Genomic DNA, 72,089 nt, shown 5'->3' on the forward strand with positions numbered 1-72,089 from the left:
TCGTGAATACTCAAAATGCTAATAAATTCACTTACGGAGAGTATACTTAGAACTACGACTGTTGATAGTTTCAAAAATATCGATATTTAATAAAAAAAATGTCATTATCATCACTCAAAATGGCGAAAGAAGTATCGATGTATCGAAATATCGACGAACAGAATATTGAAAAACCTGTCTATAAAATATCGAGTGCACGTTGTAAATACACTGTCGGTTTTAGAGCTGCATATTTAAGTACTGCTCTATTATTTGATATTCTGTTCATCAACAAGTCAGCAGCCTGCCTATCGCCCTTAGAGCAAGAATTAAAAGGAAAACGATGCACGTGCACGCTTGGCGATAACCACTTTGGTAACAATGGTAACTGCATGTAAGTGGCACAATGAAACGTGTCGGATGGGTCCGTCACCCAGTTTCGTCACATATCGGATTTGTCCACAACACTTCATGTCGACTTGTCAGTTTTTTTTCCTTTCTGCCAAAGCCAGCGGCCTATGTGTTGTAGTGTCAAAATTGCGTGGTCAAGCTAAACGTTGCAGTTTCTGTTGGTAGGCCGATTACATCAGCATTTCCCTCCACGCGTCTCCGCTCAACATAAAGACAAATCATGTCATTTAGATTTTTGTTCATCATTTTTAGCAACTGCTTTTGAAGAATAAATCGGAAATCTTGTTATTCCATTGACACCACCAGCCCCCAATGCAGTCGGACTTCTTCTTTGTATCACCTATACTTGCTTCACCCAGTCAAAGAGAAGGACTGGACGTGATGAAAGCTCAAAAACTAACAAGACTGCTTCACACAGTGAAAGTAAAATCATGTTCTATTGCAGCTTCGTAAGAACAACTTCAAATATTTATTAAAAATTGTGAAAAAATATAGTATAAAATAAAAGTATACTGCATTTTTAATACTGCCTTTTTAATATCGATCTATCAACATTACACATGTATACCATTTAACTTGTCGATATTTGATCAACTTACTATTTATAACAACGGAAGTGTCGTTCGTAAAGCAACATATTGCATGAAGGACACGCCTTCAATTTCGAACAGTGAAATCAACTTGTGTGGAAACTGTAACACGTATATCTGCGAAGCTCGCGTCATCTATTTGTGTCCAAACTGTAAGCAAAGAAAGCAAAAAGTTATTAGAAATATGTATAACATACATATTTTTACATTAACGCACCAATGCATTATACAGGCCGACAAAGCTGCAGCCGACCGTGGTGGCCGAGCGGTTCTAGGTGCTTCAGTCCGGAACCGCGCTACTGCTAGGGTCTCAGGTTCGAATCCTGCCTCGGGCATGGATGTGTGTGATGTCCCTATGTTAGTTAGGTTTAAGTAGTTCTAAGATCGACTGATGACGTTAGCTGTTAAGTCCCATAGTGCTCAGAGCCATTTGAACCATTTTGATTCAGGTGCCCCATACGATAGGTTTCACGCAACCCACAACACCTTCAAAAAACCACGAGCGAGATTTTTATATTCTCTTGGTCGCTACGCACAAACTACACTCCTGGAAATTGAAATAAGAACACCGTGAATTCATTGTCCCAGGAAGGGGAAACTTTATTGACACATTCCTGGGGTCAGATACATCACATGATCACACTGACAGAACCACAGGCACATAAACACAGGCAACAGAGCATGCACAATGTCGGCACTAGTGCAGTGTATATCCACCTTTCGCAGCAATGCAGGCTGCTATTCTCCCATGGAGACGATCGTAGAGATGCTGGATGTAGTCCTGTGGAACGGCTTGCCATGCCATTTCCACCTGGCGCCTCAGTTGGACCAGCGTTCGTGCTGGACGTGCAGACCGCGTGAGACGACGCTTCATCCAGTCCCAAACATGCTCAATGGGGGACAGATCCGGAGATCTTGCTGGCCAGGGTAGTTGACTTACACCTTCTAGAGCACGTTGGGTGGCACGGGATACATGCGGACGTGCATTGTCCTGTTGGAACAGCAGGTTCCCTTGCCGGTCTAGGAATGGTAGAACGATGGGTTCGATGACGGTTTGGATGTACCGTGCACTATTCAGTGTCCCCTCGACGATCACCAGTGGTGTACGGCCAGTGTAGGAGATCGCTCCCCACACCATGATGCCGGGTGTTGGCCCTGTGTGCCTCGGTCGTATGCAGTCCTGATTGTGGCGCTCACCTGCACGGCGCCAAACACGCATACGACCATCATTGGCACCAAGGCAGAAGCGACTCTCATCGCTGAAGACGACACGTCTCCATTCGTCCCTCCATTCACGCCTGTCGCGACACCACTGGAGGCGGGCTGCACGATGTTGGGGCGTGAGCGGAAGACGGCCTAACGGTGTGCGGGACCGTAGCCCAGCTTCATGGAGACGGTTGCGAATGGTCCTCGCCGATACCCCAGGAGCAACAGTGTCCCTAATTTGCTGGGAAGTGGCGGTGCGGTCCCCTACGGCACTGCGTAGGACCCTACGGTCTTGGCGTGCATCCGTGCGTCGCTGCGGTCCGGTCCCAGGTCGACGGGCACGTGCACCTTCCGCCGACCACTGGCGACAACATCGATGTACTGTGGAGACCTCACGCCCCACGTGTTGAGCAATTCGGCGGTACGTCCACCCGGCCTCCCGCATGCCCACTATACGCCCTCGCTCAAAGTCCGTCAACTGCGCATACGGTTCACGTCCACGCTGTCGCGGCGGCATGCTACCAGTGTTAAAGACTGCGATGGAGCTCCGTATGCCACGGCAAACTGGCTGACACTGACGGCGGCGGTGCACAAATGCTGCGCAACTAGCGCCATTCGACGGCCAACACCGCGGTTCCTGGTGTGTCCGCTGTGCCGTGCGTGTGATCATTGCTTGTACAGCCCTCTCGCAGTGTCCGGAGCAAGTATGGTGGGTCTGACACACCGGTGTCAATGTGTTCTTTTTTCCATTTCCAGGAGTGTATTAATCCCACAGAAAAACATTAACAGCGGCTTTCTGCAGGAAATTTAATGTGGTTAAATTATGTACTGGGGTATGTTTTGCGAGTTACTCTTGAAAAAGACGTCTGAAGGTCACTTTTGTGCGTTTTTCTTGAATAGTTAGAAAACTACGGCCTCTACCGAAAACGTATTCCAGTACAAAAATTAACTACATTTTCTACAAGATGTCCTGCTCATTTTTCGGTAGGACTTATAGTTTACGCATTACGAGTGAGAGGATATGACACTGATGTGTGTGTTATTGAAGGTGATGCAGATTGTATAAAAGCCAGCGGATGGCGGGAGCTAAATCACCTCACATAAATGCAACGCCCAATTCACCGGCCAACGTATTGGTGAGCCCTTTAAATTGCACCCTGATCGCTATGGAACGCAACAGGCGACGTAGAACTCGTAGCAGGTCTTCACCTGGCCACGTAAAGCTGACGTAAGTCGTGAGAATGGAGTGTTGTGTAAGTTACAGTCAGCCGTATGAAACAAGGGCAGTAAGGTGGCCTGACGCACACACGATACAGAAGGGCACAAAGGAGATATAGTGCTTCGACTTACCCATGACCACAGCATGAATGAAATTGCCCAATATGTGGGTCTGGCAACAAACACTGTGCAACGTTTCTACAAGAAATGAGGTACCACAGTCAGCCATATAACACTATCATAAAAACTTTCTAACCGATAGAAAGCCAGAGGCGAGTTTCACTCTTAATCAATGACAATCGGTTTAAAACTGAGAGGAATTGCTGACATCAGTGAAAACAGACCCGTCCCTATCAGTTTCCGAGTGAAGGGAACTGCATGCACTGGACACTTGGGAGCCTCGTTCTTCGCAAGAAACCACGGCTCATAGCTGCACATAAATCTGTTCGTCTTCATTGGACCACACCATACAGATACTGGGCCGCTCCTGACTGGAGACGTGGAGTGTGGTCCAAAGAGTAGCAGTTTATCACATTTTAAATGAAGCGAAGCTTCAAGTGAAACACCAGCTCAGTGAGGAGTTTAAACCACAATACGTGGAGCATCTAGTTGAAGGCTTACGCTGTTCTGTGACCTTTTGGGGGTTTTTGGTACCACGAATTGGGCCCTCTTACTCCAGTTACCGGAACATGAACTAGGGTGTTTCTTTCAACGCTCTCCATGGCTAAATGCTGCACTCTGTTCTACACATTCGTGATGAGTATGCTGTGGTCACCAGTGTCTTTCAAGAGGCCAACAACAGCCGTTGTTCTACAAGGATACGTTCCTGATTTGACGATTACTGGGGCACTCTAACGCTCCTCGACAGGCCAGATAAATCGGTCATTCTTAATCCCACAGAATATCGGTGGGAGTATCTCGAGTAGGCCGTGAAAAGAAGCAATCAACATTTGCTATATTTATGGGATCTAATTAGCAATTAATGGCTTCACCCCGATATGCCATACCTGAAGGAACTTGTGGACTCTGTTCTCGCAAGTCATGGTTAGTGTTGCTGCATCTTGATCACTGAGTCCCGAGTTCGATTACCTCCTGTGTCGAAGATTTTCTTCGTTCGCGGACTGGGTGTTTGTGTTGTCTTGATCATTTCGTCTCATCTTCATCGCAAAGACACGCAACTCGCCAGAGTGGCATAAAATAGAAAGTCCTGCACCATGCGACCGAACAACCACAGACGGCGTCTCCCGGCCAATAATGACATGCGTTGATTTCAGTTTCAGCGTGGTGTCGAATTTGAGGTGACAAATTTTTTTTTTGCTGTGTCCTTAATATCATTATTCAAGAAAGTTCTATGCAGCTGTGCACAGAAATTACTGACTTTCCTACTGTTTCAGTAACTGAAGTTTTAGAAATTTAATTTTCAGTTTGTGCATAACTTTTACAGCAGGGTTTAACAACTGGCCGGTTTTGAGCGCGAGTACTCGCGTCTGCTCAGGGACGTGCTCGCGAGCAGGTGCAAGGTCGCGGAGTGGGGAGGGAGGGGAGGGAGGGGAAATGCGCGCGCACGTTTGAATGTGATCTCGCGTTCTTAGCAGATTTAACTAGCCATGTGAATGCTTTGAACATTTTACTACAAGGTAAAGATCTGCTAATTACTCATTTCATAGATCGAATACGAGTTTTTAAAATGAAATTGACACTTTGGGTGAGTCAGCTGGAAACAGGAAACCTAGCTCATTTTCCTAAATTATCATCCATGCAAGATGTTCACAAAGACTGTGAACGTTATTCACATAGTTTAGTTGATCAGCGCTTTCAAGATCTGACAGCACTAGACAGTGATTTTGATCTGTTCTCTCCATATTCAGCGAATATTTAAGAGATTCGTCCTGAGCTGCAGCAAGAAATTATTGACGTGCAGTGTGACAGAGAATATAGAGACAAATTTCAGAACAAGAAAAACATTTTGGAATTCTACAGACACTTCCCTCAGGATAGATTTCCTCGTTTCCACAAACTGGCGGCTACAATAATATCAATGTTCGGTTCCACGTATGTTTGTGAACAACTGTTCTCTGCAATGAAATGTAACAAGCCGCGCCTGAGAAAAGCATTGTCTCATCGAAATTTAAACTGCACGCTGCGCCTAAAATGCACAAGAACAATTACTCCGAACACAGACGCAATTGTAAAGGGCAAAAAGTACAAGTTAACCGAGAATCCCACACTTCAGTGACAGCTTTTATTGTGTAACAGTTCACAAATTAATGCAAATGTAGATGCATACACTGAGCTAATAAAATTATGTGGCACGTGTACATTCTCCTTTATTTGTTTCATTTGTCGCAGTAATAATTCGTGAGTGATATCCCTGCAGGTGGCCGCGGATTTACATTGACTGGCGGCAGCTGTTGTGTGCCCCACGTGACTCTCCCCACTCTCCGCTCTGGCCCGGTAGTGGGGGTAGCGTGCTCGCGCTGCTCCGTGCTCGCGCCCTGCTGCTCACAGCTTGCTCCGCGAGCACGTATGTTGTGAAGCCCTGTTTTACAGTTTTGTTAACTGTGGCTTGCTGTTTCTTGTTACAGTCACTTAAGATCTGCACGTAACTTAATTGGATTACTCCAGGCAGGACATTGCTCCAAAAGCCAGAAAAAACTTGTTTAGTAATTAACTTAAAATAGTAGCAGTAGTTATGTAACCAAACAAAACTCACACAGCACTAAAACAAACAACACCCACACACACTGACCAGCCAGGACATTATGACCACCTGTCTAACAGCCAGTATATTCGCCTTTGGCACGAATAACGTCAACGACGCGTCGTGGCATGGAAGTAATGAGGTCTTGGTAGGTCACTGGAAGGAGTTCACACCACATCTGCGCACACACGCCACCTAATTCCCGTAATTCCTAGGATGGGGGTAACGAGCTCTTAAGCCACATTCAACACCATCCCAGATGTGTTTGATCCGGTTCAGATCTGGTGAGTAGGGAGGAGGGGAGGAGGGGGGGGGGCAGCACATCAACTGGAACTCGCCACTGCTTTCCTCGAACCACTCCACCACGGTCGTGGCCTTGTGACATGGCGCGTTATCTTGTTGAAAAGTGCCACTGCCATCGAGAAATATGAACGTCATGAGGGGCTGTACGTGGTCTGCAACCAGTTTACTCCTTGGCTGTTGTGATGCCTTGGAAGAGCTCCACTGGAACCATGGATGCTTACGTGAATATTCAGAGCATAATGGAGCAACCGCCAGCTTGTCTCCGTCCCGCATTACAAATGTCAAGGAGCTATTCCCCTGGAATTCGTGCCCTTCCATAGGCATGATGAAGAAAGTGTCGGGATTCATCAGACCATGCAACGCTCTGGCACTGTACCAAGGTACTTCATTAGGAGGGTCTGATACACTGTGTGTTGAGACACACTTGTAGTCTGTCCAGCATTAAAGTCTGACGTTAGTTACACCACAGTTACTAATCTTGAAAGGGTACAGTACCGCCCGACATTTAAAATAGGTACAACATACTTCATTATTTTTGTCAGAACAACACATTTTTTTGTAAAATAACTCAATTTCATTTAATACAGCGAAGCCAGATACCAGTGTGGGACAGAATGACAATTTATTTATTTACTTGATCACATGTGCACTCCCACAAAGTAAATCCCTACTTCCAGTTTGGTGAGATCTGTGAAATGAATGAATGTATGGTCGTCTGCTAACCGCAGATAGTGAATGTGAATATATGATCATCTTTGAGACGATCCTTTGGCCACCTTTGGTGGGACCAAAGAGATGAAATTTACCTGAGCTTTGAGCGCCTGAAATGTGGCTGACCAATACGGTAGCAAGGTGCTCCCCCACTTCGACAGAGGTGTGAGAGAACCTGGAGAACGGCCATGTTTCAGCACTCTGCCGCTGGATCTTGTGCTGTTAAGACCTGTTTTAGTCGTGCTCCGTAATGACGAAAGAGTGGAGACATGGTATGCATGTGGAATATTTAAGAGTAGTTTGAAATAATAATTTCTCTATTTCAGGAACTTTTGTGGGGAGAATTAAATTTCAGGCAGGTAATATTAATGGGATTGTAGTAATCTTCGGAAGTGACCAACGGTCACAATGAAACCACGTGTAGCAATAAGTTGAAATACTTCCGTGTGCTTAAGTTAAGCTGAATTACTAGCATGTGTACAATAAGTTGAAATATTTAAGAAATAGCGTGTGTACCATAAGTTGAAATATTTAAGAAATGGCGTGTGCAGGACTTCAAATTAGAGACGAGTACTTCCACGTGGTGAGTACTGTGTGAGTCTCAATCTGTGTATCAGACAAAGGATAAAGAGAAGTACTCGTCCATGGTATCAGTTGAGGACTCGCGTGTGTGATGAATATGTTCTTAATATTACTTTGCGTGATATGATTCCGTGTGACGCTAGATTCAAACTCTGAGAGAGAAGCAAGGTGAGTCGACCGTCTATCCAGCAATGCCACTTGGCTTGCATTGCACAGGAAGATGTGCATATATCTCCAGAGTTCATAGTAGGAAAGTAGGATTACAAAGTGGGGCAGTGTCGTGTGAAACTGGGATAAATACTAATTGAAGTGCGAAAGCTGAAAGTGATAGTGTTGTGACTATTTAGTGTTTTGTATTCCATGTCGTAGTGTGGTGTATGTCATGTAATTTGGGTATGTGTGGTTTGCATGGGAGAGTAGCAAGGTAGTTTCAAAAGATTAGTAGGTTATGCTTGTTTCTTCTGTACCGCTCGATCTGGAAGAAAGTTTCGTGATGATGATTGTGAGAGTCAAAGTGTCAGAAATAATAAAAGATCCACCATGCTATTCAGAAAGTGCACTGTAGCGTTAAATAATTACGAGACCATAATATAGAGATTCACCAATGTAAAGCCATGCCCACTGGGCGGAATTTCTCATGTGTTATTGTTGTAGGTTATAGAATTTGTGTGTTTAGGTTATAGAACTTATCGGAATAAATAAGATAGTGAAAAGAAATAGATTGGTGGACTTTTCCTTCGAATTGTATGTTGTCATAATGTCCCGAATTTATAATGTGTGCGCCATTCATATTCAATGCGGTGGCCACGTGTTGATAAAATCCGTTAAATAAAAGACAAAAAGAAAATGTGGTATTGCCAGTGCGTAGTGAACAGTCAGAGTTCTGTAAATCACTGATAGTCAGATGTGCGTTTCCGTTGCGTATTATTCATACAGGAGGATAATTTGTAACTTAATTGTGAGTACGAGAGTTCATGTTACTCGATAAATAAGAATGAATCCACTCGCTTGGCAGACCACTCATCTTGCAGGTCTGACTGCTTGATGCCACAGTATGAGCAAGGCATGTGGGTGCCTCTCAATCTGTCCAGCCTAAAACGTCCAACATGTTAAACGAGTATTGGCCGCCCAACCCCACGACTTCTGGACGTGGTTCCACTTTGGTTTCCCCGCGTGTTGGAGACACTCAGCACAGCACTTCTCGAACACCCGGTAGGTCGTGCAGTTTCCGAAATGCTCGTGCCGGGTCTCCGGGCCATCACACTCTGCTCTGGATCAAACTCAGATAGATCACGGGCGTTTTCCGTTTTACACACGGGGAGCACCACGCCTACTGATACTGCATGCACCGTGCGTGTGTCTGACTGCCAGGTGACGCTGCAGCCGCCTGGATCGGTTTATATCGATAGTAGCTCAGTGGTCATCATGTTCTGGCTGATCAGTGTTTACTCGACTAGATCCACGTGGACTGAACAAATTAAGTTTCGCCAGGAGTGATGTTCATGTGGATAATGATAATGCGAAGCATTTGCTAGCTTTCACAATAAAAGAAAATGTAATGATGGTGGTGTGGTGGCCTTCAACTACGTACCCTCAGACTCAGAGTTGAAATATTAAAAATTTTGGCTGGTTTCATTGTCTAGGGGCTGGGATACGTCGTTGCCGCATTACAGGCGAAATACTGCTGTGTCTACAGTATACAATACAAACACACACATGAATCGAATGGTCGAAGGTTCCTATCACTCAGCAATTGCGAATTTTGAATGGACATTTATAAATGAAAGATTGCAATTAAATAAAATCTGCAGGTGATATTCTTAACGACTTTAAATGATGAGTACGATAGTAGACTTACTTATACGAATGCCGTTTACTACTACGAAACACTTATTGGTCTCGATGGTCCAGCAGTTAAATAAAATATAAGTTGAAGAACAGGGAAACAATAGATTCCTACTGCACGTAATTACTTATGAACGACAACATAGTTCGCGAGATATTCACTTTTAAACCCATACTACATCTTCACTGCCGAAACCATGGATATCTCACAAGTTCACAAGTTGGCTCCTAAGCCCACCCGCAAACTGCTCCACTGTTCAAGTCTTTCCGCGACTGTGCGTCCATCGCGCCGTACAGTCCAAGACTCTGCCGTGTCCTGTGCGACTCTCCGTGCCCTGTGTGACTCTCCGTGCCCTGTGCGACTCTCCGTGTCCTGTGCGACTCTCCGTGTCCTGTGCGACTCTCCGTGTCCTGTGCGACTCTCCGTGTCCTGTGCGACTCTCCGTGCCCTGTGCTTCTCTCCGTGTCCTGTGCGACTCTCCGTGCCCTGTGCGACTCTCCGTGTCCTGTGCGACTCTCCGTGCCCTGTGCGACTCTCCGTGTCCTGTGCGACTCTCCGTGTCCTGTGCGACTCTCCGTGTCCTGTGCGACTCTCCGTGCCCTGTGCGACTCTCCGTGTCCTGTGCGACTCTCTGTGTCCTGTGCGACTCTCCGTGTCATGTGCAACTCTCCGTGCCCTGTGCGACTCTCCGTGTCCTGTGCGACTCTCCGTGCCCTGTGCGACTCTCCGTGCCCTGTGCGACTCTCCGTGTCCTGTGCGACTCTCCGTGCCCTGTGCGACTCTCCGTGCCCTGTGCGACTCTCCGTGCCCTGTGCGACTCTCCGTGTCCTGTGCGACTCTCCGTGCCCTGTGCGACTCTCCGTGCCCTGTGCGACTCTCCGTGTCCTGTGCGACTCTCTGTGTCCTGTGCGACTCTCCGTGTCATGTGCAACTCTCCGTGCCCTGTGCGACTCTCCGTGTCCTGTGCGACTCTCCGTGCCCTGTGCGACTCTCCGTGTCCTGTGCGACTCTCCGTGCCCTGTGCGACTCTCCGTGCCCTGTGCGACTCTCCGTGTCATGTGCAACTCTCCGTGCCCTGTGCGACTCTCCGTGTCCTGTGCGACTCTCCGTGCCCTGTGCTTCTCTCCGTGTCCTGTGCGACTCTCCGTGCCCTGTGCGACTCTCCGTGCCCTGTGCGACTCTCCGTGCCCTGTGCGACTCTCCGTGTCATGTGCAACTCTCCGTGCCCTGTGCGACTCTCCGTGTCCTGTGCGACTCTCCGTGCCCTGTGCGACTCTCCGTGCCCTGTGCGACTCTCCGTGCCCTGTGCGACTCTCCGTGCCCTGTGCGACTCTCCGTGCCCTGTGCGACTCTCCGTGTCCTGTGCGACTCTCCGTGTCATGTGCAACTCTCCGTGCCCTGTGCGACTCTCCGTGTCCTGTGCGACTCTCCGTGCCCTGTGCTTCTCTCCGTGTCCTGTGCGACTCTCCGTGCCCTGTGCGACTCTCCGTGCCCTGTGCGACTCTCCGTGCCCTGTGCGACTCTCCGTGCCCTGTGCGACTCTCCGTGTCCTGTGCGACTCTCCGTGCCCTGTGCGACTCTCCGTGCCCTGTGCGACTCTCCGTGTCCTGTGCGACTCTCTGTGTCCTGTGCGACTCTCCGTGTCATGTGCAACTCTCCGTGCCCTGTGCGACTCTCCGTGTCCTGTGCGACTCTCCGTGCCCTGTGCGACTCTCCGTGTCCTGTGCGACTCTCCGTGCCCTGTGCGACTCTCCGTGCCCTGTGCGACTCTCCGTGTCATGTGCAACTCTCCGTGCCCTGTGCGAATCTCCGTGTCCTGTGCGACTCTCCGTGTCCTGTGCGACTCTCCGTGCCCTGTGCGACTCTCCGTGTCCTGTGCGACTCTCCGTGCCCTGTGCGACTCTCCGTGCCCTGTGCGACTCTCCGTGTCCTGTGCGACTCTCCGTGCCCTGTGCGACTCTCCGTGCCCTGTGCGACTCTCCGTGTCATGTGCAACTCTCCGTGCCCTGTGCGACTCTCCGTGTCCTGTGCGACTCTCCGTGCCCTGTGCGACTCTCCGTGCCCTGTGCGACTCTCCGTGCCCTGTGCGACTCTCCGTGCCCTGTGCGACTCTCCGTGCCCTGTGCGACTCTCCGTGTCCTGTGCGACTCTCCGTGTCATGTGCAACTCTCCGTGCCCTGTGCGACTCTCCGTGTCATGTGCAACTCTCCGTGCCCTGTGCGACTCTCCGTGCCCTGTGCGACTCTCCGTGTCCTGTGCGACTCTCCGTGCCCTGTGCGACTCTCCGTGCCCTGTGCGACTCTCCGTGCCCTGTGCGACTCTCCGTGTCCTGTGCGACTCTCCGTGCCCTGTGCGACTCTCCGTGCCCTGTGCGACTCTCCGTGTCCTGTGCGACTCTCTGTGTCCTGTGCGACTCTCCGTGTCATGTGCAACTCTCCGTGCCCTGTGCGACTCTCCGTGTCCTGTGCGACTCTCCGTGCCCTGTGCGACTCTCCGTGTCCTGTGCGACTCTCCGTGCCCTGTGCGACTCTCCGTGCCCTGTGCGACTCTCCGTGTCATGTGCAACTCTCCGTGCCCTGTGCGACTCTCCGTGTCCTGTGCGACTCTCCGTGTCCTGTGCGACTCTCCGTGCCCTGTGCGACTCTCCGTGTCCTGTGCGACTCTCCGTGCCCTGTGCGACTCTCCGTGCCCTGTGCGACTCTCCGTGTCATGTGCAACTCTCCGTGCCCTGTGCGACTCTCCGTGTCCTGTGCGACTCTCCGTGCCCTGTGCGACTCTCCGTGCCCTGTGCGACTCTCCGTGCCCTGTGCGACTCTCCGTGCCCTGTGCGACTCTCCGTGCCCTGTGCGACTCTCCGTGTCCTGTGCGACTCTCCGTGTCATGTGCAACTCTCCGTGCCCTGTGCGACTCTCCGTGTCCTGTGCGACTCTCCGTGCCCTGTGCTTCTCTCCGTGTCCTGTGCGACTCTCCGTGCCCTGTGCTTCTCTCCGTGTCCTGTGCGACTCTCCGTGCCCTGTGCGACTCTCCGTGTCCTGTGCGACTCTCCGTGTCCTGTGCGACTCTCCGTGTCCTGTGCGACTCTCCGTGCCCTGTGCGACTCTCCGTGTCCTGTGCGACTCTCTGTGTCCTGTGCGACTCTCCGTGTCATGTGCAACTCTCCGTGCCCTGTGCGACTCTCCGTGTCCTGTGCGACTCTCCGTGCCCTGTGCGACTCTCCGTGTCCTGTGCGACTCTCCGTGCCCTGTGCGACTCTCCGTGCCCTGTGCGACTCTCCGTGTCCTGTGCGACTCTCCGTGCCCTGTGCGACTCTCCGTGTCCTGTGCGACTCTCCGTGTCCTGTGCGTCTCTCCGTGTCCTGTGCGACTCTCCGTGCCCTGTGCGACTCTCCGTGTCCTGTGCGACTCTCCGTGTCCTGTGCGACTCTCCGTGCCCTGTGTGACTCTCCGTGCCCTGTGCGACTCTCCGTGTCCTGTGCGACTCTCCGTGCCCTGTGCGACTCTCCGTGCCCTGTGCGACTCTCCGTGTCCTGTGCGACTCTCCGTGCCCTGTGCGACTCTCCGTGTCCTGTGCGACTCTCCGTGCCCTGTGCGACTCTCCGTGTCCTGTGCGACTCTCCGTGCCCTGTGCGACTCTCCGGGTCCTGTGCGACTCTCCGTGCCCTGTGCGACTCTCCGTGCCCTGTGCGACTCTCCGTGCCCTGTGCGACTCTCCGTGTCCTGTGCGTCTCTCTGTGTCCTGTGCGACTCTCCGTGCCCTGTGCGACTCTCCGTGTCCTGTGCGACTCTCCGTGTCCTGTGCGACTCTCCGTGCCCTGTGCGACTCTCCGTGTCCTGTGCGACTCTCCGTGCCCTGTGCGACTCTCCGTGTCCTGTGCAACTCTCCGTGCCCTGTGCGACTCTCCGTGTCCTGTGTGACTGTCCGTGCCCTGTGCGACTCTCCGTGTCCTGTGCGACTCTCCGTGCCCTGTGCGACTCTCCGTGCCCTGTGCGACTCTCCTTGCCCTGTGCGACTCTCCGTGTCCTGTGCTACTCTCCGTGTCCTGTGCGACTCTCCGTGTCCTGTGCGACTCTCCGTGCCCTGTGCGACTCTCCGTGTCCTGTGCGACTCTCCGTGTCCTGTGCGACTCTCCGTGTCCTGTGCGACTCTCCGTGCCCTGTGCGACTCTCCGTGTCCTGTGCGACTCTCCGTGCCCTGTGCGACTCTCCGTGTCCTGTGCGACTCTCCGTGTCCTGTGCGACTCTCCGTGCCCTGTGCGACTCTCCGTGTCCTGTGCGACTCTCCGTGTCCTGTGCGACTCTCCGTGTCCTGTGCGACTCCTCGTGTCCTGTGCGACTCTCCGTGCCCTGTGCGACTCTCCGTGTCCTGTGGGACTCTCCGTGTCCTGTGCGACTCTCCGTGCCCTGTGCGACCCTCCGTGTCCTGTGCAACTCTCCGTGTCCTGTGCGACTCTCCGTGTCCTGTGCGACTCTCCGTGTCCTGTGCGACTCTCCGTGTCCTGTGCGACTCTCCGTGTCCTGTGCGACTCTCCGTGTCCTGTGCGACTCTCCGTGCCCTGTGCGACTCTCCGTGTCCTGTGCGACTCTCCGTGTCCTGTGCGACTCTCCGTGCCCTGTGCGACTCTCCGTGTCCTGTGCGACTCTCCGTGCCCTGTGCGACTCTCCGTGTCCTGTGCGACTCTCCGTGCCCTGTGCGACTCTCCGTGCCCTGTGCGACTCTCCGTGCCCTGTGCGACTCTCCGTGCCCTGTGCGACTCTCCGTGTCCTGTGCGACTCTCCGTGTCCTGTGCGACTCTCCGTGTCCTGTGCGACTCTCCGTGCCCTGTGCGACTCTCCGTGCCCTGTGCGACTCCGTGTCCTGTGCGACTCTCCGTGCCCTGTGCGACTCTCCGTGTCCTGTGCGACTCTCCGTGTCCTGTGCGACTCTCCGTGTCCTGTGCGACTCTCCGTGCCCTGTGCGACTCTCCGTGCCCTGTGCGACTCTCCGTGTCCTGTGCGACTCTCCGTGTCCTGTGCGACTCTCCATGTCCTGTGCGACTCTCCCTCGCACCGCCCTGTTCAGAACTCTAACGAGCGCTGTGATTGGCGATAGCACTCCCGTCATGCCTCCAAGCCAACGCACATTCATAAACATTTTGAAAGACATTCGAAATACTGTACTTACATTTAAATAACTTGAAATTAAATAAATATTCGTACGGCTGGACCATAAACGCGCTCTAACACACATTATTAAATACGTAAAGAGATTAAATAAACATATTTCAAAGGAATAGAACAGAAGTAAGCCAGTAGTCTAATGTGTCTGAGCTGTAAATAATTGACCAATTTCTTCATGAATAGTATATATCGCATATAAACAAAGACATAGATGAATAAATATATTTATAAGCATGCTCCTACCGTTTTATCGTGTCACCGTGGAGTACCTCCAGCCTGACGCGATTAGTAGTAACCAGCCACTTTGACCTCCAATAACTCATGTACTATTCAAGTTACATTCCTGTAATTTATACCAATTTAGGTTTACACCAATAGCTTTCTAAAGACACGTTGGTCGACAAAATCGAATGAAGCGTTTATATTTTGGAAATTCGTTGCTGGGTGTTACTGGTTTCATTTGTCGTCAGATGCTAAACTTTAAACTAATAAAGATATTGAAAATCTGTTTACACCATCAGAATCGTTTTGCAAATAATAGTAATGTATATGTTTCTTTTTAAGGTGTCATGCTTCCTCTGGCTACTATTAATTTCTATACGAACTGTGAAATGTTTGCCATGATGGTTTCACAAAGTTCGTCATCATTGGCCCTATCGGCATACAAGTCTCTTCCATTGACACACCGTCACCATGGAATTCCCCGCCACGTGGTCACTGGACCGGGGCTAACGTTCGGCACCACGTGGCTGCCTGCCAACGACGCCCCACAGTCACCCGTTACACACTACACGGGGATGCTGGACCTGAAGTTCAATACCGCCGCATGGTGTTGGTGAAGCGACATCTACAAGGTGTTTCTGTAAGAGAGCGGAAAAATTTAGCAAGACATAGAGGATACTCCACTGAACAGTTTGAGGTAGGGAAACCTGGGGTCAGAGAATCCAGCTTAAGTTAGATAATAGGAATAAAATCACATTACTGTGTACTTTTTTATTTACATTAGTTACAGTTAATTGCAAATACCATCTTTGACACAGTGAACGTACCTTTGTACTGTATCTTACAAAACGTTCTGAAACTGACGGCCGTCAACCTCAATGCAAGCACGACATTGGCGAACAAGATTGTGATGCACCCTGAAATATATCCCTGGTGTATTTTGAATCACATTACAGGCAGGTACAATTCTGGCAACTAATTCCATCTCTGTATCCACTGGGGTCTGATAGACAACCGACTATAGATATCGCCATAGGAAATAATGAAGGGGATTCACATCACGTGACCTCGCAGGCCATGGAATAGGACGCCCCCTTCCAATCTAGCGACCAGGAAATACAACAGTCACATGCTTGTGGACATCCGCACTGAAGTGAGGCGGTGCATCGTCGTGTTGTAGCCGCATCTTGTCACGAACAGCCAGGGGTGTTCTACAGCAAATCAGGTAGGAATCTTTGCACGTGTCTCAAGTACAGGTGGTTATTCAGACGGCCAGCTGGAAGATATGGTTCAATGAGGTTGTCGCCTAGAATGCCTTCCCAGATGATCACAGCGAAACGTGCTTGGTGATGTGACTCAAATACAGCGTGAGTGTTTTCCTCATCCCACACTTGGCTGTTCCTGCTGTTCAAAATACCATCACTTTCAAATAAGGCCTCGCCAGTAAACAGCACGATTTGGAGGAAATCTACTCAATCAGTCCACTGTTGGAGCAACTACTGACACGACACGACTCTTGGTGCAGAGTCAGTCACAAGCATTGCATAGACTCGTTTTGGGTGATATTGATGTTTTTGTTGTACGAGTACTTGTTGTGTGGCCCGCTGCAACGCGTTCCAGCACCTCCTCTTCAAAGTCGGGTCTGGCGAATGCTCCTCATGTTGCCAGGTCCCTAGTTTCTTCTTTCCAATGAAACAGTCTCCAGCATTCGTCGATCGAGAGAAATAAACACTCGTCGTGACGGATGGTGTCTGCCAGTAAATCGTTCCCTGTACAGCCTTTCGGCAGCGAGAGCACTGCAACGTACTTCCCCATACACAAGGTACATGTGTGAGTTCTTCGATACTGTAGTGGTACTGCTCCATCGTATTGTACTGTACATCTCTTAATAGCGATCAGAAACAATAGGTTTGTCGTTGATTCAGAGCACGTTCTGCATGGGACAAGGAAAGTAAACAAAACCTGCATCATGAGATCCTAATTATCAGGCTCGTTCTCCTTGTTTTCTTTCAGGAAATAAAGGATGTACATGTAAATAAACAGCAGAGTACACGTAAACTTGTACGCATGTTACTTGAAAATAAGCTGGAAAACAGTAATGCTAGATTAAGCGGTTGTCAAGTTTACTTCCATACTTCCGTAAGCCGACTTCTCTGATACCAGGTTCCGTGCATCAAACACTGAGCAACTATGAAAATGGGAATCACATGAAAATAGTCAATTCCTATCACTTCTCATGTGCTGATCGTGAATATGACAAAGACAATTCAAAATTAGCTCTAGTTTTCATTTTACACTGTTTTATTACCGTGATATAATTGTATACGGATTTTTATGTTAAGTTTGAAATCAAATGTTGCAATAGTTTGTCAAAGTCATAATAACTATTAACAATGGATTATATTGTTGTTCCTGGTCTTACTTGTGTGCAATATTTTTGATATAAATATTTTGATAGCAATTTTAGTGATCTTTATGTCTCCCTCCTCTTCAACTTCAGCAACTTTATTAATGCTTGTAATAATTTTTGCACATTTGTTTCCAGATTAACTGCCGGTTGTTAAAGTTTACTGCTACTGAAGTGAACAAAAATGCCACAAGTTTGTGTTAACAGTGGATTTTGCTATGTGTGTGGAGAAGTGACATTTGTTTCACAAAAACAGCAAACAACTCCATTGATTGAAAAAGCGCGGCGCGGCACGGACCGGCTTCGAGACCCGGTGGCTACCCAATCTGTCTGCGGATGGTGCTGCCTTCAGATCGGAGCGTTCCTGACCTATTTTTGTCAATTATGGGATGACGGGTTCGAAAGTCATTGAAACGGTGCGACAAGACGACGCCTCCACTCGTCTGATAACCCGAGAAGAATTCATGAGTGGAATACGCCAATAAAGACTGCAATCGCATATAGAGCTAAATATTTATGAAGATGATGATTTTGTGTCATTTTATACTGAAATAAACATAACTAACTCAAAATCATGCAATTTACACATTTTCACTTCAGTGGAGCACTCTCTGTGTCCCGCTACATTTTTGCACGCTCTTATGGAAACACCCTGCATATTTACTCTTTCCCGTTTTCTTTTTCTTCTCGCCTTAAAACATGCCATAAACATACAATTTCCATTTCTAAAATCATGTATTTCTCTTTAAAAAGCAAGTGTAATTGCTGTGAGTAAATAACAGAAAACACTGAAGAGCTGACAAAAGAACTTGAAACGTCCCCTTTGAACAATTATACAGGACTGTGCTTAAACTGACACACAATATTTTTAGCGCAACGCAATCTGACTTTCAAAAATCCCTACAAAAGAATGGCCCTGACTAACATTAACCTATACCTTTCACAAATCAGTTACCTCACAAAAATCTTCGTTACTGGAACTACTGCAATACAGCGAGCGCCACTACTGCCAGCTAAATAAAAGATTCAAACTACGGAAGGCACTTGATTTCTTTGTTATTGTAATTGTGAAAAAAATTTTTAACAAATATGTATTGGCCAGTGCCCAAAAAAAAACTTGTAAAATTTTTTGTGGGTAGCATGGGGGCTATGTAAGTAGGCTGTTTAGGTTTTTTTATTGGCAACGTTATGTAACAGTCTGTGTGAGAATCACTGGCTGTGCTGTGTGCAGTCTGTGGCTGCTTTGCATTGTTGTAATACTCGCCATTGTAGTGTTAGGCAGCTGGCTGTGAACAGCGCGTAGCGTTGCGCAGTTGGAGGTGAGCCGCCAGCAGTGGTGGATGTGGGGAGAGAGATGGCGGAGTTTTAAAAATTTCAAAACTCCGCCATCTCTCTCCCCACATCCACCACTGCTGGCGGCTCACCTCCAACTGCGCAACGCTACGCGCTGTTCACATCCACCTGCCGCTGCCCAACACTACAATGGCAGACAACAATGCAAACCAGCCACAGACTGCACACAGCACAGCCAGTGATTCTCACACAGACCGTTACGTAACGTTGCCAATAAAAAAACCTAAACAGCCTACTTATAAACTACACGTAGCTACATGGTGCTGCATGGGCAACAGTGCACGAAGCCTCATCTGCATAGCGTAATTTTGCTTCATGGTGGTCGTCATGGGTGCTGGCTAAGAGGTCTGTCTGGAGCACTAAAGCCTGTAAAAAGCAATAAGATGGCAGGCCTAGAAGCCACAATGAAATTTGTAAAAAAATAAAAATAAAAAAGAGTTCTGGTCATATTGACGCAAACAATGTATCAGTCAAGCAGACGCCAGTAGAAAAGCAACGTTAATACGTTGGTCCGACTACAACTTAAACACGGCACTAGGAAAGAAAAGATGGAAGAGTTCGGTTTAACGTCCCGTCCACAACGAAGTTGTTAGAGACGCAGCCCAGTAGGGAAAGGACAGGCTAGGAAACTGGCCGAGCCCTTGCAAAAGGATTCACGTAAAACCTGCAGGAACTGAGGAAACACTGTAGGACTGCTTGCTTGAACACAAATGCAGGTGCTAGCCGAGCCTGCAGCGGGCTCTGTTGTATTTGACCTCCAACAGCAACTGTACAATGCCGTCAATACGTTGCAAGTGTCAGTCGAATTCAGAGCAGTGATCTATGTAGTTGAGAGTGCATTATGTCGGAGCTGAGTGAATTAGAATCAGCGCAAATTGTTGGTGCTCGTACGGTGGTCCTTACGTAGCCAAATTAGCCGAAGTCTTCGGTGTTTTGACAAGCACCGTTTCGATCTATACCGAATACGGGGAAAGCAGAGAAACATCATCCGCTAAGTCACAACGCGGACGAAATTTTTTGTCGAGTGATTGTGACACAGGTTCATTCAAGTGGAATTAGACAAAAATAAGAGGACAACAGCTGCATAAAAATGGTTCAAATGGCTCTAAGCACTATGGGACTTACCATATCAGGTCATCAGTCGCCTAGACTTACAACTACACTGCTGGCCACCGTAAATGCAACACCAAGAAAGACAAGAGGTAGCACAACAAAATTTATTTTGTAGATAACATGTTGACCAAGTATCAAATGATTACGTTTACAGACGTCTGTGACATGTGGTTCCTGCCAGAATCAGTAGCCAGAGTAGCCGCCATTGTTGGAGATCACCGCTGCCACACGTCTCGGCATTGAGTCAAAGAGACGTTGGATGTGTTCCTGGGGTACAGCAGCCCAAGCAGCTTCCACACGTTGCCAAAGATCATCTGGTGTGGCAGCTGGGGATGTAATCTTGGTCACTCGTTGAGCAACCATGGACCACATGTTTTCTATCGGCGAAATATCCGGAGAGCGTGCCGGCAAGGGAAGCAATTCAATCTGGTTATTGACGAAGAACCTTTGGACAATGTGTGCTACGTGTGGTCGCGCATTATCCTGTTGAAATATGGCTGTGGCCGAGTCCTGAAAGTAAGGAAGGACAACTGGCTCCAGCACCTCGGATATGTAGCGCCGGCTATTTAAAGTACCGGCAATGCGTACTAGAGGCGTGCGAGAGTAATATCCAATACCGCCCCATACCATAATACCCGGTGCTAGACCAGTGTGGCGGTGCACAATGCTGCTGTCCAGCATCCTCTCTCCACGGTGTCTCCACACTCGAATCCGACCATCGTGGTGCTGCAGACAGAAGCGTGCCTCGTCAGTAAAGACAACGTCATTCCATTCTGCCGTCCACATCCGTCTGTCATCACACCATTGGCGACGGAGACGTCTGTGGTTCTGCGTCAATTGTAGACGAAGCAATGGACGTCTTGCGGACAGACCACTCTGCTGTAAACGGCGTCGAATGGTACGCGCAGACACTGGATGATGCGTTACAGACGCAATGTGCTGTGCTATGGTTCGGGATGTCACTGAGCGATCCGTCACTGCCATGCGCACAATTTGCCTATCAGCACGTGCAGTGGTGCACCGAGGTGAATGCGATCGACCACATCGGGCCGTCGTACCCTCCTGCATCCAGCGGTCACATATCCGCATTACAGTTGTTTGGTTTCGTCCAACACGACTAGCGATTTCTCTGTATGATAATCCACAATCTAGGTAAGCCACTATCCTTCCTCTGTTGAACTCGGATACTTGATCAAACGATGTTCGCTGTTGTCTACGAGGCATAACTGATCGTCTTGTGAAACAACCACAAGGTAAACACACGTGCCGAACGTACACTCGTCGAAATCGCCAAGCCTTAAATGGCGCTATGAGGTGGCGCCACAGGCGCGCGTGATGTGCGTCTGCGCTGAAATTCTAATCAGTTGCATATCTCATCGCTGCAAACCCATGGTGTAAATTTCACTTGATTCGGATGCTTCCTTCAGGGTGTTGCATTTACGGTGGCCAGCAGTGTACTTAAACCTAACTAACCTAAGGACATCACACACATCCATGCCCGAGGTAGGATTCGAACCTGCGACCGTAGCAGCCCCGTGGTTCCAGACTGAAGCGCCTAGAACCGCTCGGCCACCTCGGCCGGCGTTATGTCGGAGCTGAGTGAGTTAGATTTAGCGAAAATTGTTGGTGCTCGTACGGTGACTCCTTACGTAACCAAATTAGCCGAAGTGTTTGGTGTTTTGAGAAGCACCGTATCGAAAATATACACCGAATACAGGGAAACCAGAGAAACATCATGCGCTAAGTCACGACGCGGACGAAATTTTTTGTCGAGTGGCTGTGACAGAGGTTCATTCAAGTGGAATGAGAAAAAAATAACAGGACAGCAGGTGCAAAACTCACTGTAGAACTGAATGGCGCACTGCGAAACCTGCCAGCACCAAAACAACACGAAGGATTCCACGTATGCTCCTAACTGCAGGACGAGCTGGATTCTAAAATCATTCATCATACAAATGCTCGCAACACGAGAACATGGAGCAGAAGTCACAATTCTGGACTGTAGAGTAATGGAAAGAAGTCATTTGGTAGGGTGAGACTTGTTTCGTACTGTTTGCAACATCTGGCCGAATGTACGTACCGTCGGCACAAGCCTACCATTCAGATTGCTTGCTGTCGAGGATGAAACATGGAGGGGACTCGGTGACGATTTGAGCAGCCATGCCTTCGTATTCCATGGGCCCCGTGGTAACTCTGCAAGATCGCGTTACTGCTAAGGACTATGCCATCATTTTGTCTGATCAGGCCTACTCCATGGTACAATATTTGTTTCCCAAAGGCTATGCTCTGTTCGAAGGGAGCCTACTCACGCCGCAGGACTGTTTTGTAAGCTTGAGGATAAAGTGTGGCACGCCCCATGACCTCAACGGTCACCAGATCTGAGTATTACCGAGCCCTTGTGGAGTAATTTGAAGGGAAGTGTCCACGCGCAAGCTACGGTCGCGAGGTTCGAATTCTGCCTCGGGCATATATGTGTGTCATGTCCTTAGGTTTAAGTAGTTCTAAATCTAGGTGACTGATGACCTCAGATGTTAAATCCCATAGTGCTTAGAGCCATTTCAACCATTTAAGGGAAGTGGGAGTGATCGCTATCCATTTACATTATTGTTGCCTGAACTGAGAATGGTGTAAGATTCCCTTGAAAACGAAAAAAGACCTTATTAATCCATTGGGGGACGACTGGAAGCATTCTGAATGCCAACGGGGTTTTCTGCACCGTATTGGGCATATTAATGTGTTGGTTTAAAGTTTTTCCTTTTTTTTTTTGTCCACTTGCTTTAGGTGCTCACCTCTGTCGTAAAATAACCTCGCTAGGTTGACCCGGGATTCTTCAACGCTTGAGCTGAAGCAGCAGTGAGTCGAATAGAAGTTGATGATCAACGTCATACAGCAGTAAACCAGTGCAGTAGCCAGTCCGTTCGAGGTTTAAAACTAAACTAAACTCGGCCAGAACAGGCCATGAAGGTCTAACGGTACCGCCCGGCCGCCGTGTCATCCTCAACCCACTGGCGTCACCGGATGCGGATATGGAGGGGCATATGGTCAACAGACCGCTCTCCCTGCCGTATGTCATTTTACGAGACCGCAGCCGCTACTTATCAATCAAGTAGCTCCTCAGTTCGCCTCACAAGGGCTGAGTGCACCCCGCTTGCCAACAGCGCTCGGCACACTGGATGGTCACCCATCCGAGTACTAGCCCAGTCCGACAGCGCTTAACTTCGGTGATCGGACGGGAAATGGTGTTACCACTGCGGCAAGGCCGTTGACAAGGTAGTGGTTTAGAACTGTTTTTTTTAGTTGCCCTCTCTTAACACATTTTATTGGTGTTATTGTTTCATTTTCTAACAGTCAATCACGGCTTGCATCCGGTTTATTATTCCAGTTACGACCTGTTTACTGCTGTTACTCAAGCGTTAACGGCTCAGATGTCACTGCAGCCATTCAGTTCTCTACTTACTGAGACACTTAACTTTTTTTTTTATTCACTGAAACAGTTTGTTCTGTTACTCGGTGATGTAGTGTGCTACGCTCGTAAAACTTTTCTAATTATTTGTTGCTTTCCGCAGCTTTCAGAGTTTTATTGCGCTCCTGTTTCCTGGAGTTCATCGTAACGTCTTACGCTATTCGTACAGGACCTTCATTTGTCCATACCGATTGAGAACTGTTTTGAATGCCAAGGGTTTTCCTGCACCCTATTAGGCACAGTAATGTGTTGCGTCTCTGGTATTCCCATATTTTTGGTCACCCCTTGTAGATCTGGACTGCTGGAGGCGGATTTGAATCACCGTCCACCCGAGTACGAGTGCAGTTTCTGAACTACTTCGGTACGGCGCGCCGGTTTGACATATTGTCTCAGCGCGTGAAGTAAATAGCGCTCTGTCACGCTTTGAGACGTGTTACTTTTACTCTTCCGCTCTCTCCTACACAACCCACGCACCTTGGAGACACGGTCGTGTGGAACGACGTCCATAACGTGGTTACAGCATCGGTGATTCCAGCCGTAAATGGAAATAATAAAAGAGCAGGAAGATTTTTCTGTTTAGCAAGAGTGACGAAAAGCAGATTTCGAAGTACTTGACAGCTCAACACAAAAGTTTTATCTCAAGTACAGATAGTATAGAGGATCAGTGCACAAGGTTCAGGACCATCGTATGATATGCGTTGGCTGAGTATGTGTCATGCAGGATCGTGAGAGATGGAAAAGAGCCACCGTGGTACAACAACCGAGTTAGAAAACTGCTACGGAAGCAAAGGGAACTTCACAGCAAACATAAACATAGTCAAAGCCTTGCAGACAAACAAAAATTACACGGAGCGAAATATAGTGTGAGGAGGGCTATGCGAGAGCGTTCAACGAATTCCAAAGTAAAGTTCTGTGTAATGACTTGGCAAAAATCCTAAGCAATTTTGGTCCTATGTCAAAGCGGTAGGTGGATCAAAACAAAATGTCCAGACACTCTGTGACCAAAATGGTACTGAAACAGAGGATGACTGACTAAAGGCCGAAATACTAAATGTCTTTTTCCAAAGCTGTTTCACAGAGGAAAACTGCACTGTAGTTCCTTCTTTAGATTGCCGGCCGAGGTGGCCGAGCGGTTCTAGGCGCTACAGTCCGTAACCGCGCAACCACAACGGTCGCAGGTTCGAATCCTGCCTCGGGCATGGGTGTGTGTGATGTCCTTAGGTTAGTTAGGTTTAAGTAGTTCTAAGTGCTAGGGGACTGATGACCTCAGAAGTTAAGTCCCATAGTGCTCAGAGCCATTTGAACCATTTGAACTTCTCTAGATTGTCGGACAGATGGCAAAATGGTAGATATCGAAATAGATGACAGAGGGATAGAAAAACAATTAGAATCGCTCAAAAGAGGAAAGGCCGCTGGACCTGATGGGATACCAGTCCGACTTTCCACAGAGCACGCGAAGGAGCTTGCCCCCCTTATTGCTGCGGTGTACAGTAGGTCTCTAGAAGAGCGTTTTTTTCCTTTTTCTTTTTTTTGGTCATCAGTCTACTGACTGGTTTGATGCGGCCCGCCACGAATTCCTTTCCTGTGCTAACCTCTTCATCTCAGAGTAGCACTTGCAACCTACGTTCTCAATTATTTGCTTGACGTATTCCAATCTCTGTCTTCCTCTACAGTTTTTGCCCTCTACAGCTCCCTCTAGTACCATGGAAGTCATTCCCTCATGTCTTAGCAGATGTCCTATCATCCTGTCCCTTCTCCTTATCAGTGTTTTCCACATATTCCTTTCCTCTCCGATTCTGCGTAGGACCTCCTCATTCCTTACCTTATCAGTTCACCTAATTTTCAACATTCGTCTATAGCACCACATCTCAAATGCTTCGATTCTCTTCTGTTCCGGTTTTCCCACAGTCCATGTTTCACTGCCATACAATGCTGTACTCCAGACGTACATCCTCAGAAATTTCTTCCTCAAATTAAGGCCGGTATTTGATATTAGTAGACTTCTCTTGGCCATAAATGCCTTTTTTGCCATAGCGAGTCTGCTTTTGATGTCCTCCTTGCTCCGTCCGTCATTGGTTATTTTACTGCCTAGGTAGCAGAATTCCTTAACTTCATTGACTTCGTGACCATCAATCCTGATATTAAGTTTCTCGCTGTTCTCATTTCTACTACTTCTCATTACCTTCGTCTTTCTCCAAAAGATTGGGAAAGGGCACAGATCATCCCCGTTTTCAAGAAGGGACGTCGAACAGATGTGCAGAACTGTAGACCTATATCTCTAACGTCGATCAGTTGTAGAATTTTGGAACAATTATTACGTTCGAGTATAATGACTTTTCTGGAGACTAGAAATCTACTCAGTAGGAATGAGCATGGGTTTGGAAAAAGACGATCGTGTGAAACCCAGCTCGCGCTATTCGTCCACCAGACTCAGAGAGCCATAGACACGGGTTCACAGGTAGATGCCGTGTTTCTTGACTTCCGGAAGGTGTTTGATACAGTTCCCCACAGTCGGTTAATGAACAAAGTAAGAGCATATGGACTACCAGACCAGTTGTGTGATTGGATTGACGAGTTCCTAGATAACAGAAAGCAGCATGTCATTCTCAATGGAGAGAAGTCTTCCGAAGTAAGACTGATTTCAGGTATGCCGCAAGGGAATGTCGTAGGACCGTTGCTATTCACAATATATATAAATGACCTTGTGGATAACATCGGAAGTTCAGTGAGGCTATTTGCGGATGATGGTGTAATATATCGAGAGGTTGTAACAATGGAAAATTGTACTTAAATGCAGGAGTATGTGCAACGAATTGACTCATGGTGCAGGGAATGGCAATTGAATCTCAATGTAGGCAAGTGTAATGTGCTGCGAATACATAGAAAGAAAGATCCTTATCATTTAGCTACAATATAGCAGGTCAGCAACTGGAAGCATTTAATTCCATAAATTATCTGGGAGTAGGCATTATGAGTGATTTAAAATGGAATGATCAAATAAAGTTGATCGTCGGTAAAGCAGATGCCAGACTGAGATTCATTGGAAGAATCTTAAGGAAATGCAATCAGAAAACAAAGGAAGTAGGTTACAGTACACTTGTTCGCCCACTGCTTGAATACTGCTCATCAGTGTGGAATCCGTACCAGATAGTGTTGATAGAAGAGGTAGAGAAGATCCAACGGAGAGCAGCGCACTTCGTTACAGGATCATTTAGTAATCGCGAAAGCGTTACGGAGATGATAGATAGACTCCAGTGGAAGACTCTCCAGGAGAGACGCTCAGTAGCTCGGCACGGGCTTTTGTTGAAGTTCCGAGAACATACCTTCACCGAGGAGTCAAGCAGTATATTGCTCCCTCCTACGTATATCTCGCGAAGAGACCATGAGGATAAAATCATAGAGATTAGAGCCCACACAGAGGCATACCGACAATCTTTCTTTCCACGAACAATAAGAGACTGGAATAGAAGGGAGAGCCGATAGAGGTAGTCAAGATACCCTCCGCCACACACCGTCAGGCGGCTTGCGGAGTATGGATGTAGATGTAGATGGCACGAGTGGGAACAACAGCCGTCGGTACACATATGGCAGCCCGTATGTGCAGTGCGCAGCGATTGCCAGCAAGTGGCTCTTAACGGCTGGGAGTAAGCGGTTCCACGGCGTACCGGAGCGGCCCCGCTTTCTCTGATCTGGGGCCGCATAATGCCTGCACCCCTTCACTCACAGTCACATTGTTGTGACAGCCGCCTACTCCACGGTGCCTGTAGGGGGTCATGCGACTGACTCACCGAGGACTTTCTACGTTCTAATGCGTATCTAGAGCAACGCTCTCTGTCTCTCAGATATCAGCTATGACAGAGAGTTATTACGAGGGTGGTGTAAAAACCTCTCGGAATCACCACTAGAGGTCAACACTAGCGCAACGAGTTGTTCACGTGATATTCATTGGACTGTCGCCTGTAAACACGTGCCACGTCAGCGCTCTTGGAAGAGAGCTGTGCCGGTGATCTGACTCTGTAATACTGATTTGTATCATCATCATCATCATTTAAGACGGATTATGCCTTTCAGCGTCCAGTCTGAAGCATAGTCCCCCTTATAAAATTCCTCCATGATCCCCTATTCAGTGCTAACATAGGTGCCTCTTCTGATGTTAAGCCTATTACTTCAAAATCATTCTCAACCGAATCCAGGTACCTTCTCCTTTGTCTACCCCAATTCCTCCTACCCTCTACTGCTGAACCCACGAGTCTCTAGTGTAACCTTGCTTCTCCCATGCGTGTAACATGACCCCACCATCTAAGCCTGTTCGCCTTGACTGCTACATCTACAGAGTTCATTCCCAGTTTTTCTTTGATTTCCTCATTGTGGACACCCTCCTGCCATTGTTCCCATCTACTAGTACCTGCAATCATCCTAGCTACTTTCATATCCGTAACCTCAACCTTGTTGATAAGGTAACCTGAATCCACCCAGCTTTCGCTCCCATACGACAAAGTTGGTCGAAAGATTGAACGGTGCACAGATGCCTTTGTCTTGGTACTGACTTCTTACTTGCAGAAGAGAGTAGATCGTAGCTGAGCGCTCACTGCATTAGCTTTGCTACACCTCGCTTCCAGTTCTTTCACTATGTTGCCATCCTGTGAGAATCTGCATCCTAAGTACTTGAAACCATCCACCTTATAATGGTCGCCTAGTCGTAGATATTGCTATAATCGCACTATTTCACTCCCATTTACGGAGCTTGTTAGCACTTGATGTTAGGTTGGCACCATTAAAATGCATTGTAGTAATCACTGCTGCTTGCTGGATCGCTGCTGTGTCTCGATGTTGATGCTGGATGTAAATCTGATTGTCTAGGGATAAAAAGATGAGGTCCCGTGTTCTTTATGTGCTTTTGATGATAAATAACGAGCGAAACCAACAAATATTTAAACTTCAAATATTTATTACTCTGGTGGCCATCTTAATTCCACTGTCCACCAAAGACAATGACACAACACAAAGTAGTACTTCTTTTACATGTTCTTTGCATTGTTTATCCACCTCGAACAATAACACACATACTCACTTTACCAAAGTGACATTCCGACTGCGCTCCCGACCCTTCTTGCTGCTTGTATTTATACCCTTGTCAAAGAAGTACTAAAAAGAGATATAGTTTATAAGTCACATGTACATCTGTTATCGTAATTTGTGCAGAAAAGTTATTAATTTACATCGAGTGACATAATTTAACAGGTTATTAAAATGACAGACAGATTTATTGACTTGAAAGGATAATTCTTTGTTACAAAAAGGCCGTTTTTTAGAAGTTTGTCAATTGACTCCTCTAATTTGCATAAATAAGTAAATAACATGAATTATTAAGAATTACATTGGTTTTCGTCTAAAATAGGAGTGTTTACGTGAATACTGAGTGAAAACGCTCCTAGTGAACAAATAGGTTTCACTGGGTGATTTTTATTTAAGGAGATCCAAAATACCTAAGTTGGCCACTATTTGTCGTACTTCATATTAATTATTTAAGATGAACTTAGTGTTTTTACATGATGACATTTGCTGTATCAGTGAGCAAGTGATATTAACTTTTGTGTGGGTCAGTTATTCAGTATAATTTAATGGGTTGACTGTTTATGGAGACATGTTGTGCAATCATTGTTAACATACACAATAACTTTTCTATAATCATAAATACTCGTTAAGCTGGTTGAATTTGGAGGGTATCGCATACTTCGGTAAAGTAAAGCCTTTAATATATTCCGTTACGACCTGTTCTAATTTACTTCCTCCTATTTGGTACTCAATCCGTTTACATCTCTTTCCCACTGACATTACTTTAGTTTTGGAGTTGCTAATCTTCATACCATAGTCCTTACATTTCTGATCTAGCTCTGAAATATTACTTTGCAAACTTTCAATCGAATCTTCCATCACAACTAAGTCATCCGCATATGCGAGACTGCTTATTTTGTGTTTCACATATCTTAATCTCACCCAGCCAGTGAGATTCAGATATGTGAACACAAAATAAGCAGTCTCACATATGCGGATGACTTAGTTGTGAGGGCTGATTCGATTGATTTGGAAAGAGGGAAAAATATCCAGATTCGAGCAGTGATTAAGTGCATCGTAAAGATAAGTATGAAAGCAAAGCACATCCATGCCGATTTCCATAATACACTGGGGACTCTGATCCTCCATATTCAACTGTTGCCAAGTGGACAAATGAATTTAAATTTGGTCGGGAGAGCTTAGATAATTATCCGCTCAGTGTCGGCCAAGATGTGTCACTACTCCATAATTATTGAAAAGTACACAAAATGGTCATGGAGGATCGCCGATTGAAAGCGCGTCTAATTGCTAGCGCTTGCCAGATGTCTTCTGAAAGGGTCTATCACATTTTAGCTGAAGAATTAGAAATGAAAAAAAAACTATTTGTAACATGGGTGCCGCGATTCATGACGCTGGATCAAAAACGCATCAGAATGGAGATATCGGGACAATGTTCGGTCCGTTTTAGGAGAGACAAACAAGATTTTTTGCGCTGGTTTGTGACCACAGATCAAATTTGGCGAGAGACAAAACAACAGTCAAAGCAGTGGAAACGTGCTGATTCTCCGCCACCAAAGAAAGCAAAAACAAATCGTTCGGTGGCATAGGTCATGGTATCAGTATTCTGGGATGCGAATGGGATTCTGTTTGCAGATTCTCTCCCGACTGAGAAAACAATTACTGGAGAATACTATGTTTACCTCCTGGACAAATCGCAACAAAAGATACGCGAAAAAAAGGCCAGGTTCAGCAAGGAAGAAAGTCGTTTTCCATCAAGAGAATGCGCGCTCGTCCACATGTGCCGTCGCCATGGCAAAATTACGCGAACTAATGTATGAATTGTTGCCACACCCGCCTTATTCACCTGATATGGCTCCGTCAGACTTCCATCTCTTAACCAAAACTGAAAATTTTTCTTGGTGGACGAAGATTCATTTCAAACGAAGAATTGATAGCCGGAGTTGGCAACTATTTTGCTGGCCTGGAGGAAACCATTTTTGAGATGGGATCAAGGCACTAGTACATCGATGGACCAAGTGCATTAATCTACCAGGAAAAATAAAAAAAGTTTCAGTGATGTAAGTACTTTTTTTTCTATTCCGTTCCGAGAACTTTTCAAACCACCCTTGGAGAAAGAAAATAGCGGTACAATCTACTAGGGGCTTTCGATAAGTAATGCAACACACATAGCCTGCCGGTGTGGCCGTGCGGTTCTAGGCGCTACAGTCTGGAGCCGAGCGACCGCTACGGTCGCAAGTTCGAATCCTGCCTCGGGCATGGATGTGTGTGATGTCCTTAGGTTCGTTAGGTTTAATTAGCTCTAAGTTCTAGGCGACTGATGACCTCAGAAGTTAAGTCGCATAGTGCTCAGAGCCATTTGAACCATTTTTTGCAACACACATTTGTTTTCTCGGCAAATTTCGGTTGAAAAAATGCGGAACTCTTTGTGCAGTTATCTTGGTTGCTAGTAAACCGCCTCAGCTGTATTTGGTCCTTTCTTACTGGAACACTACCGTTTTCGTGGCACTAAAAGCCACATTTTCAGGTGAACATATGTGTAACAATAAATCCAGAACGAATAACGCCTATGAGCTGTACACTGGTATGGTAAATTATTTTAAGATTTAAAATAAAAGTTTTAAAATATTAAAAACTTCTACATGAGAATATCAAAATGTTAATACTCACATAACTAAAGCATCAGAGTGGAAAAGCACGAAACAATTTTACTCAGCATTCGTTGTCCGTCAGAAAAAATACCTCTAAAAGCGGTATGTCATAGAATAAAACAGCCGGATTCCCATACAGTGGATGGGTTCCAAACAAGTCATACCAGAGTGATCCTCTGGTCAGGAGAAAATAAATTAAAACTATTAAGACCTAACTTTGAGCCAGAATGAAACACCAAGAAGTGGTTGCCACAAAATGGAGGCGTGTTCTACCTGGACCAATCCTGTCAAGTAAATAGCTATTGACAGAAATGCAGAACCTGAAAACCGCATTTACCGCTACTCCGATCTATATAAAGTTGCTCAAATGTGTGTGAATTCCTAAGGGCCGGCCGGAGTGGCCGAGCGATTCTAGGCGCTACAGTCTGGAACCGCGCGACCGCTACGGTCGCAGGTTCGAATCCTGCCTCGGGCATGGATGTGTGTGATGTCCTTAGGTTAGTTAGGTTTAGGTAGTTCTAAATTCTAGGGGACTGATAACCACAGCAGTTGAGTCCCATGGTGCTCAGAGCCATTTGAACCATTTTTTTTTTTTTTTTTTTACTTTAAAGCCGTATCGTATCTGCCACCTGTAATATGCTCTAAAAAGTTGTACGTAACAGTCAATGGAACAAAGCCATCAGTCGAGATGCTCGTTGATCATGATACAATACGAAACGGAAGATGATAAAATAAATTAAGAAATGTTAAAAATGTTGTCTTCTAAAACTGCTCCACCGAGGAAACCTAAGTTTCGGCTGCAAATGTGCTAAAATGACACAAATGAGTGAGGAATAGGAAATAGGAATAGAAAATCATTTCAAGTCGCGATGGAAATACACAATTTGCGTAGGATATGTGGAAAAATTTTCCCGAGGACATGCAGCTTTACTGTATGATTAAATGATGATGGCGTCCTCTTGGGTAAAATATTCCGGAGGTAAAATAGTCCCCCATTCGGATCTCCGGGCGGGGACTACTCAAGAGGACGTCGTTATCAGGAGAAAGAAAACTGGCGTTCTACGGATCGGAGCGTGGAATGTCAGATCCCTTAATCGGGCAGGTAGGTTAGAAAATTTAAAAAGGCAAATGGATTGGTTAAAGTTAGATATAGTGGGAATTAGTGAAGTTCGGTGGCAGGAGGAACAAGACTTTTGGTCAGGTGATTACAGGGTTATAAATACAACATCAGATAGGGGTAATGCAGGAGTAGGTTTAATAATGAATAAAAAAATAGGAGTGCGGGTTAGCTACTACAAACAGCATAGTGAACGCATTATTGTGGCCAAGATAGACACAAAGCCCACGCCTACTACAGTAGTACAAGTTTATATGCCAACTAGCTCTGCAGATGATGAAGAAATTGATGAAATGTATGACGAGATAAAAGAAATTATTCAGGTAGTGAAGGGAGACGAAAATTTAATAGTCATGGGTGACTGGAATTCGTCAGTAGGAAAACGGAGAGAAGGAAACATAGTAGGTGAATATGGATTGGGGGGAAGAAATGAAAGAGGAAGCCGCCTTGTAGAATTTTGCACAGAGCATAACTTAATCATAGCTAACACTTGATTCAAGAATCATAAAAGAAGGTTGTATACCTGGAAGAATCCTGGAGATACTAAAAGGTATCAGATAGATTATATAATGGTAAGACAGAGATTTAGGAACCAGGTTTTAAATTGTAAGACGTTTCCAGGGGCAGATGTGGATTCTGACCACAATCTATTGGTTATGAACTGCAGATTGAAACTGAAGAAACTGCAAAAAGGTGGGAATTTAAGGAGATGGGACCTGGATAAACTGAAAAAACCAGAGGTTGTAGAGAGTTTTAGGAAGAGCATAAGGGAACTATTGACAGGAATGGGGGAAAGAAATACAGTAGATGAAGAATGGGTAGCTCGGAGGGATGAAGTAGTGAAGGCAGCAGAGGATCAAGTAGGTAAAAAGACGAGGGCTAATAGAAATCCTTGGGTAACAGAAGAAATATTGAATTTAATTGATGAAAGGAGAAAATATAAAAATGCAGTAAATGAATCAGGCAAAAAGGAATACAAACGTCTCAAAAATGAGATTGACAGGAAGTGCAAAATGGCTAAGCAGGGATGGCTAGAGGACAAATGTAAGGATGTAGAGGCTTGTCTCACTAGGGGTAAGATAGATACTGCCTACAGGAAAATTAAAGAGACCTTTGGAGAGAAGAGAACCACTTGTATGAATATCAAGAGCTCAGATGGCAACCCAGTTCTAAGCAAAGAAGGGAAGGCAGAAAGGTGGAAGGAGTATATAGAGGGTTTATACAAGGGCGATGTACTTGAGGACAATATTATGGAAATGGAAGAGGATGTAGATGAAGATGAAATGGGAGATAAGATACTGCGTGAAGAGTTTGACAGAGCACTGAAAGACCTGAGTCGAAACAAGGCCCCGGGAGTAGACAACATTCCATTAGAACTACTGATGGCCTTGGGAGAACCAGTCATGACAAAATCTACCATCTGGTGAGCAAGATGTATGAGACAGGCGAAATACCCACAGACTTCAAGAAGAATATAATAATTCCAATCCCAAAGAAAGCAGGTATTGACAGATGTGAAAATTACCGAACTATCAGTTTAATAAGTCACAGCTGCAAAATACTAACGCGAATTCTTTACAGACGAATGGAAAAACTGGTAGAAGCGGACCTCGGGGAAGATCAGTTTGGATTCCGCAGAAATGTTGGAACACGTGAGGCAATACTTACCTTACGACTTATCTTAGAAAAAAGATTAAGAAAAGGCAAACCTACGTTTCTAGCATTTGTAGACTTAGAGAAAGCTTTTGACAACGTTAACTGGAATACTCTCTTTCAAATTCTGAAGGTGGCAGGCTATTTACAATTTGTACAGAAACCGGATGGCAGTTATAAGAGTCGAGGGGCATGAAAGGGAAGCAGTGGTTGGGAAAGGAGTGAGACAGGGTTGTAGCCTCTCCCCGATGTTATTCAATCTGTATATTGAGCAAGCAGTAAAGGAAACAAAAGAAAAATTCGGAGCAGGTATTAAAATTCACGGAGAAGAAGTAAAAACGTTGAGGTTCGCCGATGACATTGTAATTATGTCAGAGACAGCAAAGGACATGGAAGAGCAGTTGAACGGAATGGACAGTGTCTTGAAAGGAGGATATAAGATGAACATCAACAAAAGCAAAACGAGGATAATGGAATGTAGTCAAATTAAATCGGGTGATGCTGAGGGGATTAGATTAGGAAATAAGACACTTAAAGTAGTAAAAGAGTTTTGCTATTTAGGGAGTAAAATAACTGATGATGGTCGAAGTAGAGAGGATATAAAATGTAGTCTGGCAATGGCAAGGAAATCGTTTCTGAAGAAGAGAAATTTGTTAACATCGAGTATAGATTTAAGTGTCAGGAAGTCGTTTCTGAAAGTATTTGTATGGAGGGTAGCCATATATGGAAGTGAATCATGGACGATAACCAGTTTGGACAAGAAGAGAATAGAAGCTTTCGAAATGTGGTGCTACAGAAGAATGCTGAAGATAAGGTGGGTAGATCATGTAACTAATGAGGAGGTATTGAATAGGATTGGGGAGCAGAGAAGTTTGTGGCACAACTTGACTAGAAGAAGGGATCGGTTGGTAGGACATGTTTTGAGGCATCAAGGGATCACAAATTTAGCATTGGAGGGCAGCGTGGAGGGTAAAAATCGTAGAGGGAGACCAAGAGATGAATACACTAAGCAGATTCAGAAGGATGTAGGTTGCAGTAGGTACTGGGAGATGAAGAAGCTTGCACAGGATAGAGTAGCATGGAGAGCTGCATGAAACCAGTCTCAGGACAGAAGACCACAACAACAACAACATGTGGAAAAAGCGGCCGCTCTCTCTATAGCGCCTAACCGTAGTATGCTGGAACAACGATGATGCAGGCAGTTCCTGTCTCACTGACATTAGTTCATTGTAGAAGTATGGTCTCATTTTATGATATAGCGTATAGTATGTCAAGGAATCAACACGGATTCGGGAAGCACAGCCAACGTCTGACAGGAAATTAACGTCCGTTGTACATCACCGTATTGTAATAGGTCCGTTAAATGGTTCAAATGGGTCTGAGCACTATGGGACTCAACATCTTAGGTCATAAGTCCCCTAGAACTTAGAGCTACTTAAACCTAAGTAACCTAAGGACATCACACACACCCATGCCCGAGGCAGGATTCGAACCTGCGACCGTAGCAGTCCTGCGGTTCCGTACTGCAGCGCCAGAACCGCTAGACCACCGCGGCCGGCAATAGGTCCGTTACTCTCCACTATGTACAAGGTTTTCGAGGAGGAACAGTATTTTAGAAAGTGATAGTATGGATTAACTCTAAGGAAAAATTGCGTATAATGTGTGTCTAAATTTTATGGTTACCAGAGGTACAGCTGATTAGGTAGATAAGTTTTCATTTCTCGTGTTGTTAGTCCAGTTGCTTTGGATTTACCGATTGTCATTAATGGTTTAAAGTGAAGTTATGAACATGTGCTTGACTTTACATAACTGAGTTTTTCAATTGTCATTGTGATTCAGACTTGTTGGCAATTTCTGCTTCATCGTTACGGTTGCCGCACCTGTTTACAAATGCTTAGCATGATGATGAGTTGTTGCTGTACAGGTTTTGTAAAGGAAAGGTTGTTGTTGCTCGTAGAGAATACAGTAGATGATTTTCTAACCAAAGAGTACCGAATTAAAAAGTGGTTATTTGTGTCTGCGTGGGAATGGATCATGCCCGTCAGGTCATACTTCATCTGAAGGTGTAAATGAACAGAGTGTGAATGAAGTAGGAGGCATCATTCAGTTGATAGGTCACAGTCCTTCAGCAAGCACACGTAGAATTTTTACAAGTATCGATGTTTCATATACGAGGGCGTTCAATAGGTAATGCAAACATTTTTTTTTCTCGGTCAGTCTTGGTTGAAAAAATGCGTGATTTGTTGTCGAACGTCATGGAATATTCCCACCAGCCTTTATAGTTTCATGAAGTCCCGTTGGGTGGCTGCGCTATACTCGTACGTAGCCTTCAAAATGGCGTCTGTAGCGGAGGTGCGTTCCAAGTAGAGAGCTTGTCACTGAGTTTCTTTCGGCGGAGTACCACAGATATTCATAGGCGCTTGTGGAATCTTTACGGAGAACTTTCAGTGAACAAAAGCACGGTGAGTCGTTGGGCGAGACACCTGTTACCATGGCAACAAGGTCGCGCAAACCTCTCCGACCTCCAGATTTCTGCAGGCCGCACACAGCTGCGACTCCTGCGGTGTTGGAACGTGCGGAGACTCTCATTCGAGGTCATCGACGGACCACAAGCAAACACCTCGCTGCACAACTGCGCATCTCTTTTGGTAGTGCTGACACAGTCGTACACCAGTTGGGCTTCTGAAAGGTATGTGCCCGATGGGCTTATCGCTGCCTGACAGAAGACGCTAAAGAGCAACGAAGGACCAACTGTGCGGAATCACTTGCATGTTACGTGGCTGATCGTAACGACTTTTTGTCGAACATCGTCACGGGCAATGAAACGAGGGTTCATCACTTCGAAGCAGAAACCAAACAGCAATCCATAGAGTGGCGCAACACCACCTCTTCTCCGAAGATAAAGTTCAAAGCCGCAGACTCAGCCATTAAAGTTATGCGCCTCTGAAGGGGTCTCTCACGGTGCAATGATCGACTCGGAACTGTACTCTGCTATTCTCAATGTACTGAAGAAACGCCCGCATCTCGTGGTTGTGCGGTAGCGTTCTCGCTTCCCACGCCCGGGTTCCCGGGTTCGATTCCCGGCGGGGTCAGGGATTTTCTCTGCCTCGTGATGGCTGGGTGTTGTGTGATGTCCTTAGGTTAGTTAGGTTTAAGTAGTTCTAAGTTCTAGGGGACTGATGACCTAAGATGTTAAGTCCCATAGTGCTCAGAGCCATTTGAACTATTTTGAACTGAAGAAACGGCTTCAGCGTGTTCGTTGCCACCAACTTGCAAACGAGCTTCCCTTCTCCATGACAACGCAATGCCTTACACAAGTCTGCGCACTGGGGAGGAGCTCACAAAATTTCATTGGGCGGTTCTTATTCATCCATCTTACAGCCAGGATCTCGCACCTTCGGACTTCTATCTGTCTGGCCCAATGAAGTATGCACTCCACGGGAAGCAGCATGTGGCTGATCGGGAGATTATTGATGCAGCAAGACGGTGGCTGCGTCGTCGACCAATGGAGTGCTACCTTGCCGGCTTACGAGCGCCCCTTGTAAGGTAGCGCGAAGTCGTCACACTGGACGTAGATTATGTTGAATAATAGGATTTTGTAGCCAGAAGAGTGGGGAATGTGATGGTGTCCCGGGATCCTGAATAAAACCAACCTGCTTTCATAAAAAGAAATGTGTTGCATTACTTACTCAACGCCCCTCTTACAAAATATTTCGTATACTACGTCTACACAGCCCCTGTACTTTATAGTGGATTCAACACCGAAAAGAAGATGAAGGCATACAATTGGAATTTTTTTGCTGAATAACTGCAAATCGCCGATTACTCCCGTTAATGATATTTATTGATGAAGCCACTTTCGCTTGGGACGGGTGACGGCATAAATAACACGCGTAAACGAGCCAGTTTTATTTTGTCTTCACTGTATCACAAAGTGCTTTCCAAAATACGAAAGACTTTCTACCGAGCATCGTCTTCCACACTAAGAAAAGATTTGTAAACATTTTAGGCTGGAATGTTCTGACTTACGGACGTGAAATCTCGACGTTAACGGAGGAGTAGAAAGCTCCTTTCGAGGCTGCGGAAATGGGGCTCTTGAGGAGAATTACAAGAAGCAGTTGCAGTGGCAGAAAAACGAATGAGGTGATTCTGCAGGAAATAGGAGAGAAGGAAGAACTACTGAAAGTTGCGGGCCAGTGAAAAGCAAAACTCGTAGGATACTGAATTATACGTGACATTCTTCTACAAAACATTTTTGAGGGCGGGATTGTAGGAAAGAAAAAGAAGGAACGGCGGAGAACATTCTTTTTTTTAAATATGATCGGTGGGATGGTGTGTTCTTCATACATAAAAATGAAGAGAACTTCCGAAGACAGGAAGCTATGGCTGCAGAGACGAGGCTTAGCCTTTTGAAAGAAGACGACCGTGTATCATGAGTGATAAATTGTGTGGTGTAAGTCGTCGGCATCGTGAGTGTTAATTACGTCTCTTATTTAGTCGAAGGTAACGGCCTTGGCGCAGTGGATACACCGGTTCCAGTGAGATCACAGAAGTTAAGCGCTGTCGGGCGTGGTCGGCACTTGGATGGGTGACCATCCAGGCCGCCATGCGCTGTTGCCATTTTTCGGGGTCCACTCTGACTCGTGATGCCAATTGAGGAGCTACTCGACCGAATAGTAGCAGCTTCAGTCAAGAATACCATCATAACGACCGGGAGAGCGGTGTGCTGACCCCACGCCCCTCCTATCCGCATCCTCCACTGAGGATGACACGGTGGTCGAATGGTCCAGGTAGGCCACTCGTGGCCTAAAGACGGAGTGCTTATTTAGTCGAACAGCTTCTTATTTTACCTTACGATGATGAGTAGACTCCGTTTTAGACCTTAAAACCACAGAAAAATGACAGATGGTCACCGGGAAACGAACGTAGCAGTTCCGTATGAGCAGCTAACTAAGTCACTACGTAGGTGACGTCGTGCATATTTCAATGTGGGAAAAATTTAGGCAATTTTGCATTTGCGCAACACCCAACGGAGGACAGAAAGTACTTTTTGTATACCATATTTGTTTCAGCACACATCGTAGTTGGGTTAGAGATTTTTTTTCCGCTTGCCTTCTGACTGGTTTGATGTAGTCCCCCAGGAATTCCTCTCCTGTGCCAATCTCTTCACCCACGACTCCCTCTGGCATCATTGAATTTAGTCCCTAACGACTTATCACACATACTTTCATTCTTTCTGTTTGCCGTATACTCCTCTCATTGCCGGTTCTACGCCGAATCACCACGTTTCTTATTTTATCCGTCCACTTAATTTCAACTTCCTTTTGTGGCACCATATCTCAAAAGCTTCAATTATCTTCTTTTCCGGTTTTCGCACAGTCCATAACGCAGTTCTAAACAATGCTAGGCTCCCAACATACATTATCATAAATATTATCCTCAGACTAATGTCTCTGTTTGTATCAGTAGATTTCTTTTTGGCGGCAGCACATAGGCAGATGTAAATGTATACATTCTGAAGAATAGATACTGATAGGCGGAACATAAATCATAGAACGGCTGAAGGCGTGTGAGCAATATCCTGGTGACGTCATCCTGCTGGCACTGTAAGACTCGCCGACCTCTTGCCATTAAACGTGCCGCCCATACACGTGTGGGGTCAACAGCTGTAGGAAACGCGGTAACTCCGTTAGTTTTCAGAGGCCAGCAAGTACAAAACTGAAATTACGCCGACGCTCTTAACCGTGCAGGTAATATTTGTAAATCTTACAGTACAGAAGAAGAACGTTTTCTTAAAAGGGAACCTAAAAACCTCCATATGTAGCGTCCTTCGTCTGTGGGAAGTAGCAACACAAGTACTGTGTGTAGTGACCTCGAAGCAGTCTTAACGTTTAACTCCTCCGTTTACTCACCCAGCTGGACAACCAAAGGGCAAACCATTAATCTTCAGCGATCTTAAAGTGTGTTAAAAAGCAAGAGTTACAGGTCTTTATCTTTCTACGAGGGCAGTTCAATAAGTAATGCAACATATTTTTTTTCTGAAACAGGGGTTGTTTTATTCAGCATTGAAATACACCAGGTTATTCCCCAATCTTTTAGCTACACAACACTATTTTTCAACGTAATCTCCATTCAATGCTACGGCCTTACGCCACCTTGAAATGAGGGCCTGTATGCCTGCGCGGTACCATTCCACTGGTCGATGTCGGAGCCAACGTCGTACTGCATCAATAACTTCTTCATCATACGCGTAGTGCCTCCCACGGATTGCGTCCTTCATTGGGCCAAACATATGGAAATCCGACGGTGCGAGATCGGGGCTGTAGGGTGCATGAGGAAGAACAGTCCACTGAAGTTTTGTGAGCTCCTCTTGGGTGCGAAGACTTGTGTGAGGTCTTGCGTTGTCATGAAGAAGGAGAAGTTCGTTCAGATTTTTGTGCCTACGAACACGCTGAAGTCGTTTCTTCAATTTCTGAAGAGTAGCACAATACACTTCAGAGTTGATCGTTTGACCATGGGGAAGGACATCGAACAGAATAACCCCTTCAGCGTCCCAGAAGACTGTAACCATGACTTTACCAGCTGAGGGTATGGCTTTAAACTTTTTCTTGGTAGGGGAGTGGGTGTGGCGCCACTCCATTGATTGCCGTTTTGTTTCAGGTTCGAAGTGATGAACCCATGTTTCATCGCCTGTAACAATCTTTGACAAGAAATTGTCACCCTCAGCCACATGACGAGCAAGCAATTCTGCACAGATGGTTCTCCTTTGAAATGGTTCAAATGGCTCTGAGCACTATGGGACTTAACATCTATGGTCATCAGTCCCCTAGATCTTAGAACTACTTAAACCTAACTAACCTAAGGACAGCACACAACACCCAGCCATCACGAGGCAGAGAAAATTCCTGACCCCGCCGGGAATCGAACCCGGGAACCCGGGCGTGGGAAGCGAGAACGCTACCGCACGACCACGAGATGCGGGCGGTTCTCCTTTGCTCTTTATGGTGTTCGGTTAGACAACGAGGGACCCAGCGGGAACAAACCTTTGAATATCCCAACTGGTGGACAATTGTGACAGCACTACCAACAGAGATGTCAAGTTGAGCACTGAGTTGTTTGATGGTGATCCGTCGATCATCTCGAACGAGTGTGTTCGCACGCTCCGCCATTGCAGGAGTCACAGCTGTGCACGGCCGGCCCGCACGCGGGAGATCAGACAGTCTTGCTTGACCTTGCGGCGATGATGACACACGCTTTGCCCAACGACTCACCGTGCTTTTGTCCACTGCCAGATCACCGTAGACATTCTGCAAGCGCCTATGAATATCTGAGATGCCCTGTTTTTCCGCCAAAAGAAACTCGATCACTGCCCGTTGTTTGCAACGCACATCCGTTACAGACGCCATTTTAACAGCTCCGTACAGCGCTGCCACCTGTCGGAAGTCAATGAAACTATACGAGACGAAGCGGGAATGTTTGAAAATATTCCACAAGAAATTTCCGGTTTTTTCAACCAAAATTGGCCGAGAAAAAAAATGTGTTGCATTACTTATTGAACTGCCCTCGTATAACTGATATAGACACTTAAAGCAACTACCAAAGGAGATATTACATGTTTAGTTAAGTCACAAACCACGAAAATTTATATCTCACAATAGAATTTATTAACAGCTATCCACGAAAGCAACACCACACAGCTGCCCATATATATACTTCCTAATCAAAAGCATCCGGACATCACTATGAGAGCGGAATTGGCCACTAGGTGTTACTAGAGACAAATCTGTTACTATAAAGAGAACCAGGGAGTATCCTGTTGTCGAGTAGCACCAACAGCAGAATGAGTCGGTCAGGACAGCTCAGTGAGTCCGTATGTAGAATTGTCACTGTATGCCGACCTATGAAACCCATCGTGGACATTCAAACCCTTCTAAAGCTGCCCAAGTCGGCAGTTGGTGACTTGATTGTGAAGTGGAAAAATAACCTCATCTACTGACAGACAGGACCCGGCTAGCATTGCGGAGGGTCGTTGCAAACTATCGCACGGAATCAGCATTATGAATCAGTCGCGATTTCCAAAATGCTACCAGCAGCCCAGATTGGACAATGATTGTGTGTACGGAATTAAAAGAAATGGGATAAAATGGTCGACTGGCTCGAAGAGACCAACATAGTTCTGTAGTGGTTGCTAAGCGACATGTGGTGTAAAGCGTAGTGCCACAGAACAGTGGATGACTGGAAATGAGTTATCTGGAATTAGGATTCACGCTAGACCTTGTGGCAATCCAATGGAAGAGTTTGGATTTGGCAAATGCCTAGAGGGCATTGCTTACCACAGTGTGTCGTGTCAACAGAGAAGTAAGGAAGAGGTGGTGGTACGATATGGGGCTAGTTTTCATGGTTAGGGTGTACTACGTACATCAGAGAAACAATTCGGAGCCGACGATTGTATTAGCATGACGGTGCACCCTCTCATGATACAGCATCTGCGAGACAGTGGTCTGTAGAGAATAACAGTCCAGAAATGGACTGACTTGGCCAGAGTCCCGACCTGAACCCAGTGAAAAACCTTGGGGATGAATTAGGACGTCGACTTCGCTGCAGACCCCAAGGTCTAACGTCACTACCTTCTCTGGTTTCGTCTCTTGAGGAATACTGGGTTGGAAATCCTCCACAGACATTGAGACACATTCAAATAGTCTCCAGCAGAGTACAAACCATCACAAAGGCGAAGGGTGTACACTCATAATATCAGTACCCACTAAGAGGTGTCTGGATACTTTTGACCAGATAGTGTACATACACAAAAAAATTTTTACATCACCTCGGTTCCGAGAGTTCCACAGAAAACTGGAATAGAGATCAACATAAACATCATTTCCGCCCTTTTTATTGCTCATGAAAACCACACATTGCATGTTGTACCACTATACAGCGAGACCTTCAGGGGTGGTGGTTCAGAGGTTCAGATTGCTCGACATACCTCTAATACCCAGTAGCACGTCCTCTTGCATTGATGCACGGCTGAATTCGTCGTGGCATACTGTGCACAAGTTCATCCAGGCACTGTTGGTCCAGATTGTCCCACTCCTCAATGGAGATTAGGCGTAGATCCCTCAGAGTGGTTGATGGGTCACGTCGTACATAAACAGCCCTTTTCAGTCCATCCCAGGCATGCATGCTGGCCACTCTAGTCGAGCGATGTCGTTATCCTGAAAGAAGTCATTCACAAGATGTGCACAATCGGGGGGGGGGGGGGGGGGGGCGAATTGTCGTCCATGAAGACGAATGCCTCGCCAATACCCTGGCGATATGGTTGCACCATCGGTCGGAGGATGGCATTCACGTATCGTACAGCCGTTACGGCGCCTTCCATGACCACCAGCGGCATACGTCGACCCCACATAATGCCAGCCCTAAACAGGAGGGAACCTCCACCTTGCTGCACTCGCTGGACAGTGTGTCTAAGGCATTCAGCCTGACCGGGTTTCTTCCAAACATGTCTCCGACGATTGTCTGGTTGAAGGCACATGCCACACTCATCGGTGAAGAGAACGTGATGCCAATCCTGAGCGGTCCATTTGGCATGCTACTTGGCCCATATGTACCGCGCTGCATGTTGTCGTGGTTGCAAACATGGACCTCCCCATGGACGCCGGGAGTGTAGTTGCGCTTCACGCAACCTATTGCGCTCGGTTTGAGTCGTAATATGACGTCCTGTGGCTGCACGAAAAGCATTATTCAACATGGTGGCGTTGCTGTCAGGGTTCCTCCGAGCCATAATCCGTAGGTAGCGGTCATCCACTGCAGTAGTAGCCCTTGGGCGGCCTGAGCGAGACATGTCATCGACACTTCCTGTCTCTCTGTATCTCCTCCATGTCAGAACAACACGGCTTTCGTTCACTCTGAGACGCCTGGACACTTCCCTCGTTGAGAGCCCTTCCTGGCGCAAAGTAACAATACGGACGCGATGAAACCGCGGTATTGATCTTCTAGGCATGGTTGAACTACAGACAACACGAGCCGTGGTCCTCCTTCCTGTTGGAATGACTGGAACTGATCGGCTGTCAGACCCCCTGCGTCTAATAGGCGCTGCTCATGCACGGTTGTTTACATCTTTGGTCGGGTTTAGTGACATCTCTGAACAGTCAAACGGACTGTGTCTGTGATACAATATCCACAGTCAACGTCTATCTTCAGTATTTCTGGGAACGGAGGCGATGGAAAACTTTTCTTGATGTGCCTACTATCATTTATCAGTATCACAACGATGTGCTTGATTATCAATACAGTCACTTGAAACGTGTGACAAAGATATCAATGTAATTCATAAGAGCCACTTTGCAGGATACAGTTTTTCTTATAAGACACGATTTGTATTCTTTATAAAAATCTAGGTTATGCTTACGGTGACTGTGTATGGCAGTATTATAACTAACAATAAATTTGTAAGACGAGTCATTAGAATTTGATGCTATTCCTTCAAACACACTTCTTCATGATGAATACCGAACTAGAACACTCGCAAGAGCGTCCGAGTAGTTTTAAATTACAACTGGGTTTTATGCATAGTTTGCTGTTTTGTAGAATTACGGCTGCGTACTGAAACGGGTCCTGTTTTGGCTGATGGCTAAAATTTGCACACAAAAGAGAAGGGAAAACTAAGGTAATGGTGTGCGCAAAAAATGCGAACGCGCCGGATGGGCAAATGTTAAACATTTGAAGACTTCTGAAGATGTGTATGAAGTTTGTTAGCTCGGGAATACTAAAGATGAAGACGGAAGTCAATTATATTTAGTCCATATTGCTTTGTGATTTGTGCTTTGGCATTGTTTACTGTGGAAAATATACAATCCAAGCCAGTTGTCTGTCTCAATTTTTTTCCACCACAACATCTATCAGAGGTTTGCATTATTATCTTCAGGCTGATCATTGGGTTACATGTGCAATTTCTTTTCCTGGATATAGCCTGTTATCGGATACATATTTACTTCATTATAGTCATTGTATGTCCCCCATTATCATAATAGAGCATTGGAGTCACATATTACAAAAAATAACGAAGCTAATAAAATTTTGGCATCCAACAGCACAGTACACGAAAATTTCCAACTCTTCAAAGAGGTTCAGTTTCTGCCATTTGAATGATTTATGAATTATTACTAGATTATCGCCTATGTTGTCGTTATAGTGGGTAACCACAACAGACTTATTTGGGGTGTTGTATTTAACGCTTTCATTTGTTTATCATTTAAAGTTCGGGAAATTCGCCTAGTCTTTCCCAAGTACTGTACAGCACGTTAACTGCATTCCCCTGCTCTCACCCGGGTGGAAAATTTGTGATACTTTCTACGTTGTGCGGCAGTCTATCACATACTTTATTTCTCGTGAAAAAAGCGACTATTTCGTTGTATCGTTTCAGTACATTTGCAATTTTCCGTAAAAAGAAACCAAAACATCGACTTTTATCTGTGCCATTCTTGAGTTGTTTCGACGTTTTATCTACGAGCGCAGCCTGGAAACCACTTGCAACTTCTAATTAATTTGTTATTCCTACATCAGATTAATGTAATTTATTCTAGAGTCGATTTTATGTGCTCACTGTAACACAATGTTGTTCCAGTTCTTTGCCGTCTCTGACAATATTACGACGGCGTGATGAAATGTAATGCCTCAGAATTTTCTATGTGAACTCTCTTAAAGCTTTTAAAATAAAGCAAACGTTACAACCATTCAACGTCTTTATCTTAATGTCTACGTATTTACTTCTCAACACAGCCACCCTAGCGATGAACACGTTTCTTCCAACGAGAGCCCAGTGTGTTGATACCGTCTCTGTAAAATGTTTGACTTTGTTGACGGAGCCACAGCCTGACCTCTGCTTGAAGGGCTTTGTTATTGCCAAAGTGAAGTCCTCCAAACTGTCCTTTAAATTTAGGAAATAGGTGAAAATCAGATGGGGTAAAGTAGTGGCAGCGTGAAGGATGAACTGTGACAGTGAAGCCAAGGCGTCGGCTGTTGCAGATCTCGAAGTGCTCGCGTGCGATCTGGCATTTTAATGCTGCAGGAGACGTGGAAGAACTCTTAGGATTCGAAACTAGATTACAGCACGCTGTTTCTCACGTACCAACATAGTTACACGCTACAATTCGGAGCCCTCTACCGGCAGAGGGCTACAAATACACTACTGGCCATTAAAATTGCTACACCACGAAGATGACGTGCTACAGACGCGAAATTTAACCAACAGGAAGAAGATGTTGCGATATGCAAATGATTAGTTTTTCAGGGTGGCGACACCTACAACGTGCTGACATCAGGAAAGTTTCCAACTGATTTCTCATACACAAACAGCAGTTGACCGGCGTTGCCTGGTGAAACGTTGTTGTGATGCCTCGTGTAAGGAAGAGAAATGCGTACCATCACGTTTCCGACTTTGATAAAGGTCGGATTGTAGGCTATCGCGACTGCGGTTTATCGTATCGCGACATTGCTGCTCGCGTTGGTCGAGATCCAATGACTGTTAGCAGAATATGGAATCGGTGGGTTCAGGAGGGTAATAGGGAACGCCGTGCTGGATCCCAACGGCCTCGTATCACTAGCAGTCGAGATGACAGGCATCTTATCCGCATGGCTGTAACGGATCGTGCAGCTACGTCTCGATCTCTGAGTCAACAGATGGGGACGTTTGCAAGACAACGACCATCTGCACGAACAGTTCGACGACGTTTGCAGCAGCATCGTCTTTCAGCTTGGAGACCGTGGCTGCGGTTACCCTTGACGCTGCATCAGAGACAGGAGCGCCTGCGATGGTGTACTCAACGACGAACCTGGGTTAACAAATGGCAAAACGTCATATTTCGGGTGAATCCAGGTTATGTTTACAGCATCATGATGGTCGCATCCGTGTTTGGCGACATTGCGGTGAACGCACACTGGAAGCGTGTATTCGTCATCGCCATACTGGCGTATCACCCGGCATGATGGTATGGGGTGCCATTGGTTACACGTCTAGGTCACCCCTTGTTCGCATTGACGGCACTCTGAACAGTGGACGCTACATTTAAAATGTGTTACGACTCGTAGCTCTACCCTTCATTCGATCCCTGCGAAACCCTACATTTCAGCAGGATAATGCACGACCGCATGTTGAAGGTCCTGTACGGGCCTTTTTGGATACAGAAAATATTCGACTGCTGCCCTGGCCAGCACATTCTCCAGATTTCTCATCAATTGAAAACGTCTAGTCAATGGTGGCCGAGCTACTGGCTCGTCACAATAAGCCAGTCACTACTCTTGATGAACTGTGGTATCGTGTTGAAGCTGCATGGGCAGCTGTACCTGTACACGCCATCCAAGCTCTGTTTGACTCAATGGCCAGGCGTATCAAGGCCGTTATTACGGGCAGAGGTCGTTGTTCTAGGTATTGATTTCTCAGTATCTATGTTCCCAAATTGAATGAAAATGTAATCACATGTCAGTTCTAGTATAATACATTTGTCCAATGAATTCCCGTTTATCATCTGCATTTCTTCTTGGTGTTTCAATTTTAATGGCCAGTAGTGTATGTAGACATGAAGAATAAAGGTGTAGAATGTCAATAATGTGATTTATTTAAAACGTCTTAAGAGTTTTCACATAAATAATTCAGAGGTATTATTTTACATCACGCCTTCGTAGACATACACGCAGCTGGTCTGTATGTGTGATGGTGGCGTGAAGATGAATTCATGTTTATATCTGTAGTTCTAGATTTTCTGTAGCTGATAATAAATTTTCTGGAGATGGTGAGGTCGAGAACTTTCATTAAGTTTTCACTTTTATATTAGTATGCAAATTACATCTACTTCTTGCTTGTTGCTCCCTTCTGTTTTTAATACCGGATGATCAAAAAGTCAGTATAAATTTGAAAACTGAATAAATCACGGAATAATGTAGATAGAGAGGTAAAAATTGACACACATGCTTGGAATGACATGTGGTTTTATTGGAACAAAAAAAAAAATACAAAAGTTCAAAAAATGTCCGACAGATGGCGCTTCATCTGATCAGAATAGCAATAATTAGCATAACAAAGTAAGACAAAGCAAAGATGATGTTCTTTACAGGAAATGCTCAATATGTCCACCATCATTCCTCAACAATAGATGTAGTCGAGGAATAATGTTGTGAACAGCACTGTAAAGCATGTCCAGAGTTATGGTGAGGCATTGGCGTCGGATGTTGTCTTTCAGCATCCCTAGAGATGTCGGTCAATCACGATAAACTTGCGACTTCAGTTAACCCCAAAACCAATAATCGCACGGACTGAGGTCTGGGGACCTGGGAGGCCAAGCATGACGAAAGTGGCGGCTGAGCACACGATCATCACCAAACGACGCACCCAAGAGATTTTTCACGCGTCTAGCAATATGGGGTGGAGCGCCAACCTGCATAAACTTCGTACGTTCCAGCAGGTGTTTATCATCCAGGCTGGGGATGGTGCGATTCTGTAACATATCGGCATACCTCTCACCCGTCACGGTAGCAGTTACAAAACCAGAATCACGCATGTCCTCGAAGAAAAAACGCCCGATAACGGTAGATGCGATTCTGTAACATATCGGCGTACCTCTCACCCGTCACGGTAGCAGTTACAAAACCAGAATCACGCATTTCCTCGAAGAAAAAAGGCCAGATAACGGTAGGTGTGATAAATCCAACCCATACTGTGACTTTCTCGTCATGCAATGGAGTTTCCACGACAGTTATAGGATTCTCGGTAGCCCAAATTCTGCAGTTGTGGGCGTTGACAGACCTCGGAGCGTGAAATGAGCTTCATCGGTCCACAACATTTTACTCAATCAATCGTCATCTTCCGCCATCTTTTGAAACGCCCACACCGCAAATGCCCTCCGCTTCACTAAATCGCCAGGTAACAGTTCATGATGCCGATGGATTTTGTACGGATAGCATGGGAAGGTACGCCTAAGTGCCAACCAAACAGTTGTGTATGGAATGCCGGTGTGACGTGCGACTACACGAGCGCTAACTTCCCCGTGCATAGACGAACCCGCTACAGTCTCCATTTCTTCCCGAACTGTCTCAGCAGCACAACGCCTTGTGCTCGGTCGGTAACTACGGGGTCTATCGTCTAAACAACACGTGGCTTCGAACTTCGAAATCATTCTCGCCACAGCTGCATTTGTCAACGGACCTTTACCCGTTCGAATGCCCTTCCTGTGGCGATAGGATCGTAACGCTGAACTAGCGCATTCCCCATTCTGATAATACAGTTTCACTAAAAGCGCCTTTTCAGGGAGCGTCAACATGCTGCGACTGCTGGCGCATCTGATTCTCTCTCTCATTACAGCTCCTTTTATACACGTTTTGCTGTCCAGCGCCATCTGTCGGACATTTTGTGAACTTTGTTTTTTTTTCCCTAATAAAACCCCATGTCATTCCAAGCATGTGTGTCAATTTTTACCACTCTATCTACATTATTCCGTGGTTTATTAAGTTTTCAAACTTATACTGACTTTTTGATCACCCGGTATTTTGTGAACCTTGATGACTATTGTAGAACTTAATATCTTATAGGCAATGTATACTATTACTTTTATTCCTCAAGTTGGTTTAGGGGGATGCCAACTTGTGGCGTTCGCCTGCCTTATTTCTTCGTTTGTTGTCCTCGGCGTCGACGCACTGCATTGTGATAGTGGCTGAAAAATGGAATGTGGAAGTACAGCACTGACTACTGTAAACGACAGGTGCACAGTTGCGTTTTACAGTACTTTAATTTCACTGTTCACAACCCCCCAATAATACGCAGTTATATGGCCAGTGCACTGTTGTTTAACTTTCAAAAAAATGGTTCAAATGGCCCTGAGCGCTATGGGACTTAAGATCTACGGTCATCGGTCCCCTAGAACTTAGAATTGCTTAAACCTAACTAACCTAAGGACAGCACACAACACCCAGTCATCACGAGGCAGAGAAAATCCCTGACCCCGCCGGGAATCGAACCCGGGAACCCGGGCGTGGGAAGCGAGAACGCTACCGCACGACCACGAGCTGCGGACGTTTAACTTTCGATAAGCCTCATTAACAGGTTGCAGGCAAAACATCCACACTCTGCTACAGTAGTTTACTGTTGAGTGTCTATATGACCAGCAAAAATCATGACCACATAGTTCACAGTTCTTTCAGAATAATCAGGTACGTGTGGAACAGCCACTGTCATTGTTTTAACACACGGCCTAATTGTGTTAAACTTATTTTACAGTTAAGTTGATGCACTGTTGTTGATTTAACCAATACGGGTTCATTGTCCGAAACTCAGCCGTGGACTGACTGACTCTGGAACAAAAATCTGGCCCTTACATATCCTCACAATAATAGGTGTTGAAACTACACATTGTTCGATGTTTAATTTACAGAAATTACAGTTTAAACTTTACTCATTAAATTAACTGAATACATCGAAAACTTCCGTCTTTTTAACAGTTTCTCTTACTACACGGGGTAAATCCGAATTACTTGTTTAAATCATGCAATTAACATATACAACTATGCAAACAGTTTTGACAAAACTGTTAATTACTTTGTAATTAATTAAGGGCTGGTTTTTCTAACATATTTTCGAATAGAGCCAAATAGATCCTTTAAGAATACTATTAGTTGTTCCCCCAAATGTTTATAATTAATAAATTATTTGTTATTGTAGGTTATCTGCCTTGAGCTGACTGCAACGTAATTAAGGAGAATTTGAAGAGACGCGTTTCGCTTTTATTTATAAAGCATCTTCTGAGGGATTCTGTAAATTGGATACATATGTTTGTACATTTATTTTTTGATTCTTTTAGGTTAAAAACAAAATTTTCTTTATGAAGTTAGACAGTAGGCTACTTAAGGTGTTTCTTTACATAGTCTGCACCTTCTCCTCTTGCGAGCAATGGTTAATGTCGACAGGCTTCATTTCAAACCTGCAGTTTTTGACATGTTGCGTTATTTCCTGCAATGCACTATTTATAATTGACATTCTTAACTGTTCTTCATTCACTGCTGCAGTGTTTATGCCTATTCGTTTGTTTTCGTTCATGTTGTGAGTGTTGCCAACCTATGAAAATATTTTGTGTGTGTGTGTGTGTATGAGAGAGAGAGAGAGATAGTGAAAATGTCTTGTATGTAGATATAGACGTGAGAGATGTTGGTTTTTCTTTTAGTCAGGAATAGTCAAAATGAATTGTTGTTGTTGTTATGGACTTCAGTCCTGAAACTGGTTTGATGCAGCTCTCCATGCTACTCTACCCTGCGCAAGCTTCTTTATCTGCCACTACCTACTGCAGCCTACATCCTTCTGAATCTGCTTAGTGTATTCATCTCTTGGTCTCCCTCTACGATTTTTACCCTCCACGCTGCCCTCCAGTACCAAATTGGTGATCCCTTGACGCCTCCTCTGCCCAATTCTATTCAGCACCTCCTCATTAGTTATGTGATCTACCCATCTAATCTTCTTCATTCTTCTGTAGCACCACATTTCGAAAGCTTTTATTCTCTTCTTGTCTAAACTATTTATCGTCCATGTTTCACTTCCACACATGGCTACACTACATAAAAATTCTTTCAGACACAACTTCCTGACACTTAAATCAATACTCGATGTTAACAAATTTCCCCTCTTCAGAAACGTTTTCCTTGCCATTGCCAGTCTACATTTTATATCCTCTCTACTTTGACCATTATCAGTTATTTTGTTCCCCAATTAGCAAAACTCCTTTACTATTTTAAGTGTCTCATTTCCTAATTGAATTCCCTCAGCATCACCCGATTTTATTCGACTACATTCCACTATCCTCGTTTTGCTTTTGTTGATGTTCATCTTATATCCTCCCTTCAAGGCACTGTCCATTCCGTTCAACTGCTCTTCCAAGTCCTTTGCTGTCTCTGACAGAATTACAATGTCATCGGCGAACCTCACAGTTTTTATTTCTTCTCTATGAATTTTAATACCTACTCCGAACTTTTCTTTTGTTTCCTTTACTTGCTCAATATACAGATTGAATAGCATCGGGGAGACGCTAAAACCCTGTCTCACTCCCCTCCCAACCCCTGCTTCCCTTTCATGTCTCCCGACTCTGATAACTGCCATCTGGTTTCTGTACAAATTGTAAATAGCCTTTCGCTCCCTGTATTTTACCCCTACCACCTTCAGAATTTGAAAGAGAGTATTTCAATCAACATTGTCAAAAGCTTTCTCAAAGTCTACAAATGCTAGAAACGTAGGTTTGCCTTTTCTTAATCTTTCTTCTAAGATAAGTCGTAGGGTCAATATTGCCTCACGTGTTCCAAAATTTCAACGGAACCCAAACTGATCTTTCCCGATTTCGGCTTCTACCAGTTTTTCCATTCGTCTGCAAAGAATTCGCGTTAGTATTTTGCAGCTGACTTATTAAATTGATAGTTCGCTAATTTTCACATCTGTCAGCACTTGCTTTATTTGGGACTGGAATTACTATATTCTTCTTCAAGTCTGTGGGAATTTCGCCTGTCTCATACATCTTGCTCACCAGATGGTAGAGTTTTGTTAGGCCTGGCTCTCCCAAGGCTGTCAGTAGTTCTAATGGAATGTTGTCTACTCCCGGGGCCTTGTTTCGACTCAGGTCTTTCAGTGCTTTGTCAAACTCTTCACCCAGTATCATATCTCCCATTTCATCTTCATCTACATCCTCTTCCATTTCCATAATATTGTCCTCAAGAACATCGCCCCTGTATAGACCCTCTATATATTCCTTCCACCTTTCTGCCTTCCCTTCTTTGCTTAGAACTGGGTTGCCATCTGAGATCTTGATATTGATGCAAGTGGTTCTCTTTTCTCCAACCGTCTCTTTAATTTTCCTGTAGGCAGTATCTATCTTTCCCCTAGTGAGATAAGCCTCTACATCCTTACATTTGTCCTCTAGCCATCCCTGCTTAGCCACTTTGCACTTCCTGTCGATCTCATTTTTGAGACGTTTGTATTCCTTTTTGCCTGCTTCACTTACTGCATTTTTATATTTTCTCCTTTCATCAATTAAATTCAGTATCTCTTCTGTTACCCAAGGATTTCTACTAGCCCTCGTCTTTTTACCTACTTGATCCTCTGCTGCCTTCAGTATTTCATTCCTCAAAGCTACCCATTCGTCTTCTACTGTATTTCTTTCCCCCATTCCTGTCAATTGTTCCCTTATGCTATCCCTGAAACTCTGTACAAACTCCGGTTCTTTCAGTTTATCCAGATCCCACTTCCTTAAATTCCCACCTTTTTGCAGTTTCTTCAGTTTTAATCTACAGTTCATAACCAATAGATTGTGGTCAGAGTACACATCTGCCCCTGGAAATGTCTTACAATTTAAAATCTGGTGCCTAAATCTCTGTCTTACCATCATATAATCTATCTGAAACCTTTTAGTATCTCCAGCGTTCTTCCATGTATACAACCTTCTTTCATGATTCTTGAACCAAGTGTTAGCTATGATTAAGTTATGCTCTGTTCAAAATTCTACCAGACGTCTTCCTCTTTCATTTCTTACTCCCAATCTATATTCACCTTTTGCTGCTGTGGAATTCCAGTCACCCACGACTTTTAAATTTTCGTCTCCCTTTACTACTTGAATAATTTCTTTTACCTCATCATACATTTCATCAATTTCTTCATCATCTGCAGAGCTAGTTGGCATGAAAACTTGTACTACTGTAGTAGGCGTGGGCTTCGTGTCTATCTTGGCCACAATAATGCGTTCACTATGCTGTTTGTAGTAGTTTACCCGCACTCCTATTTTTTTATTCAATATTAAACCTACTTCTGCATTACCCCTATTTGATTTTGTATTCATAACCCTGTATTCACCTGACCAAAAGTCTTGCTCTTCCTGCCACCGAACTTCACTAATTCCCACTATATCTAACTTTAACCAATCCATTTCCCTTTTTAAATTTTCTAACCTACCTGCCCGATTAAGGGATCTGATATTCCACGCTCCGATCCGTAGAACGCCAATTTTCTTTGTCTTGATAAAGTAATAAATTATAAAATAAATAATAATAATAATAATAATAAATAATAATAATAATAATAATAATAAACCGCCAGAAAGTGGATGACTTCTGGAATGACCTTGAAGAGACGACAAACAAAATTGCCAAACACCATGTAATAATCTTGTTAGGCGACTTTAACGCACAATTAGGTAAAGAGAAAAAATACAGGAAAATCACCGGAATCCATACAGCTCACAAGAGAACTAACAAGAATGGGGAAAGACTGATAAACTTTTGCGAAAATTTCGGCCTCATAATTATGTCAACACAATTCAAAAAACCCAACAAGAAACTGTATACTTGGAAGTCGCCCAACACAATGTTGGGTGAATTCCAGATAGATCATGTGGCCATCTCCAAGAGTAACACAGCAGAAATTCTGAATGTGAAAACGAGAAGAGGATTTTTTGACTCAGACCACCATCTCCTACAGATAAAGACCAGATTACAACCCAATAGAAAAAAGCCAAAACTAAACAAAGTGCTGAGACCAGACCCCGAATACATAAAACTCAACAAGGAAAACATCTTACAGGAAATTAGTCAGACAAACACCACAAACTGGACAGAACTTGTGGACGTCCTCAAATCCACGATGAAATTGGGTCAACCCCAGAGAAGGAGAAAACACAGGTGGTGGAATATAATATGTGACCAAGCAATAGAAGAAAGGACCAATGCCTGGAAAAACTTCAATAGTCACAAAACATCAGAAAAATGGCAACAATTTCTAGTAATCCGAAAACAAACATCGAAAACTATTCGGAGGGAAAAAAGAAATTATGACAAACGGCGACTAGATGAGATAGAACAAGATTTTAAGAAGAACAACACCAGGAATTTTTATAAGACGTTTAAAGAACATATTGCAGGATACCAGCCACCCAATCTTTGTTTCAAGAAACCAGATGGTTCACTAGAAACTAACACAAAGAATAACTGCCAAATCCTCGCAGACTATTTCAACAAACTTCTCAACTGCGAAAGACCTACAGAGGATATTCACTACGAGACGTCTACACCAAATCCTGACGCTAAACCGCCAACCATCAACGAAATAGTAGAAATTATCAAGACTCTGAAAAACAATAGAGCCCCAGGAGAAGATGGAATTATTGCAGAACTATGGAAACTAAATGACGAAAGATTAACAGGAAAAATTCACAAAATCATATTAAACATTTGGGAAACAGAACAGATCCCTTCTGAATGGAAATGCGCACTCATCCATCCACTCCACAAAAAAGGGGACAAAACTGAACCAAATAATTACAGGGGTATCTCACTCGTACCGGTCACATATAAAATCCTATCAAAAGTTCTCATGAATAGATTAGAAGAACAAGCTGACCCACAAATAGGAGAATACCAGGCTGGTTTTCGCAAGGGACGATCATGCATAGAGCAGATCTGGAATCTGAAAATGATTCTCCAGATGAGAAACACCCGAAACACAGTGGTTACTTTTGTAGATTTTAAAAAGGCCTACGACTCAATAGACAGAGTAGCGCTCTGCAAGACGCTGGAAGAATTCAGCATTGACAGAAAGACAAGAGCAATCATTCGGGAAACATTAACTGACACAATCTCCAAGGTTAAATTTATGGGGGATATCTCGGAACCATTTGAAATCCAAACTGGAGTGCGACAGGGTGACGGACTTTCACCATTACTCTTTAATATCATTCTTGAAAAAATTATCAGGACATGGGAAAAAGAAGTCAAAGGAATCCAAATTGGCATTAGAAAAGATAATAGATTCAATGTGAAGTGTTTAGCTTTTGCAGATGACCTTGCAATCCTCACAAATAATAGAAAAGAAGCTACTAACGCCATAGAGAAATTACACGAAATTGCACAAAGAACCGGCCTGCAAATCTCATATGAGAAAACCCAGTACATAGAAAGAGTGCCACAAGACAAATTGCCTATTGTGACAACCCATGGGAAAATTGTACAAGTACCACATTTTAAGTACCTGGGAGAAATCATCCAGCCATCAGGGAGCAACCTAAAGGCCAATGAGGAAAGAATAAAAAAACTACAGAAAGCATATAAACTCACGTGGAACTATTATAACAAAAAGTCCATATCCATTAACGCAAAATTGAGGCACTACAACACCGTCGTACTTCCGGAGGCACTGTATGCATCTGAAACAACACAAATAGGTGGGCAAACTAAAATCAAAGAAATAGAGAAACAAGAAAGGAAAATTCTCAGGAAAATTTTTGGCCCGATACAAGAGCAAGGAATCTGGAAGAAGAGACCAACATCAGAATTATATAAATACACAGACAAGATTACAGATACAATAAGGAAAAGAAGAATGCAGTTCTACGGACATATCCACAGGATGAATGAAAACAGAATTTCAAAGCGAATTCTTAAAGTCATCAACTCAGGCAGGGGAAAAACAAAATGGATAAAAGAAGTTGAAGAGGACCTCAGACAAGCACACATAACAGTAAATTATGCAGAAAATAGAACTGAATTCAGGAACATCATCAAAAAACATAAATTTGACACCACAACGCAGAAGAGAACAGGATGCAAATGGACAGCGGAGCGAAAGAAACAACACAGTGAACACATGAAGAAAATTTGGGCTCAGAAAAAACATAAACAATCATCATAAAGGAATTCAAGTTCAAACGCTCTCTTAAATGGGAATAATCGAAAATAATAATAATAATAAATAATAATAAATTATAAAATCAATTACACACATAAAACTAAGCACAACATTAGATCTGTTGTTATTTTCTTTAAAACTGAGGGCCAACCTTTCTCTTTTATGAAAATGCAGATTATACTCAATGTGTGTTAATGGCAATTAGTTAAAATTGAAAAAGATAATTTCAGGAGGCAGATGGCAAAATAAGAGGGGAAGTAAAAGTATCCCAGCTGGCTTTGTCACAAGCTATGGTCTTAGATATGAAGGAGACCGCTGCTGGACTACTAGGCTGTCTGTACACTGGATCATCAAAAGTGAAATAATTATAATTTAGACCTAGTAATGTTTCCAGCAAGTAAATCAGTCCATTAATTTTAGCTAATGAAAGATTTTTATAAATGATGACATTTTTAAGAAAAAATATGGACAAGAAGTGACTTAGTGAAAATCGTTTGCAGAAAAAAAAAGTATTTGTCTTGGTAGAAGCAGGTTTCTCTCACCCTATGGGACCATGATTACTACAGAGGCACTTCCTGCTGCATTGCCCAAACTGCTCCTTTCGCTGTTCTGCCGATTTCGCCTGCTTCACATTCAACGCACATCGTCACGTCCCAGACCAGGTTGTCCCGGTTAATGAAGACGAGTGATCTCCGACTCGGTCAGCGTCTAAGGCCTTTCTGGAAACTGGTAGCCACGGCTAACCAAGAAGTGTTCTTGTAAATCAGTCGCATTCGGTTTTACCGGCTGCCTGTTCCATATATCTCGGCTCACCTAGGTAAGTTATTTTGTTTTCGTTATGTCCAAACATGTCTTTGGTCTGGTGGAACTACTCATGCAGCTGAGTAATGCTCACGTTGCGAACTCGACTCACGTACTAGCGTCCACCTTTGTTCGAATTCATTAGTCCATTAGAAGGCAACAGCCCTTTTCGGATGCTTTGATTCCCTGATTACGTAGGTTTACTACGGAGATCAGGATATTTAGTTTTACTTTTCTTTCAAACTCTCCTTATACAAAAACTGCGGCTGCTTCAGTACTGACTTAATCAAAAATATCATTAATAATCTGGAATTACATGTAATAAACTTATCCAGTGAGCTGAGTGTGTCCGATCCTTCAGTCCAATGTTTTACCACTCAACAATTGGTCTGAGTCATAAAAATCTGACAATGACATTCTAAGAGCAAGTGTAATTTGTATAGCTCTACTGTGCAGTTTTAATTACCACAATTAGAACGCTCGGGGAAGAACTGATGTAGCATTAATATTGTAGGCTTTGCTAATCGAACACCATTTCCTGAACGTAACGCCTTGAATTTAGGTACACTGTAACGTTTAATACCCCACGTTAGTTTGCTTTTTTCAGATCTTTTCAATTACACTTTGTACAGGGTACTTCGGTACCGTGAAAGAGGTCATTGCGTCTCGCTTTTTTCTTTTTATTTCTCTGGTGTTGATGTAAAAATCTTGATGTTTTCTGATCTTCAGCTTGTAATGGACACCATATGACGAATGCGTACTGAGAGAGCATGGTTACTGACGACCGTTTGTACCATTGTCAATTCAGATTCGTATTTTGGTGGTAGGAGATCTGAGCCTTTTAAAGTCGTACTAGTCTTTGCTATCTTCAGAAAAGGGCAAGTTGTCTTCTCTAGAGATTGCTCACAGCTCACCACAGTACTATTAAAGTCTTCCGCGAAAAACGAATCTAGTTGTCTTGATTATAAGTTGCTTATGTAATATCCGAATACACTTCCATTAAGAGATTCAGGAAAAATACTGGATTAAGCCATCCAGAATTAAGAAATGCGTATACTTTGCAGTTTTTCTTGCAACAGGAATTATTTAGATGACCCAAAAACAGTACACACTCAACGTCAATGCATTAAGATGCACTTAGATTTACTCAGCGATTCTGGATGTGTACACACGTTGTCTCAACCATTCAACGTCTAAATTACACTTATGGTGTAGGCTGATAAACTACTCTGGAATAAATAACTAATGCTCAAAAAGGACTATTTAGTTTTTTACTGACGTACGTTTCATAGAAACAACTTAAGCTTACAGTAATTCTGCAAAGTAATCGACACCAACCTCAATGACGCATAAGAATCTGCCACGTAGCCACACTATTTCAGTTACCTCTGTTCCTCGTTGTAACAACACATTCTCAGCTGAAGAAATTTAGGGAGCAGAGATACGAGAAACGAGGGATAAGATGAAGATTACATTATTAATAGAGACGTAAGTATCTATGTAAGGGTACGTTTTAAGTATATGCAAATGATTAAGTCTTAAAACACTCAAACTGTATCCTATTTATTTTCTGATCACGTCACCTCCGTGTTTACCGAAAGAGAACAATTAGTGGTTGGTGCAAACCAGCGGGAATAGAGAAACAGACCATAAATACACTTAAATTCTGAAAAGTAATTGTTCATTTATCTAAACTAAATTTATAATATACCTCCAATAATTAAAATTTTAAAACCAATCAAAACTGGTATTTAATTCCAGAAGTAAGAAATATTCGTATTTGAGTAAATAAATACATGAATTACGAAAATACTTAATTTTTAGAAATATACTTTATATTTATCTATACTGAAAGTAGGATACGTTGTTTGTCACTAAAACAACTGGCAGCCCCCATCGTGGCTCATGTGTAATCGAAAAGCTAAACAAATACGCACATGAAAACGTACGTAGAGGCAGAGCGAAAAACGTATAAGCGACATAAGCATGAGAGAATTCACGGTCTCCATTAAGTGAAACGTGAGTGAGTAAAAACCATTCACACAGCATACGTAGACGCAGAGTCTAGTTCCATGAAATGTTTCATTCGACAGAAAATCGCAACTGAAGGCAAAACATTCATCGATTGTCAAACCCAACAGTCGTACCATCAATAGTTCTAAGTGAGTGTTGACGGGGAACAGTTGTAAAAATTATTGTGTAGAGGTCCTATAGGGTTGTTACTAAAAACTACACCACTGGCCATTAAAAGTGCTACACCACTAAGATGACGTGCTACAGACGCGAAATTTAACCGACAGGTAGAAGATGCTATGATATGCAAATGATTATCTTTTCAGAACATTCACACATGGTTGGCGCCAGTGGCGACACCTACAACGTGCTGTCATGAGGAAAGTTTCCAACCGATTTCTCATACACAAACAGCAGTTGACCGGCGTTGCCCGGTCAAACGTTGTTGTGATTCCTCGTGTAAGGAGGACAAATGCGTACCATCACGTTTCCGACTTTGATAAAGTTCTGATTGTAGCCTATCGCGATTGCGGTTTATCGTATCGCGACACTGCTAGCAGAATATGGAATCGGTAGGTTCAGGAGGGTAATACGGAACGCCGTGCTGGATCCCAACAGCTTCGTATCACTAGCAGTCGAGATGATAGGCATCTTATCCGCACGGCTGTAACGGATCGTGCAGCCACGTGTCGATCCCTGAGTCAACAGATGGGGACGTTTGCAAGATGTTACATTTCAGACGTGTTACGACCCTTGGCTCTACCCTTCATTCGATCCCTGCGAAACCCTACATTTCAGCAGGATAATGCACTACCGCATGTTTGAGGTCCTGTACGGGCCTTCCTGGATACAGAAAATGTTCAACTGCTGCCCTGGCCAGCACATTCTCCAGATCTCTCACCAACAAAACGTCTCGTCAATGGTGGCCGAGGAATTGGCTCGTCACAATACGCAGTCACTACTCTCGATGAACTGTGGTATCGTGTTGAAGCTGCATGGGCAGCTGTACCTGTACACGCGATCCAAGCTCTGTCTGACTCAATGCCCAGACGTATCAAGACCGTTATTACGGCCAGAGGTGGTTGTTCTGGGTACTGATTTCTCAGGATCTATGCACCCAAATTGCGTGAAAACGTAATGACACGTCAGTTCTAGTATAATATATTTGTCCAATGAATACCCGTTATAATCTGCATTTATTCTTGGTGTAGCAATTTTAATGGCCAGTAGTGTATTTAGCATTACTAATATGGTGTTGCCAATGGCTTTCCCATAGTGGTATCATCGCTTGGTGTCAGATCACCGAAGTTAAACACCGTCAGCCTTGGCTAGCACTTGGGTGGGTCACAGTCCGGGTGTGCCGAGTGTTGTTGGCAATCGGGCTGCAATCGACCCTTCTTGAGGCCAATCGAGGAGCTACTTGATCGAGGAATAGCAGCACCGGGCAAGAAAACTGACAACGGCCGCGGGAGTAGTGTGCTGACCACATGATCCTCCATATCCACAGCCGGTGACACCTCTACATCTACATGTACATTTATACTCCGCAAGCCACCCAACGGTGCGTGGCGGAGGGCACTTTACGTGCCACTGTCATTACCTCCCTTTCCTCTTCCAGTCGCGTATGGTTCGCGGGAAGAACGACTGTCTGAAAGCCTCCGTGCGCGCTCGAATCTCTCTAATTTTATATTCGTGATCTCCTCTGGAGGTATAAGTAGGGGGAAGCAATATTGTAAGTAGGCTGTTTATGTTTTCTTATTGGCAAAGTTACGTAGCGCTCTGTATGAAAATCACTGGCTGTGCTGTGTGCAGTCTATGGCTAGTTTGCATTGTTGTCTGCCATTGTAGTGTTGGGCAGTGGCAGCTGGATGTGAACAGCGCGTAACGTTGCGCAGTTGGAGGTGAGCCGCCAGCAGTGGTGGATGTGGGGAGAGAGATGGCGGAGTTTTGAAATTTTTAAAACTGGATGTCATGAACTGATGTGTATATTATGAGTTTTCAACATTATTAAGGTAAATACATTGTTTGTTCTCTATTAAAATCTTTCATTTGCTAACTATGCCTATCAGTAGTTAGTGCCTTCAGTAGTTTGAATCTTTCATTTAGCTGGCAGTAGTGGCGCTCGCTGTATTGCAGTAGTTCGAGTAACGAAGATTTTTGGTGAGGTAAGTGATTTGTGAAAGGTATTGGTTAATGTTAATCAGGGCCATTCTTTTGTAGGGATTTTTGAAAGTCAGATTGCGTTGCGCTAAAAATATTGTGTGTCAGTTTAAGCACAGTCATTTGTAATTTTTCTAAGGGGACGTTTCAATATATTCGATACCTCATCCAGAAACGCACCCTCTCGAAACCTGGACAGCAAGCTACACCGCGATGCAGAGCGCCTCTCTTGCAGAGTCTGCCACTTGTGTTTGCCAAACATCTCCGTAACGCTATCACGGTTACCAAATAACCTAAGGTTTAAGGATGGCACGACGACCAGTTGGTACCATTGGGTCTGCATGGCTTGTTTAGACGGTGTTTGTTTTTAAACATGGCATTAAAAAGAGAGGATATTTGTGCATTTCATAAAAATGAGCAACTATTGTCGAGTAAAAAGGAAGCAATACACCGTAAGTGTAATATCATCACTTTATTTTTTGTAGAATAAATCCTTTTTATTATAGAAAAAATAATTGAGAGAAATTTTGTACAAAACTAAAAAACGTAACGTAACAGTGGAAAACGTGTATCAAGATGCATCTAATCAATATCATTATTGGATTCATATAATAATCGAGAGGGTCAATTAATCGAATCTTCAATCGCCCATCTATAGCAGGTGGTGTGAAAGTACTGTCCACGAAGCTCGCAGTTGTCAAAGTGCCTTGGAGTACTGCCACAGTTCCCGTGGGCGGCCAGGTGAATGTCCTACACAGCATAATATCCCAGATCGCAACAGAGAGTAGACAGACGACATGGAGGGCAGCGAGTATGCAAACCATTCGAATGCATAAATACAATTTACCAAAAACTTCTATTGCAGTACGGCCTGCATTCAAACACTACCTCGCAAGAAATGCTTGTAAGCGTTACGGTACATGGTGTTCATTTATTTTGCATGTAATAGTAAGATGCATACCTACAGCACAAATAAAATTCGCTTATACACTGAAGAGCCAAAGAAACTGTTACACCTGCCTAATATCGTGTAGCCGGCCAGTGTGGCCGAGCGGTTCTAGGCGCTACAGTCGGGAACCGCGCGACCGCTACGGTCGCAGGTTCGACTCCTGCCTCGGGCATGGATGTGTGTGATGTCCTTAGGTTAGTTAGGTTTAAGTAGTTCTAAGTTCTAGGGGACTGATGACCTCAGCAGTTAAGTCCCATAGTGCTCAGAGCCATTTGAAGCCATAATATCGTGTAGGGCCCCAGCGAGCACACGGAAGTGCCGCATCACGACGTGGCATAGACTCGACTAATGTCTGAAGTAGTGCTGTAGCACTGGAAGGAATTAGCGCCATGAATCCTGCAGGGCTGTCGATAAATCCGTAAGAGTACGAGGGGCTGGAGACCTCTTCTGAGCAGCACGTTGCAGAGCACCCCAGATATGCTCAATAATGTTCATGTCTGCTGAGTTTAGTGGCCAGCGGAAGTGTTTAAACTCAGAAGAGTGTTCCTGGAGCCACTCTGTAGCAATTCTGAACTTGTGGGCTGTCGAACTGCCCTGCTGGAATTGTCCATCGGAATGCACAACCGACGTGAATGGATGCAAGTGATCAGACAGGATGCTTATGTACGTATCACCTGTCAGAGTCGTATCTAGACGCATCAGGGGCCCCTGTCACTCCAGCTGCACACGACCCACACCATTAGAGAGCCCTCACCAGCTTGAACAGTCCCCTGGCGACATGCATGGTCCATGGATTCACTAGATTGAAACTTCCTGGCAGATTAAAACTGTGTGCCCGACCGAGACTCGAACTCGGGACCTTTGCCTTTCGCGGGCAAGTGCTCTACCAACTGAGCTACCGAAGCGCGACTCACGCCCGGTACTCACAGCTTTACTTCTGCCAGTTTTAGTCTGCCAGGAAGTTTCATATCAGCGCACACTCCGCTGCAGAGTGAAAATTTCACTCTGGGAACATCCCCCAGGCTGTGGCTAAGCCATGTCTCCGCAATATCCTTTCTTTCAGGAGTGCTAGTTCTGCAAGGTTCGCAAGAGAGCTTCTGTAAAGTTTGGAAGGTAGGAGACGAGGTACTGGCATAAGTAAAGCTGTGAGTACCGGGCGTGAGTCGTGCTTCGGTAGCTCAGTTGGTAGAGCACTTGCCCGCGAAAGGCAAAGGTCCCGAGTTCGAGTCTCGGTGGGGCACACAGTTTTAATCTGCCAGGAAGTTTCATATCAGCGCACACTCCGCTGCAGAGTGAACATTTCATTCTGGATTCACTAGATTGTTTCGATACACGTCCATTCGCTCGATGCAATTCGAAGCGAGACTCGTCCGACAAGGAAACATGTTTCCAGTCATGAACAATCCAATGTCGGTGTTGATGGCTCCAGGCGAGGCGTAAAGCTTCGTGTCGTGCAGTCATCAAGGGTACGCGAGTGGGTCTTCAGCTCCGAATCCCCATATCGATGATGTTTCGTTGAATGGTTCACACTCTTTGTTGATGGCCCAGCGTTGAAATGTGCAGCAGTTTGCGGAAGAGTTGCACTTCTGTCACGTTGGACTATTCTCTTCAGTCGCCGTTGGTCCAGTTCTAGCAGGATCCTTTTCCAACCGCAGCGATATCGGAGACTTGATGTTTTACCGGATTCCTCATATTCGCGGTGCACTCATGAAATGGTCTTAAGGGGAAAATCCCCAACTCATCGGGACGCTGTGTCCCATCCCTAGAGCGCCGACTGTAACAGCACGTTCAAACTCACATAAATTTTGATAGCCTGCCATAGAGGCAGCTGTAACTTATCTAACAACTGCGCCAGACACTTGTTGTCTTACATAGGCGTTGCCAATCGCAGCGCCGTATTCTGCCTGTTTACACATCTCTGTATTTGAATACGGGTGCCTATACCAGTTTCTTTGGTGCTTCAGTGTAGAAATACGGGAGCTAATCTACGTTCATCGATGGAAGCGTCAAGGAAAACTATTCGGGAGAAAGGAGAGCAGACCTATGGCTATAGTCGGGTAAGGAGCGAAAGCACTTGACCTGCATGACTCCAGCCGTCCCGACTCCTGCTAATCTGCGACATCGCACTCCCCACATCCCGGACCACGACACCCCGTTCAAGAAACAGCATTGCGAATTTCGTCAAATACATAGATCAATAAACATCGTAGTGTCGGCTGCCACATTTGTTGTCCGACAGAAAAGCCATTTACTGCGGTTGTCTTTTTCGCAGAAGGGACGGGCAGTCTGTTTCTTGATGATCTGGGAAGGTGCTGCTCGCCGCTGGTCTATGTCCGGGTGCAGTCCATGTTTACAGCAGTCGTTCGCCTGGATGGCAGCGTATCCGCACACGAGCATCACACTGATGGGACAAAAACCCTGATTCGTTCGACCAGGCGATACCTTTTGATTCATCCAGTCTCGATGATCCCCTGGTAACGACGTTGGGTCAACGTTGTAAAACGTAGTGGTCGCCTACTGCGGGTACTAAACACTTACGCCTGCACCAGCATTGTACTCTGTCGTCCACATGTGCCACAGTACGCCGGCTGGCCTACTTTACATAGCGGCCAAACCTCCAACATCGATACTCTGTGATGAGGCCTGGCCGAGGTCACCTGCTCACGCTGTCACAGTCCTTCAACCATTTACCATAGAAACCACGACGGTAGCACGCGAACAACCGACGGCCTTCCACCTTTCCGACAGGCCGAAAAAATCTGATCTCTGTCAAAGTTTGCCTTTTTTTTATTTTTTTATTTTTTATTTTTTTTTAGTCAGCAGTCTTCCGACTGGTTTGATGCGGTCCACCACGAAGATCTCTCCTTTGCCAACTTCTTCAGCTCAGAGTAGCACTTGCAACCTACTTCCTCAATTATCTGCTGCATGTATTCCAATCTCTGTCTTCCTCTACAATTTTTGCTCTCTACAGCTCCCTCGAGTACCATGGAAGTCAGTCCCTGATGTCTTAACAGGTGTCCTATCGTCCCTTCTCCTTGTGTCCTTGTGCTTTCCATATATTCCTTTCTGCACAGAACTCCCCCTCCCCTCCGCCCCCCCCAATTCCTTACCTTATCAGTCCACCTAATTTTCAACATTGGCCCGTAGCACCACATCTCAAATGCTTCGATTCTCTTCTGTTCCGGTTTTCCCACAATCCATGTTTCACTGCCATACAATTCTGTACTCCAGACGTACATTCTCAGAAATTTCTTTCTCAAATCGAGGTTCAAAATGGTTCAAATGGCTCTGAGGGACTTAACATCTGAGGACATCAGTCCCCTAGTACTTAGAACTACTTAAACCTAACTAACCTAAGGACATGCCCGCGGCAGGATTCGAACATGCGACCGTAGCAGTCTCGCGGTTCCGGACTGAAGCGCCTAGAACCGCACCGTCACCGCGGCCGGCTCAAATCGAGGCCTATGTTCGATACTAATAGACTTCTCTTGGCCAGGAATGCCCTTTTTGCCAGTACTAGTCTGCTTTTGATGTCCTCCTTGCTCCGTCCGTCATTGCTTTTTTTGCTGCCTGTGTAGAATAATTCCTTAAGTCCATCTGCTTTGTGATCATCAATACAGATGTTAAGTTTCTCGCTGTTCTTATTTCTATTACTTCTCATTACTTTCGTCTTTCTTCGATTTACTCTCAATCCATACTCTGTACTCGTTAGACTGTTCATTCCGTTCAGCAGATCATGTAATTCTTCTTCACTTTCACTCAGGATAGCAATGTCATCAGCGAATCGTATCATTGATATCCTTTCACACTGAATTTTAATTCCACTTCTGAACCTTTCTTTTATTTCCCTTCTCTGATGTACGTATTGAACAGTAGGTGCAAAAGACTTTCTTTTACGAGGGTAATCTCAAAAGTAAGGTCTCCTATTTTTTTATAAGTACATAGACTTGTTTGTTTCTGCAATGGGTGACATCAGTTTACAGCTTGAACATTTAGCTATTTTTCGACATAATCACCATTTCTGTCGATGCATTTTTGTAGACGCTGTGGCAGTTTTTGTATGCCCATGTCGCACCAGCTCGCCGCCATATTGTTCAGAAAGAAATGAACGTCTTCTTTCACCTCGTCACCACCCGCGTTTCGTAACCCGTGACAGTTGAGTCCAGAAGTTTGTTCCGTTTGGCTGCAAGGCGGTGAAGAAATGCGCGGGAAGCATCAGCTCGTTGCCGCATGTGGTCCTCAGTCAGCATGCTTGGCACCCATCTTGCGCACACCTTCCTGTTGTTCAATGTTCCCGCTAAAAAAACTGTGAGTGGTGCTTCGGGAAACCTCAGGAACCAACGTGCAGTGATCATCCAGGGTGATCCCCCGATCTTCGTGCATGCTTTTCTGAACCTTCAACACTGTCTCCTCAGAAACTGACGGCCTCCTGCTCCTTTCGTAGTCGCGAATTTCGGTCCGACCAGCTGCAAACTCTCTACACCACTTACGAACAGTTTTGACATCCACGCACGACTAGCCATACACTTCCGCCGATTGGCAATCGATTTCAATCGGCACAGTGCCTTTGCGTTCAAAAACCGAATAACTGCGCGCAATTCGCACTTGGCGGTAACATCCAACGGCAGCTCCATTCTCAACGGCTGCCAAGCCAAGACTGAACGCCTCAGAGCGGCGTACGCATGTTTACACACAGCGCCTGAAGCACTCTTCATAACAGTGTGACCAACTGCCACACAGACAGAGTTCTGTACTTATAAAAAAATAGGAGACCTTATTTTTGGGATTACCGTCGTATTTCAATCATTGCTTCCTCGGTGTACATATTGAACATTAGGGACGAAAGACGACATCTCTGTCTTACACCCCTTCTAATACGAGCACTTCGTTCTTTTTCGTCCACTCTTATTATTCCCTCTTGGCTGTTCTACATATTGTATATGACCCATCTCTCCCTATAGCGTACCCCAACTTTTTTCAGAATTTCGAACACATTGCACCATTTTACATTGTCGAACGCTTTTTCCAGTTCGACAAATCCTATGAACATTTGATTTTTCTTTTGTCTTGCTTCCATTATTAACCGCAACGTCAGAGTTGCCTCTCTCGTCTCTTTACTTTTCCTAAAACCAAACAGATCGTCATCTAGCGCATCATCAATTTTCTTTTCCATTTTTCTGTACATTATTCTCGTAAGCAACTTGGATGCATGAGCTGTTAAGCTGATTGTGCGATAATTCTCGCACTTGTCAGCTCTTGCGGACTTCGGAATTGCGTGGATGATCCTTTTCCGAAAGTCAGATTTTATGTCGCCATGATTTTAAAAACGTTATCTATCCCTTCTGCCTTATTTGATCTTAAGTCCTCCAAAGCTCTTTTAAATTCTAATACTGGATTCCCTATCTCTTCCTCTATCACATCAGACAAATGTTCTCCCTCATAGACGCTTTCAATGTATTCTTTACACCTATCCGCTCTCTCCTCTGCGTTTAACAGTGGAATTCCCGTTGCACTCTTTATGTTAATACCCTTGCTTTTAATTTCACCGAGGGTTGTTTTGACTTTCCTTCCGATTATAATTTTCTTCACAGTTTTCATGCAGCCATTTCGGCTTAGCTTCCCTGCGCCTCCTCTTTAATTCATTCCGCATTGACTCGTATTTTTGTATTCCTGAATTTCTCTAAACATTTTTGTACTTTCTTCTGTCATCGATGAGCTGAAGTATATCTTCTGTTAGCCATGGTTTCTTTGTGTATTTACCTTGTTTCTGCCTATGTTTTCCTTTACGGCTTCTGTGATAGCCGTTTTTATAGATGTCCATTCCTCTTCAACTGTACTGCCTACTGGACTATTCTTAGTTGCTGTATCTACAGCCTTAGAGGACTTCAAGGCTATCTCGTCATTCCTTAGTACTTCCGTATTCTCTATAATTACTTGAAATTTATTACAGAACTCAATTAGTCTTTCTCCTATCTCATTAATTGTCCCAAGCCCGTATTCTCCTGTAATCTTTTCCTCTACTCCTTCACCTACAAATGCATTCCAGTCCCCCATGACTACTAGATTTTCATCCCCCTTTGCGTATTGTATCACCCTTTCAATATTCTCATACACTTTCTCTATTTCATCTTTGGCTTGCGACGTCGGCATGTATACCTGAACTATCGTTGTCGTTGTTGGCTTGCTGTCGATTGATAAGAACAGCACTATCACTGAACTGTTCACAGTAACACACTCTCTGCCCTACCTTCCTATTCATTACTAATCCTACTCCCCTTATACCATTTTTCGCTGCTGTTTATACTACCCTATACTCATCTGACCAGAAATCCTTGTCTTCTTTCCATTTCACTTCACTTCGCTTCAGTGAGCCTTTGCATTTCCCTTTTCAAATGTTCTAGCTTCCCTACCAAGTTCAGGATTCTGACATTACACGCCCCGACTCGTAGAACGTTATCATTTTGTTGATTGTTCATGTTTTTTCTCATGGTCACCTCCTCTTTGTCAGACCCTTTAGCGAGATCCGAATGGGGGACTATTGCGGAATCTTTTGCCAATGGGGAGATCATCATGACATTTTTTCATTTATGTCCAGTGGATACACGTTATGTGTCTTTAATGCAGTGGTTTTCATTGCCTTCTGTATCCTCATGCCGTTGATCATTAATGGTTCTTCCGCCTTTAGGGGCAGATTCCCAAGGGTAAGAGATTGCCCTGAACCTCTTTCCCCTCCTCCTTTCCTCTTTGACAAGGCCGTTGGCAGAATGAGGATGACTTCTTATGCCGGAACTCTTCGGCCGCCAATGCTGATTACTAATCAGGTTTCGAACCCGGGACCGAGGACGTATGAATCAAAGACGCTACCCCTTGACCATGGGTGCAAGTCGCCTACGTCAATTGAAATCCCCATTTGCGGCCGGTATCGTTGCTAGAATGATTCCCATTTCGCCTCTCTTCCACATACACACTGTCCTTACCACATCACGTACGTGCAACGCCGCCAGGTGGCATTTATTCTCAGGCAGTATTTTACCACATCAGCAGGTAGTGAATTCACCATCAGTATACTGGATAAATCACCTAAACACTGCAACGCAAATATTTCGGAAATGGAAAATGTTATTGATGTGCGGTTTTCACAGAATGGACTGGTTATCAAGGACTCGTATACTTAACCAGTCAACAGACTGTATTAATACACTGAAGCGCAAAAAAATTGGTATGGGCATGTAGATACGGAAACATGTAAATAGGCAGATTACGGCGCTGCGGATGCAACGCCTATATAAGGAAACAAAGAGTCCAGCGCAGCTGTTAGATCGGTTGCTGCTGCTACAATGGCATGTTATCAAGATTTAAGTGACTTTGAACGTGATGCTATAGTCGGCGCACGAGCGATGGGACACAGTATCTCCGAGGTAGCGATGAATTGGGGATTGTAGCGTACGACCATTTCACAAGTGTGTCGTGAATATAAGGAATCCGTTGAAACATCAAATCTCCGACATCGCTTCGTCCGAAAAAATATATTGCCAGTGCGGGACTCCAGAGAATCGTTCAGCGTGAAGTAAGTGCAGACATTCCGCAAATTGCTGCGGATTTCAATGTTGGGCCATGAACAAGTTTTAGCATGCGAACTATTCAACAAAACATCATCGCTATGGGGTTTCGGGGCCTTCTGCTACACGACCCAAAGCTTTACGCCTTGCCTGGGCCCGTCAACACCGACTTTGGAGTGCTGATTACTGGAAGCATGTTGCCTGGTCGAATGAGTGCCGTTTCAAATTGTATCGAGTGGATGGACGTGTTTGTTGTTGCTGTTGTGGTCTTCAGTCCAGAGACTGGTTTGATGCAGCTCTCCATGCTACTCTGTCCTGTACAAGCTTCTTCATCTCCCAGTACCTACTGCAACCTACATCCTTCTGAATCTGCTTAGTGTATTCATCACTTGGTCTCCGTCTACGATTTTTACCCTCCACGCTGCCCTCCAATGCTAAATTTGTGATCCCTTGATGCCTCAGAACATGTCCTACCAACCGGCCCCTTCTTTTTGTCAAGTTGTTCCACAAATTTCTCTTCACTACTGTTCAATACCTCCTCATTAGTTATGTGATCTACCCATCTCATCTTCAGCATTCTTCTGTAGCACCACATTTCGAAAGCTTCTATTCTCTTCTTGTCCAAACTATTTATCGTCCATATTTCACTTCCATACATGGCTACACTCCATACAAATACTTTCAGAAACGACTTCCTGACACTTAAATCTATACTCGATGTTAACAAATTTCTCTTCTTCAGAAGCGCTTTCCTTGCTATTGCCAGTCTATATTTTATATCCTCACTATTTCGACCATCATCAGTTATTTTGCTCCCCAAACAGCAAAACTCCTTTACTACTTCGTCTCATTTCCTAGTTTAATCCCCTCAGCATCACCCGACTTAATTCGACTACATTCCATTATCCTCGTTTTGCTTTTGTTGGTGTTCACCTTATATCCTCCTTTCAAGACACTATCCATTCCGTTCAACTGCTCTTCCAAGTCCTTTGCTGTGTCTGACAGAATTACAATGTCATCGGCGAACCTCAAAGTTTTTATTTCTTCTCCATGGTTTTTAACACCTACTCCGAATTTTTCTTTTGTTTCCTTTACTGCTTGCTCAATATACAGATTGAATAACATCGGGGATAGGCTACAACCTTGTCGCACTCCCCTCCCAATCACTGCTTCTCTTTCGCGCCCCTCGACTCTAATGGACGTGTGCGAGTGTGAATCCATGGATCGTGCATGCCAGCACTCTTCTGAGTTCGAACACTTCCGCTGGCCACCAATCTCCCCAGACGTGGTAATTATTGAGCATATCTGGAATGCCTTGCAACGTGCTGTTCAGAAGAGGTCTGCAGCCCCTCTTACTCTTACGGATTTATGTACAGACCTGCATGATTCATGATGTCAGTTCCCTGGAGCACTACTTCAGTCATTAATCGAGTCAATGCCACCTAGTTTTGCGGCACTTCTGGGCGCTCGCGGAGGTCCTAGACGATATTAGGCAGGTGTACCACTTTCCTTAGCTCTTCAGTGTGTAACACACGCAGCAGGAAATGTCATAAAGCTGCTAACAAGCGATTTAACAAACATATGCCTACAAAGTGACACGTAATATACTTCAAATGCGTAATGCTAATAACCCTAGTGCGTTAAATACACTCCTGGAAATGGAAAAAAGAACACATTGACACCGGTGTGTCAGACCCACCATACTTGCTCCGGACACTGCGAGAGGGCTGTACAAGCAATGATCACACGCACGGCACAGCGGACACACCAGGAACCGCGGTGTTGGCCGTCGAATGGCGCTAGCTGCGCAGCATTTGTGCACCGCCGCCGTCAGTGTCAGCCAGTTTGCCGTGGCATACGGAGCTCCATCGCAGTCTTTAACACTGCTAGCATGCCGCGACAGCGTGGACGTGAACCGTATGTGCAGTTGACGGACTTTGAGCGAGGGCGTATAGTGGGCATGCGGGAGGCCGGGTGGACGTACCGCCGAATTGCTCAACACGTGGGGCGTGAGGTCTCCACAGTACATCGATGTTGTCGCCAGTGGTCGGCGGAAGGTGCACGTGCCCGTCGACCTGGGACCGGACCGCAGCGACGCACGGATGCACGCCAAGACCGTAGGATCCTACGCAGTGCCGTAGGGGACCGCACCGCCACTT

At 45.1% G+C, this 72,089-nt stretch overlaps 1 pseudogene; it reads right to left on the reverse strand.

Moving 5' to 3' along the window:
* Positions 1 to 22,947: 22,947 nt before the first annotated feature.
* LOC126254171 (5S ribosomal RNA) lies at positions 22,948 to 23,065 on the reverse strand (annotated as a pseudogene).
* Positions 23,066 to 72,089: the final 49,024 nt, after the last annotated feature.

Source organism: Schistocerca nitens, chromosome 4 (genome assembly GCF_023898315.1).
Source record: "Schistocerca nitens isolate TAMUIC-IGC-003100 chromosome 4, iqSchNite1.1, whole genome shotgun sequence".
Classification (NCBI taxonomy): Eukaryota; Metazoa; Arthropoda; class Insecta; order Orthoptera; family Acrididae; genus Schistocerca; species Schistocerca nitens.